Source organism: Ischnura elegans, chromosome 8, assembly GCF_921293095.1.
Source record: "Ischnura elegans chromosome 8, ioIscEleg1.1, whole genome shotgun sequence".
NCBI classification, from domain to species: Eukaryota; Metazoa; Arthropoda; class Insecta; order Odonata; family Coenagrionidae; genus Ischnura; species Ischnura elegans.
This window is the reverse complement of record NC_060253.1, coordinates 21,133,849-21,205,937: the sequence shown is the minus strand read 5'-3', so window position 1 is coordinate 21,205,937 and position 72,089 is coordinate 21,133,849. Positions and strand designations below refer to the sequence as shown.

The window sequence follows — 72,089 nt, the reverse complement described above, 5'->3', positions numbered from 1 at the left end:
GCAAGCGTAGTCTTCCCCGCGTTTGAGGAGACACTGCTTAAATACCTACACGCCATTATGATGATAAAAAATTTCTCTCATGCTTATGACACCTGCAATTAAAATTAATTATTAACTTGCTGCCGTATGATCAAAATGAAGACTACAAAATATACTACCGTGACGGAGCCCCGAACTCTGGCCCCCTAGATGAGAGTCGACGACGCTAATCACTACACGAACTGACCCGACTGTAGGGTACAGCGCTATTTTGAAATTACATAATGCTTGTTAAAAATTCCGCGTTTAAATTAATTAATTACATCCAAACTAAGGCTCATACAATGAAACCACTGCCACTACCTATTTGGAATGGCGAACTATATGTTACACATAGTTCGCCATTCCGATTGCCATAAAAAAATACGGCATTGAAAAAGGCGGAGCAAGGTACGTAGTCTACCCTTGCTAGTGGAAATCCTTTATCGGAAGGGAAATAAAAACTTTAATCTTTTTTAGCATTGTGATTTATTTTTTCCGACTATGATTTAGTTAAAGCGTAACATTTTCAAGGTCCTATCTACATTCCCGAAACGAGCGGAGAACTGCGTCAAACCAGCCTTATTGATGACTGTTAATCATAATTATAATTTCGACCGGTTTCAATACATTTTTTTGTACAATCTTATAAAATGAAGTTAATTTAAAATTTATTGCAACCAGCCATTCATCAAAATTAAAGTAGCTGTGAAAAATTGACAGAATCTTTTAACGCTCTTAGTTACGTGGGCCGATACATAGCTTTTTGCCTCTCAGCCAAAAAAGACCACGAGCTGAAATATCAGCCTTGAGGTAATTAATTTTTCATATTAACATTAATGCTGAGACAAAAATCTTGAATAAAAATCAGGATTAACTATGCAATCAAAATTAATATAACAAGGATTAAATAAAAATGCGGCATGCCGATATCCCGAAAAATGACACTACATAAATTTGTTCTCGAAGATGTCTCATTTTATTTAAATAAGTACAATGGAATTTCTTGCCAGTTCCACTCCAATAACAATGCAAAGTGTAAAAGTATTGGAATGAATTTCTTAAAATTAAAAATTTTTGTATAATGTATAATTACTGCTAGATTTAATATGACACCTAAAGTCAGCGCAGGTATGTCAATGCAAAGAAAATATACTTAAAAAAAATAATAAAAAACGGTTTCACTAAAATTGGCGACCGATATAGCTTTAATTTACAGGTTATATCTAAAACTGTTTTTTCCATTGCTAAAAGAATGTTCATCAGACCTCTCTTCGACTCAGGAATGACTGCTATGATATCGGCAAATCGCAGTACACTAATTTGCTCACCATGGATTATCTTACTACAAATAGGATAATTTACTGATACGTTAGAACTCAAAAACCATTAATCCGGAAAGAATTATCTATATTTATCCCGAGTTATTAAAAGTAACCAAGAGTTTTGCATAAATCCAGTAAATTAACAAGAAAAATGTTCCGGCCACGTTAGCAAGGCGCCGCGGGGTGGGTGGGTCCCTTGCTGAATCCTTTAACACCCCGGCCTGCCTTGGGCCTTCCTCGCCGAATCGGAGACCGCGGCTTCCCGATGAATAATTGAAGGCAGCCTTTTCACTTGGCCGGCACCGCCGCCGTGGGTGGGACGCCAACCCAATTTCGTTCTATTCCTGGGATCGCGGTGCAAACTCCGTGCTGTAACCGAAACGAGCTGGCATCCTTAACGAGCGCCGAAATACACTGCGAAACAGAGGGAAACCGATTTTCGCAGGTACTATTCATTTTTAAATAATACACCACCCATTTACTAATTTCTGAACAGGAACTGTCAGTATGAGTGAAATCATAACATATTCCTGCGTCGGCTGAAAGTTTAGTCAAATCGTTTTTGATGTTAAAATAAAATATTTTTCCTTTGCAGTGGCCAGTGGCGTAGCGAGGGGGGGTTTTGTTCTTTGGGGTTCGGACCCCTCCGAAATATAAAAACACCATTAATTTGCTCCGTAAAAGAAAAAATATAGAAAAATCATGAACTTCCAACATATTTATTTGGAAAAGAAATATTCATTTCGTAACCACTAGAAATCACAACTTTGACATTCATATCCCCCACCATAGAACATCTTACTTCAATAAATCATTCATGGTTACAGCGGCTAGAATATGGAACTCACTGCCGATAGAAATAAAAAATTTGCCATCAATACATGCATTTAAGAATAAATTATATAAGTTGTTTAATGATAGTTCATGGCAATTCCCAGTGTAACTAGCCATGTTGACGTGATTGAGTACTGATGTGATGAGGGGAGAATACATTCTGTATTCATGATATAATTTTCTATTGGCCGTACGTTTTTCTGTTACACCTGAATATTTTTCTTTGAATAAAAAGTGATACTGTTTCAAATGTATTTAACATGTCTGAAAATGTTGTGTGGCTAAATACCCGGGTATCCGCATTCGGGATGCAGTTGTATGAATATATTTTTAAAGGTTTATCTTTTGTTTTTGTTTTTAGTTTTTTCTGTCTACTTTTCGCATTTACAGAATCTTGCTGTAGTGCTTTTTTCTTTGAACCTTTGTCAAATGATTTTACTGAATTGTTGTGCACTTGTAAATTATCTCATGGACCAAATGGCCCACGATAATAAATGAATTGAATTGAATATTTCTCTGAAAAATGAGGTTTTTTAGATTATGAAACGTATAAAAATTATTTTAAAATTCTCTTTTCTAAGTTTCCTCTTTCATTATAAATTCCCCCTCTACTTTTGGACTCCTCGAAACAAAATTTCTAACTAACCCGCTGGCAGTTCAATACCTACGCAGAATTTACGTTCGATATCAAATGTAGCTACAGACACACATGATAAGAAATTAGAATTATTAGATAATCATTCGAATTACAATCAGCCGAGTGAAATTTGATGCACAATATTTAATTTTTTAAATTATTGTCACACCACCAAAAATAGCGCTATTAGGTCTTTACATCGGGGTTTTCATATCATGTATCGATAAAACATTCACGGGCATCCGTGTCTCGGAAAGGGTTAACCTATTCTAGCGGAACTCGAACCCGTAACCATCGGTTTGGCCTACGAGGACTTTTCCGTCGCCACCGAGGCCGGCAAAAAAAATTACACTGATTGAACATTCTTTGCATCATTTTAGCATATCTTTGAGCTAAAATTGCGTCCTGTTAACCTGTTAAAACATTGCAGAAAACTCAAAGGAATTAAGAAAGGGGTATGTTTCCAATTGCTACAATTATAATACGCTACTCTACAACATCCTTTGTTAAACGAAAAAATATACAAATAAATATAATGCGGCTGTTCAGAATGTAAACATCATGATGGTAATCGTTTATGGTAACGTTTTTATTTCATGTATCGGTATTGCTAATGTAGAAGAGTTACACATCATTAAGAAAATTAATCGATTGGTTCATCGTTTTGAACTTGAAACTAAGATTGAAAGAAAAGAAACACGTACACTTCAAAAATAATTTAAGCATAGCAGAACAGATGGTGGGAAATTTTCAAACAAATGAGTCTTGATATTTCAACGATCGGAATTAAATTTTTTTACCAAACAAGAGAGTGCAAATCGTCATGAGAATAAAAAAAAAGATCACCCTATCTTTCAGAAACATACTCAACAGTAAAACCGTAAATGCAATAGGCGTTTACTTCCCATTTTCCCTTGATATTGCAATTCTTTAACAACCCCACTGTCTACTCTCATTTTTTCAACTTCTCCACTTTATGAGCAAAGATGCATGGATTTATGATCTGAAAAATTCATCCAGTACGGCTTTTTAGGTAATAATTTCGATTATTTCATTATATGGAAGGCCTGACCGATAAAATCGCTTTTTTATAACACAGCATTAATTGAACGCGATCTGGTGGTGACAATTCGGTAGCTTCCCTTGTTAGTTTGGTACATCTAACAGATGATGAAATCTCGGCCTACAGAGCGTAGTATCTGTACAGTGAAATGAAATCCCGCTCCAAAGTCAACAGAGGGTAAGTGTTGAGCCTGTTCCGACTTTGAGGGAGAGAGAGGCAGTGGTAATTCGACGGATGTTAATATGAACGGGCAGTTGGGTCCACCCTGGTGGCAACGACTGTCCATTATCGTCCGCTCACAGACGCCTAGCGCCCGGACCTCGGCCACGCCTCGCCGGCGGCGCCGCAAAGGCAACGATGTGCCCGCGGCGAGCACATCTCACGGTCGGTTGGAGACGGAGTAAGGCAAGGGAGCGAACAGGGGCCAACTTCTGCCCTCGCTGTACGAAACAATCATGTTACTTTGAGCTGCCACGTCCCTTTGACTGTCAACTGGGATGGCGCCATGAATTCCAAGGGATTAAACTTGGTGCTAAAGTGTTTGCGGAAAAAGGGAAAATCGTACCCCATTCAACTGCAAATACAAGACAAATGGAGTGAGTAATTCACAAAGGTATAAGTAGAGATCGTAATGAGTAGAATTAATGCAGAGAATTAGATACAATCTAGTCGACTTGTGAGAAAAATCTATCTTGTATCGTGTTTAAATAGTTACACGAAAAATTCTACGTTGGGAAACAGCAAGTACAATTAAAATGAAGAGATGATTGATTCACATGGATGGTATTATAAGATTATTGAACCGGATACTGAAACATTCTCAATGTTAAATGGATCAAACAATCACCGTTTAGTGCAAAAACTCCACAGAGAAAAAATCTTTGGCCTTTACCAGGATTAAAACCCGGATCCCCCGTTTTCCGGTCGAGTGCTTCAGCCAGTTAAGCGACCGAAGCATCATTCTCCCCTGTGGAAATTTGAGGACTACACTGGAAAAGATGGTGCGGGTGACTCCGTAAAGATATCACTGCGGCTAGTCCCGGTACCTATTCCTAAATTACCATTTAATTTATAGTCAATATTATCATTCCACGACCATACAATAGAGGATGCACAGTAAAAATGTGGACCAGTACAATAGTGGATGAATAGTTCGCTGTTGGCCTGAATTTAGGAAGCTTGGATCTTTATCTGACTCAAGCCAAACTGATGCATCAATCAGAGGAATTCCAAATGATTACAATTTATGCATAATTAAAGTTACATTTCATTAATATTTCATCTATTCACTGTAATTATTTTCTCTAATTTTAGCTACGCGCTCTCTGATCTAGTTGCCATCAAGCCTACCAGTAAAAACGTTCATTCAATAAATAAGTAACTCGTATCGCCTTTCAACCTTGGGCACAGGTATGCTTTTTACGGCCTTTTCACCATCTTAGATCCGGTATTAAACGTCTAGCAACACACTGGGTCACATCCCCGGTTTCATTCGGCCGTTTGCAGAGTCGCAATCTCCGAGGCCTTCGAAATGAATGGAGACCACTCGCGCGGTGATTACACGTGGACTTGAGGGAGTTCTCATTTCTCGAGTCAGGTCCCGTGCTTGACATCGCCTCGTTCCTCACACAGCAGTCTTCCGCGCCTCTCCATCTCTCCAGGGGGGGGGCTGCGAGACGTTCACGCCCCTCGAGAGACGCTCGAGTCGTCAAAGACGCAATCCCACCGGCATCGTGACGAGCTGCATTCAAACGAACCCAACCCTCTCCCGCGGCACAAATCACCCCCTCATGATGACACAAAATGCCCTCTAGACCTTAAGGCTAGATACTTAAGCGACGGTTTGATTCCCTAAAACCAGAGATGGCAAGGGAAACTAAACCAAAGTCAAAACGAGTAAAATTCCAATAGTTTCGTTCCCGGGAGCGAAATGTAGAAACGGTACGAAATGGATTTAAACACGCTAAAAGCAGGGTCGAAACGAAATCGGAGTAAAAACTACTTGGAGTCGAAACTAAACTAAAACTTTGGGACGAAACGCAGATAATGTTCCAGTTTGCTACTCTTCATTTTGGTATTTTATAAATAAACACACTTGGGAAGTAGTGAGTAGAGCTGAGGGCTGGATTTGGGAATATGAATTGAGCTAACCATCAAGTTTCAAGACCCATAGCTCTTAAATTACACCACAGTATGACTCTGTTAATAATCAAATAATGGTTGCCAAATAATTCAATGATATGCAGTCACCTTAGAGGAAATAAGTTCCTGGAGAGGCTGAATCTCTCTTTAAAAAACCCTTGAATGCTTGTCTGGTAGTTATTTCCAAATATTCATATTGCAGATGAAAGGAAACATCGCAAAAAATGAAAATTCCATGCATAATTTACGATTTCTCTCAAAAATTTCCAAAATAAAAGTCATCAAGTACTAATTATTGACACGAGAGTGCTCTAAATACAGTATCTGATTTTGGAGATGGTCATGGACAACAAAGATGGGAATTTAGCCTAGTAGGAACAATTCAAGGAACTTATTTTTTTAATGAAATCCATTGCTATAACTTCCTGTTTTATCTGACGAATATCTGAAAGGAAATGGCATTTTAAAAAGTTTTAAGAAATTTGGTACACCACTCACAGTTTATACATTTTTGGTATTTATATTTCTTTGTGAAATTGTGTCATTCGCAAAAATTTACATCCATTAGGAGTGCAATGCACTATTGGTAAAAGCATTAATCTAAATTAAGCCCATGACGTCAGTGCATATTCCTTCTATCCCCAAGGAAGTACTCATGTTTAAAGTGTAGGTAAACCTTTGGCTGTCATCCGAATGTCTCCATTTTTAAGAAATAACGCACACTTATACCTACATTACGAGCAGGAAACCGGCAGATACCTAGCTAGAGAAAATATTTTTTTGGTATCAATGGACTTTGATACTTTTTTAAGGTGGAGGAAAAACATTCATGTACATTACGCCGAGTAATAAGAAAATAACAAATTGTATAGTGTACTCGTTCACCTCATGTTTAAAGTGCAGAAGAATTAATATTATAGAAATTCTTTTTGGAAAATTTTCTTCGTTTCCCAAACATTTCCAGTAATCCGGCGTTTTTGATCATCCGACCTCATCAGTGCTGTACAAATATTATATTACCGAAATAACACTGTAATTTGCTGTGTTTATTACCAAAGTTGTTGTTACCCTAATTCAAGTTTTTTATAAAATGCTAGAAAGTAAGACGTAAATATTTATATAGTTATAAATAATAGGCTATCATAATCACTGGTAAATATTCCTACGATTTGTTCGACGCATCTCCCCTCTCAATTCTCCTCTCAGCTAATCTTTTCACACCTGTGTATTTCTTCTCTTTCACAGTCATTCTTTACTTGTCCCATATATTTTGTTCGAGGGCTTACTTTTCCATTCTTGCCATCTAATTATCCCTCGGGATTTGACTTCATCATGCCATTATTTCTCAAGATATGACCTATCTATCGTTAACATACAATCGTGTTTGACCAATGTGGGCCTCGGTGGCGGCGGGGTAAATCCCTCGCCTGCCAAACAGGAGGTCGCGGGTTCGAGTCCAAACTGGGTAAGTTACCCCTATCCAGGGCATTGTTGCTTATATACGTTAAAATGCTAATGTTACTAATCCCGATGTAAAAGGCCGTATAGAGATGTTGCGGAAATAAATAAAATAAATGTACTCTTCTCTAGTAGTCCACAACCGGAGAAGGTAATAGATTATATGATCTCGAACAGTGACGTAGCCAGGATGTTGAAATGGGGAATTTACCGAAGATTTCGGGGCCCTTCTAGGGTGTATGGAAAACACCCCAGGGCAGAGGGGTTTCTGTTACCTCTTTTAACGGCTCAAGACGTAAATATTTATATAGTTATAAATAATAGGCTATCATAATCACTGGTAAATAATCCTACTGTTTGTTCGACGCATCTCCCCTCTCAATTCTCCTCTCAGCTAATCATTTCACACCTGCGTATTTCTTCTCTTTCACAGTCATTCTTTACTTGTTATACTCAAGTTGTATCTCGCGAAACCCCCCTGTGGATATGCCACTGATCTCGAATATAATGTCTATTGCATCTCCATTTATACCTTACTAGCTGACCCGGCGAACTTCGTACCGCCTAACAATCAATGAACTTACAGTTTACTTACACCATTTATAAATCAAAAGCGGCTGTATCGTTTTTAATAATGTTTAATTTATTATAATAAAATAAGGATACAAATTCAATAAAACTACGTAAATGAGTACCAAAATTGCTTGTCAGAAAGACATTTTCTTTATTGAATCTACGTAGGGTGAATCGGAGCACGTTTACGCGGATTTTTTTCAACAAATTTTCTTACGTTTTAGCTTAAGAAATTTTGGGTATTGTGGTTTAATAAAGCAGTTCATGAAATAAAAATTATATGCATTCAGTTGTTGGCTATTTGCGTTATTAGCTGTAAAAAAATGTTTTTAGGTCCAAGTCTGTTGCATACACTTGGCCCATTCAGGGGGCAGGTTGACACGACCCCAGCCCGACGCTTGACTGATGCTCAAAATCGTGCAAGAAAAGCCCCTATGAAGCAGCATTCACATTAAATGACTTAAGGCGCGCCAGTTTTAGTATCTCTGTTTGGAAAAAATGCACTGCGTAAACGTACTGCATGCGTAAACGCACCACGGTGAGCCCTACACATTCGGGTTTAATGTCTTGCGTCAGGCACCTTCTGAGAAACAACAGTTTTTGTTTCGTTATCAGGCGCAAGATGAAGCGGATGAAGCTAAATAAATATAGCGAAGCAAAGCAGTGACGCAGCGAGGGGAGGTTTTGGGGGATAAACCCCCCCCCCAAGAGCTTAGAGAATTTTTTTATGAAAGATTTTGTTATTAATATTTGGGGGACGGATGACTAACAAACAAAACATATTTAACTATTCACACAGCCACAAAACCCACTATTTTGAACCATTTATCTTAAAAAATGTCTGGGGGAAGTGCCCCCACACTTCCCGCTTACCTTAGCGAGTTTTCTATACCCTATAGACCCGTGGTATTAGCTGCGCCCAAAACCCCCTATCCTAGCTACGCACTTGAAGCGAAGGAAGAAATACAGAGGATGGTTTATCGACTCGTGAACATAGCACGCTAAATTGACCATGAGAAAATCATGGGTTTTCATTGGCACATGAGCACAAACAACACAAAAACTGAAAGAATGACCATGCGATTTTTTAATCATTATCACGAATGCAACACGAATTGTAAATTGAATACGTTTAAGCTCAAAAGGGCATATGAGTTGAGATCATGGAATCTACGGAATGAGGACTTCCTAACCGTTGAATTTTCCTTTGAGTAAAGTTGCGTGAATCACATTCACCACCAATTTTTTTAATGATCAAACACGTTCCGTTGGATAGTTATGGTTGGTTTAGGCTTCGAAAGATCATGAGCACAGAAACAACATTTTTCTGTAAATCGTGCCTTGGTAAGCCAGGTACGTCCAAGGACTTAAAATATTCAGATAGATAGTTGGTGATTTCGTCTTCGTTTGTTACACATTTAAAAGATTCGAATCCATGCAGTACGAACTATTTGAATTTACCTCGTTTTAGTCATCCACATCTTCGTTCTTGCTCGCTAAATCAACCATCTTTGATTCTTTTGGTGATCAATCATATTCTGGAACTCTTTGTTGATGAGCTCACTGAAACTAATTTGCAATCATTCCAAGGAAATGAGTTAAAACTACTCGATTCCTCGACAGGAACACGGAAATTACCGTTTGTCAACAATTGCTTGGAGATTTGTTTACAAACACGCTAGTGAAGTGTCAACTCGAGCTGGGCCACGGCTGGGCTTACAATCAGCTCGAATTAAATTTTTAAAATGTAATTTCAATTTAATTAATATTTTGAATATATTTAGTAATTAAAATGTTATATTGTTACTAAATTCAGTTATTAAAGTGGTAAAAACAAAACAAATTATTTAATTTGTAGTTTTGACCGACTTATCATTTGTTGTGTTACTATAACTCCTAAAAGCATGTCCATAGGAAAGAGATGAGTTTTTTTTTTGTGAAATTATCCTTTTTGTTAATGGCCTATATGTTAACCCCGCCTGAGACGAATCCAAAGAACCAAATCTCATTGAAATCGGTGCAGCCGTTCTCGAGTTATAAGTGTTCTAACTAACACGATTTTCGACTTTCTTTTATATATATATATAGATTTCTTCGAGAAAATAACATAACTCTGCCTTCAGCGCGCGAGTAGCGGTTTTTGAAGAACCCTCATAAAGGTGCATAAAAAAGGTTTTGGTGGCCGACTGAAAAATCCTATATTGGTATATGTATTCTTGGTTTCTGGCAAGCCATCAGAGGGAAAAAGCTTAGCGAGGACTCTACTTCCTCCATAGACGCCCTCTTCTACCTAAAGCCATATGAAACACATCTCATCGAATGCCACATTCCACACACTACGCGTCACCTGGCAGTAGTGATGGCATAGACGACTCTTTTGGTGAGCTGCCTCACAGCACACTTCGGAGAGCCGCTCGCACAGTACGACCCAGCAAAGCATTCCTGGGTTGTGGATGTGGAAGAAGAGAAGGGAATGGAATGAAGGGAGGGGAAGGTGGTGAGGGAAGGATTTTTAAGGGAAAATTTAAAATGTATAATTTCCCAAATGACTATTAGAAATATTTACTTCAAATTAATCGCATATTGCATGAACACAATGCTTTACAGTAATATAGCTCAACATTTCTGCCGATACGTTATATCTTTCATGGAAGATGGACGATATATTTCGTCTCCAGTGCTTACAAATGACGACAAATAAAAAAATATACTGCATCAAAATAATCTCTCCAAAACTGCAAGATCATGTTATCAATTCATGATGATTTTCGCCGATAAATTTCAGTTTTTTGTGCCAGATCGAACTTTCATTTTTGGCTCGTAATATTTTCATAAATTTGCCGATGACGAAAACTTTCACGTGGGCATCTTATACCCTTCACTACCCACGATGCATGGAAAATACAGGAAAGAGAATTACGGCAACGGTCATGTGAGATTCTTTAGATAAATGCCCAGAGAATGAAACAAGAGAATCTTCCAAGGGACGTAAAAAGGTGAGCAGTGATCAACCCGCGAAAAGTGCCACGTGTTCCCTTTGACCCGCCAAACGTGCGATGAGTCTCACCAGTGGCTGACCAGAGGATATCGGAATGGGGGGGGGGGGAGAATAACCTTCTGGGCTTTCCGGGGTGTATGGAAAACATCCCGGGGCAAATGGGGGTCCTGCCCTGGAAAATTTAGGGATTTATGACGTTGAAAACGTGATTTTAACCCTTTGAGTGCCAACGGATTTTCTAGGTACTACGCCAAAAGTGCCGAGGCATTTTTGCTGATTTTACAGTAGGTTAGGGAGAAAAATTATGTCACAAGAACAAGTAAAGGTATACGTTCAAAAACTTAAGGAAGTATTTATTATTTGTGGTTTAAAATTTTTATTATATTATTTGGAGAATTTTTGGTAATAAGAGTTAATTTTTATAATTTGAAGGAAATAGTTAGTGTTAAAATAAAATGAATATTGACAATTGTGTGATTAGTTAATTATCAGCATCTAAGAGTGGCATTGCATGAGGAGCGAGATAGCACTCCTGGCATTTAAAGTGTTAAGGACTCAAAAACATTAATTTTGTACGAATATTTATTAAAAGTTATTTATTAAGGCCATCCTACTTTTTTTTTGGCGCCTCTTTTAAAGGCTTAAGTAGGTTGTAACCCGGGAATCCCATCCGTGGCTCACACGCTCAGTGTATGCGGATGGAGTCGTGTGTGCATGGGGTACGACTCCCGCCTCTCACAACTCCATCACGCACAGTGTGCGCGGAGGGAGTCGGAGAGAGTCGCGTGCGGAGGGAGTCGCGACTCACCAAATAAGACTCTTTTGCCTCATATTAGCTCAATCTGCGGAGTCGCACATTTGATCTACCTCACTTGCACAGTGCCCATCATTGCTTGGCAGCCACAATGCATTACCTCTAAGGTCTGCACCTCAATCTCTTTATACGAGCAAGGATCTCCTCTGGCAACCCTGGCACTGTGGCTGACACCTCCAGCCTGGTACCTCAAGGACTGTGGAACGGAATCTAGCCTCACTTCTCAGTTAAGAAAGCACTTTCCACACTCCGCGAGCTGCCTAGGTCAACCTTGACGTATCTCCGCTTATTCATGGAGAATTGAGGATGAGGTAGGGAGGCTATTACTTAGATCTCTTAATTACCGAGTCTCTGCAGATGTTTCCAGGTGCCATATTTCATTTCAAGTACCACGGTGACGTTAAGCTCTCAGCAAAATCCGCGCTGCATTTCAACAAGAAAATATACACTTTATTTAAAGCAAAAAAATTATAAAATAATATATTGCTTCACACATGCTCATGGCCTCGAATTTAAAAGTTTATTTTCTTTCATAAGTGAAAAAAATATCTTCTAATATGAAAAATACAAACAAAAACGGTATAACAACAGCATCCACATCTCATCTAGCATAACCAAGTAGTATTTAACCCACTTCCACCCAGAAAACTTTCTGAGTGGGATTGTGAAGATATAAAGGTATGTTGATCCTATAGTCGTCCTTAGTAATCAGGTTAAATGTATTGGTGATACATCAACTTGTTCCTCCAGTATTGCACGGAGCCATTTAGTTACACTGAGTGGTAACGAGGTCAAAATTTAATATTATCCAATATCAATGAGTGAAATAGATAATGTATTAGAAATAATAAAAAGAGTACAAAATATTCTTTTATCGCCGTATCGCCATCTTTCATCAGAGTATAAATATTTATAAACATATGGGATAGAGGGCGAGTATGAACTCAATTTTTCTCGAAATTCATTGTTGACATCACTATGTTAGTAGTTAAAGCAAAAATGCATATAAATTAAATCAGATATTTATAATTCCACATCCCATTCTCAAGGAGTGAAGTGTATAGAGATTCGAAAGAAATTATGAAGAAAATAACACGAATAATATTCTAGTATGATGCTAATAAGAGGGAAAAAAACATATTGGTTCGTTAGCAAATTAAAAAAAACATACTCATAAAGAAGGAAACGTAGGAAATGAATGCTGCGCTGATATCATCATCCTCTACATTTCACTCCAAGAGAATCGTGCGCGACGCGGGAGCGTTTGGTAATGGTCTTGATGCCTCGAGCGATGAAAAGACCTTTTATGGCGGGGTTAAGCACGGCAGAGCAGCCGACCGAAAGGACGTTTGCCCGCCAAAGTGGGCTTATTAGAGTGAAACGATGACGTTGCACCGCGCCCCCCCTTCAGCAGCCGTCCCTCGGACACACTCTTCACAGAGGGCGGTCGCGGCGTTAAAATAGCGATTTTCATGAAAACGTGCAGAGCGGAATACGAATCAATGTTTAATGGAATGACATCATAATACTACATGCTGCACGATTCAGTATGCTGGGCGCTTACGTAATATTTAAATTCCCGTTGAGATTCGAGACGAGTGAACAGCGACGTATGTTAATAAAATTGTTAGTTATGTAACTTACGCGCTAGGGATCAACGGTTGATTATTTCCTAGCTTCATAGTTATAATTTTCAGCCTTGAATAAAGGAATAAATTAATCGAAATGTCAGTTTGAGAATCAGAAATATGCATATTAGTAGACCAACGCTCAAGAATGTCACTTACAAATTATTCTTTGGGGTCATGGTTTGCGAAGTAATTTGAAGAAGTTTTTTTGCGAAGTAAGAATTGAACATAAAGATAATTTTCAATACATCGCATCATCAATATTGACTGTACATATGTTTACCATACATAGATAAATAAACCTTCCACTTTTCAACGGCTGCCTTGCATACCTGTATGAGAACATGGACTATTCATGTCTAACGATACAAAAATACTGTTTTTATTTTATTAACATGCAAGCCAGGAGCCAGATTGAATTATTTACATTCCATTCAAAATTATACATATGTTGAAATTTATTTCCGTAGTAAAGTAATATTTGATACTAATGTTATCCATTTCAGAACGTTTCCGCTCAAAACTGTAGTATTTAAAGTTAAATTAACGTATAAACAGAATATAGGTGCCAAAAAATTTAAGTGTCAGGAAGTACAATAAATTATTAATTGATTTTTATCTGATAATAGAACAAATATTTCAAATCATGTAACATAGAGAGCAAGTATGAACTCAAGATTTCTCAAAATTCATTATTTCGATCTCTATTTTAGTACCTAAAGTAAAAAAATATTGAAAAGTAAATTAAAGATTAACCTTTTGAAAAAACTTAAAAAAGGGTACCATTCCTACTATCCTATTTCTAGCACAGAAACAAATTTGTAAATTATTAGTACTTACTAATTCTAGCATGTGTTCAAAGTAGATTTTTTTACTACTAAAATTTGCTTTTTGAGTGTTTTTCGTATTAATAATAGAAATGACTTGTATAAACGGTTTTTTTTAGAGAACCATCGTTTTTTCGGTTAATCCATCTTTAGGTTTAGATTCGAAATTCGATTTTTGTTGAAAATTCAAACTTTCATTTCGATTAGCAATCAATTGCTCGAAAAACTTATTTTCACCGATATAAGTTCATCACTAGGGTTGTGGTACTGACGTATATATCACTGCTCAACACAGCCGATTTAAATTGAAAAAAATGAATAAAAACACCTTTTCTTATATAAAATTAATACAAAACTATTTTGAACACTTTTTTTATAAAAAAACTTTTCCTTATAAAAAATGAATAATAAAGTTTTTAAAATACAGATCGCAAAGTTACAATTTCCGCGTTAAGGTAGGTTATGTATGCACTATAATAAAGTATGCAAATTATCAACGAGATAATGAGCCGAGCAATGCTTTTATTTTCACTCCAAAGCGCTGAATGGCTTGGTCTGCACATGAATTCCTACTCATAGCCGTTGATGAAGTAACGTTACACGAAAATTTTGATGAGCTTTCGTGTCACTCAAAAAAATCTCTTCAAAAAATGGGTCATCGTTTCATGCATAACTCAACAACCCTGATTCTCCACTCGTAGTCAGTGAAGCATCGCCCACGCCTGGATAGACTACCTCGTTGAACCAAACGCCAAAGGATTTTACACAGCAAGAGAATATCCGATGCCATCGGAAATCAGTGGCAGTGCAATAGTTCTTTCCTCTCCACGCAGGGAAATCATGTACTATTTGCACCAGAGGAGGAAAAATATTCGAAAAATGGAGTTCTACATTCCACTTGCCATAGGAAACGGTTATTGGTCCGTTGATGCTTTGTGGGGAATATGAGATTGAAATACGCGTCACTGAGTCGAGTTCTCGATGCAGAGCCCATAAAGCAGGTGTTGCTAAAAATCGCTGCTCACGCAGACTTTATTGTGCTGTGGAAACAATAGATGGACGAGTTACAATGGATCTACAATCCTTCTGTGATGCGAAAAAGTACGTACTTCACGTTAGCAAGATTACATCATACGTCCACGGGTTGGAATATAACTTATAAATTGATTACTCAATGAAAATATTACTTTCATAATTGGAGATCATACATTTTTTCTTACATCTCGAAATCCATTAATCAGTTGGAATAAAAATTATAATAGCAAAAAAAATGTTTATATACAGTGAAAAATAGGGTCATATATAACTGGCGAGGAGGATACCCACCATCAAAACCTCGATAATATTTTTAAACAAATATTTTTCTAATCCACTGGCATCCTGATTAATAAAATATAAAATACATTAATTGTATTTATCTTAGACAACGGTGAAAGTCACATTCGTTTGGATTTATCAACTACAGCATACTGAAAATTACCAAAAACCTTTCTTTTAAATAACTGCATTAACCTTATTGTCAAATTAGCTGAACTTAATAATAGAGAAATAATGTTTAGAGGGGCAACTTGACGAATGATATCACCATGACTATTTTTCAGAAGATTATTTAGCCTAACATTCCACATTTTCTTCTATCCACCCATGATACAATGAGAAAATGGATTGAATAATATTAGGAGCAATGCATGGAAAGGATAAAACTCAGAACCTCACTCGAATGCTTTATTGCTGCTTCTATACGATCGGCAAAAAACGTGATGTTCTATTATTTACACGTCAAATGGTACACCCAGAAAGAAAATGTACATACATGCATCACAATCGTCGAATAAAGTATTCCTTAATCTCCAAGGCTAGTATTACGGGCTGTATGCTGGAGTTGAATGTTAATGGGATAGATCATATTGATTCACATGAGATATTTTTGAATCACTGTCTCAAAAAAGGTTGAAATTACCGCAGAATAACTAACACAATGTTGTCGTTCTGTCATTGGTGGCATTAAAAATCAATACTATTTTGCTAAAAGAACAATTTTTATTTGGTTGCTACTTATGTGAAATGTATATTTGCGCAAATATTGATGCAATTGTCGATCGATCTTATCCTAAATGCCGTTATAGTTTGGTGCACCTAGAGAGTATTCCAATCTGGTTTCCTCTGACAGTTTTTCTCCTTAGACTTTTACTAAGTCATTATGATATTAGGTACTTAATTATTTACAACTTCCCCGGAAACAGTCGATTACGGGGGTTCCAACTCAAACAATGCTGATCACCTGTTTATGGACCATCTACCCAGGCAGGACTCGAACCGGTGACTTTCTGTTTGGCAGAGGAGGACTTAACCCAACCGCCACCTAGGCCACTATTTATACCTCGTTTCGCGATCCAAATAACAACTGGCCTCTCCTGCGAACGCTTCGTGATCCTCCCATGTTTTTCGGAAGACACAGAATTAGTCAAATTATAGTTTCTATTCAAAAAACATTCGGTACTCGTAGAAATAAGGAAAAGAGTTCATTAGAACTGAAATTAAGAGCATGGTTCTCTACGGAAAAGAGTCATGGGCAATGGTAACCACGGAGAAACTAAGGGTGGACGCCTTCGAAATGTGATGCTACAGAATAGTAATGAGGATCGGATGTATCGACCGAATAAGTGATGAGAATGCCCTAAGAGGAGTTGGAGGGGAGAGAAGCGTCGTGAAAACCTTAGTAAAAAACCTTATAGGCTATATATTTAGTCATATTGGTCTGGTGTAGACAATCGTTGATTGACATGTAGATGGCCAGAACGAAAAAGAAAGACATAAATAACAAGTAAAGAAGAATGTGAAAGAGAAGAAATACTTCTGTGTGAAAAGATTAGCTGATGAGAGAATGAAGTGGGGAGCTGCGTCAAACCAATCTCAGCATTTTGAACAGTGGTGATGATGAATTAAAAAAACAATTTGTGCATTGCGGGTGACTCCCGTAAAGATATCGCCGTGGTAAGTTCCGGTATTCTTAAATTAGTCAAGAGCGACCGCCTCTACGAGGTCAAAGCTCGGGCTTTGATCTCCAGCTGTGCGTACGATTTGGACTGCTAGTCGCATAATATGCTCAGCAGTCCATACCACCTTGTGCGGTATAACCCACAAGTTTCCACAGGCGAGAATGACGCCTCGGTAGTCTAACTGGTTCAGGCACTCGAGGGATCCGGGTTCGAATCCTGGTCAAGGTGAATTATTTTTTCTCTGTGGAATTTTCGCTTAAAGAAATACACCTTAAAAGACTACCCGTTTAGTCAAAGGGTTGAAAATTGTCGTTGAAGTTACATGGCATGAAACAAATCTATTCATTACAGGTGAACACTGACGAAAAAAATGGCGTTCTGGTTGTGGTGGGTGCAGAAATTGTTGGTTAAGAGAAGAGGGTAAGAGAAAAAGAAACGCGCATGTATATATACTCCTCATTTTTCCTCTTTACATTTCCCTTCTTATTATCTTCCCCCCTTCCACCGTGCATATGGGACAAGTGGTTCCCCCTTCCCCAACCCACCCCCTCCCCTATTCTCAACTCCATTCCACTTCCCCTCCCGAGAGCTCGTCTGCCACTTACTGTCCCCACTCACTCTCTGACGTCAATCTCTTCCCAGGAGTAAAATAATGTCGTCTCCGTCCTCCCTCTTTTTTCATATTTTTATCCACGTTGTCGGTACATTATTTTCACCGTAAGGGCATAGTTAGAGGAGCAGTAACGCTGTTGCAGAAGAGAGAGGTATTCTGTCAGAGTCAGCATGCAAGGATGTGCTCATAATCCTGCAGAGCATTAGCCGCAGAAATTTATGAACATTGTAGCAGGCCGAAGGATTGTAATTTGTAAAGTAAGTCTGTAAAATAATTCTGTGAAATAAGTCTGCTGTATGCTTACTGCTATAAAAATCTGCACCATGTATATCACTGTAATATTTCATTCTTGTTTTTATAAATATTTGCGCGGTATTCGGTTACCCCCACATAGGTTTCGATCTTAGGGGCAACATAGAGCTTCCCTATTTATGTGTTGTTCTAGTAACTGTACATGTTTGGGATCATTAAAATTATTATTAAATTTATTGCTATTATTATTATTCTGCTACGCATCTCTGGTGAATGTGCTTGCTTATGGCATTTACCTGTGCACCTACTACTGCATTAAAATTATTTCTACCAAACAAATTACATTGAATTAGTTGCTGCTCTCTACCAAACAAAACGTATACTTGCTCAAAAATTGATGGAGTAGCATCTTTATCCTAAAATTATCATATCGCATACAAGCAAAATAAAAAAAACATCTAGTATGATATTTTTGGCACGATGTGGTGCATGTTATTAACATTAGTTAATTGAAATGTTTTAATATTCCCAATGAATTTATTTTACCACGATGCGTTTCGTTGTAACATAGGCAGTGGAGGACGTTCACGTCAAATCAGTGGACTCAATAAAAAACAAAGGAAAGCCGCACGATTCGTCAAAAGCTTTTACAAACGTACAGAAAGCGTTACACATATGTTAAACGAATTAGACTGGGAGTCGTAAGAGACTCGGAGGCTGCGCGCGAGGCTTAAATTTATTGAGCAAGTAGAAATATATATCTTTGGGAGCGAAACGTAGAACTTTTTTACTAGAACCCCACTATATTTCTAAGTCCGACAGAAACGATACATTTAGAGAGATATTTTGCGGCACGGATAGGCAGGGGAGTTCGTTTTTCCCAATAAGGGTCTAAAATAAATAAATTAACCCTAAAGAGGTTATTTCATTAGAGAATTTCCTTTTATTTGAAACTATACGGCTGGTGTCCTAAAGCCTCAGCCACACGCTTATTGAGGCAGCTTGCGGGGTAGTAGGTAGATGCAGATGAATATAATTATAGTTTTAAGAAATTCTATTACGCTACTGCGTGTTTCTTTATAAAGGCTATTCAGTGTTACTTAAATTTTACTTAAATTGAATAAACTAGAGATAAAAACTCTAAAATAGTGTCTATTGGTTTACAATAGCTTAAAATGTCGTACTTTACTTAGAGCTGTTATTAAATAAGAAAATCCAAAATATTGGCAAATCAAAAATCTCATTAGCAAAGAAGACGGTTTTATCTATCGGGGACATAAAAAAAATCGCCAGCCTTCCAATTTTTTCTTTGTTTTCAAAACTGATACGCGATTTTTTTGATTGACGATTGAAAAAATATGTCATCAATTGATCTGATTAGGAATAAGAGCAATTACACCGAGCTAATTTGTTGCTATATTTTATTCTCGTAGCCGAGGATCACTGGGCGAAATAAGGATAGGATGAATTAAGTGAAAGGACGCGATCTTGGAAGGCAAAGTAAGGGAAGCGTTCTCAGTCCTTCCTCAGGTTTCATAGCAGTAACAAAGGAAGGGAGAGAATAAGTAGAAGGATATTGAGAGAGGGAACACGACTCAGAAGACATCGGTGGAGGGTTAAGGAGAGCAGAGGATAAGGAGAGGTTCATCTCACGCCATCTCCGGAGAAAATAAAAGATAAAAGAGTGTGAGAGAGGAAGAGATAATTCAGGTCAGTGGAACACACCTGGAGGAGATGTTTCCGTCAACGGTATCTAGACGTCAAGTGAATCACAGCGCTTGCTTCCTCCAACTTGCTGGCACTTCTCATTCTCCGAGGACCAGGTTGTGTGCTTTGAAAGGTTTTAAGTGGCAATCATAAAACGGGAAGAACTCAAGATAATTGCACAAGACACTCTGACATTCCCCATTGCAGAAGAAATATGTTACCACGAAGTGACTACGTGTAATAGACGAAATTTTCTACACGCGCGTTACATCAACTTTAAACGAGAGTATTTTATGAAGAAAAATCAATGAAAAAATATCTAAGACAATGGCCTAAGAATGTAGAATAAACCCAAAAAAATGAACTGAGTATTGTGATTGATTTGAATGCGGGAGTTCTGCATAGAATATCATTATATCCTTTATTTTTTGATCAATATAGAGATCTGCATAGAGTTTGATAGTGTCATTTATTTTTTTTCGGGAAACAACGTCATAGTCCCAGCAATGATTTAAATCATTTGGAAATTTAAAGCTACAACCGATCGTAAGCGCTGGTTCGTTGCGACTGAATGGGATGGGTAGCTCCAAAGGGTTTTACACATTTGAGACAATGCTTCATTTTCCTCATAATTATATTATATTCATTATAATTATAATAATGTATTAATACTCACGAAAAAATACAGAATATAATCCGTGTGAAAAGATTATTCACGCTAAACCTATGAATATGATTTGTATAAAAAAAGCAGCCACATTAGGTATAAGCAAAAAACAATACGTAATATAATCGTAAAAGTGAATAAAAATCCCATCCCAAAGGCTAGTGATTGCAATTCATGTATTTTGAATGTAAAAGCAGTCATGTAAAGGTACCAGAAGTATGCAAAGTTCATTTCCTCTGCAATTTAATGAATGCATCAGCAATTTTTTGTGGAAATCTTCTCGTATTCTCAATAACTCAATGGAAACTTACCAATGTTGACCCAATCACCTGATGTGAACAAAAGGCACTCCATTTTTCTATTAGGAGTCACTCCTGTACTTCATCCCACTTTATACAACCGGCATCTAAGATCATCTCAGATTGGCTGACTTTTTAAACCCAAACGATCTAACTCAATGGTAATACTCTATAACTACTATGCTTTCGGCAAAATATCTCAGGCATTTTACTTTTTCTGCAGGAACTTCAAACAGTGTGTGGTTATGAGGCTCCGTTTTGCTATCTAATACAAGCAAGTAGCCTATGAGACCCTTGCAGTTTCCTGCCAAATTCGAGTAAAATCAGAGTTTCTATAGCTGCGTTTAAAAGCCGCTCTTCTTTTCTTTGATATTCATATATTTCGCGGATTAAAGCAATCTGCACTGAGTCCCATTTATGATCACACCTATAATAATCAATTGTTTACAACAGAGGCAGAACATTACATTGCGGAATGAAGGTAAATCCAAATAAAATGTAATAAAGAGATATAAATCCTTATCAATTTTATGCATCTGGAATGCATCACATTTCTTGCTCCTTCTACCCTTATGCCTTTACGTTTTTTCCAAGTCCTAAGACCCGTGCTTTGGTCTTTGATATGTTTTAAGTGGCAATGGTAAAACGGGGTATGCACAAAATAATGGCACAAGATACACTTAAGTTCCCCATTGCATAAAAATTGTCAGTACGCAGTAGTTGCTTTAACTGGACGAAATATTCTACATGTGCGCCAAGGGTATTTTAACCCATAGCATCAAATGAATACGAAAATATTAAAATAGCAAAAAATTACGAAAATTATAATACGTTCGCTTTAAGTGGACTTTAATCAATTTTATGGTACGGAGAGGTAATAATGCGTACAATAAAATGAAATATACCCTTTACCCTATATTACATTAATTTCACAACTGAACTTCAAATAGATTCAAGATATTATGGCTAAAAATTAAATTTGGAAGCGAACCATGTGGTTTAAACAAAAAAAAGATCAATTTGTGTGAATGGCAGCACATAGGTGAGGCCTCTATGTTGAGTATTTTATTTGTTCAGTTGAGAGAAATGAGTATGCACTAACGAGCACTAAATATATGGCATAGTGGTAAATACATACGTAAGGCGTATCGCGTGAAAATTCATATACTTACACATAACCTAACCGCATGTTGAACAGTCACCGAATGCTATTTGGTTGTTTGAATGGGAGTCAAAATGACTGGTTCTTACCTGAAAAGAGAGAAAAAAATTAAAAATGTATAGCAATCCGTAAATACTACAAACTAGCAGTGAAATTCATCACGCATGAAAAAAGTATAACTCAACGAGTTTACCATGATACATTTCAGGCAAATAATGCATTTAATTTTACACAAGCATTGGATTATATAGTATCTACTTATTGTTAGTTCTCTTAACTATTGGAAACTTTGGAGGATGAAATAAAGTTAAGTTATGTTAATTTTTGGCAAATTTACCAATCTTATCAGAGTACTCGCGCTGTTTCCTAAAGGCTTTAAGGCTAATTTTGATTAAAACGAGAAAAATCTGCCAAGAAAATAGTTTTCACGACCAGATATCTGTTGCTGCATAAACGGAAATAAATTTCGGCTTACTGAATTACGAATTCAAGACACGCTTCTCTCGGTCTTCCAAAGACTTATTTCTTAGGTTTCACATTTCCTGTCAAGCAATAATGGAATATCAGTCGTTATCTTAAGTTTAGAATATTTAAAAATTTAAGCTAATAAAAGCGTTACAGCTAAATAAACGATCTACGGCCGTTTCTACGATATTATGATATACTCACAAACCAGGGTGTGTGATTGAGACCATAGCAGAATTTGTTTCCTTTGGCAAATCTGCTAGGTTAGAGGGTGAGTCGCGCTATTATTTGTTTTTATTGTGTTTCAGTTTAAAATGTTGTGAATCACCCTCTGTCACCTTTCTAACTTCTCAAACACCGCCCTTTTTTGCCCAGCAAAGAGTACGGAATAAGTGTGACGTATAATATCTCCAAAATGTGTTAGGTTCTTGTATTTGTACTAGCATTTGTTAAGTGATTAGAAATGGAGTAAGTAACTCTTTACATCTGGTATATTACCAAGTGCACGATGAAATATCTCCAAAATATGCGGGCTAAAAAGTTTCGCCCAGAAAGTAATGCTTATTAGATTGGAGGTTGATGCGGTGGAAATAGGTGACAAGGATTGCAATTTTTTGTGGTACACCTATCATCCACTCATTATCTCATATATGTCACTCTTTAGTTTTCCGATGTTTTTCTGAACACTTAGGATATATAACTGCGTAATTTCTTAACTAAGAGGGTGCATGTATGTATATAACGTATTGTACCAGGAGTTCGAAGTACTAGGTTCTTGAAATAAAGATTTTTCTGTTATATATAAATTTTCTGTCTACTTAATTTCGTATTGGAGGGACATTTCTCTTGTTAAATACTTGAGAAGTTCACATTGGCTTCCCATCCGCGCTTCACGTGCGCGTTGAATATCCCTCCTGGAGAGCTGTTGCAAAGGATTATCGAACACGCGACGAATCACGCCCTTTGCCGAGAAGTGCCATATCAGTCGATGGCGCACTTGCAGTCTTTCAAGAGTCAACGACACGGAGAGTAGAAAACAGCTGAGGTCAGACATGCACATCCATCGCACGAGGGGGGTAAACGAATTGATTTCATGCTTAAACTCTCCAAGCTTGTCGAGCCACGTCTATTCCCTACATTTACACGCCCGTTGAGGGAACAAAGATGCCGATTGTAGATGTAGTCTCCACAGGGTCAAGTAAGAGTAGACAAGGAATGCTGTGGTAACCAGAAACCAGATCCATGTTTAACGTTTCTTGACGAAAATAATTAATACAAAATATTTTGACTCCATTCTTTAATTTGCATAGTACGTAATTTAATAATAATAAAATAATAGAAATGAATTTAATTATTGTTCTAGGAGTCCGAACTTCTTCAAAATGTAATTTCATTTCAAAAGGTGTGCGTTGATAATATACTTAAGGGTTACAAAGTAATGATTCAAAATTATGAAAAATGAACTGAATTCCTTCTTCCACGAGAAACATTAAATGAACAAAAAAGTCACAATAAACAAATAAATGAATAAATTCTTTCAGTAACAATTAACTAGGTCAGAATTTTGGTAAAGTAAATTTTTAATGTGTAACAGTAATTTTTAGATGAGAAAATAAATACTAACATGAAAAATAAATGCTATCGTAGTCATAGAACACCGTTCCAATTTTAGTTTCCGTTTTATCAGGTCAATATATATTATTCCTTTTATCAAAGAGAAAAGAATATGATTGCATCTAGAACTATCTAAGGCAATCGCAAACAGTGTGATGAGGTCAGACATGTACTGCACATCCATCGCAAGAGGGGGTAAACGAACTGATTTCATGCTTAAAATCTCCAAGCTTGTCGAGCCGTGTCTATTCCTTACATTCACACACCCGTAGAGGGAACAGAGAATCCGATTGTAGATGCAGTCTCTGTAGGGTCACGGAAGTGCATAACAAGGAGCTCTGATTACAAGAAACAAACACTCAAAGGCTGAAATTATACTAAGTTAAATTGTTGACTATATTTAACGTATATCGATACTAACTGATTTCATAAAATACATCTCACTTCCATTTCCATTGTGCATAATTTATGGCTGAGAAAGCCACACACGAAAATCAATGCTGTCATGGTCACGAAAGACCGTTTTACTATTGTTTACTCTTGTATCTTCAGGTAATCATTCCTTTTATCACAGAGAAAAGGATACAGTTGACGTTAGAACTATCGGATGAAACCGCATTGGGGAAAAAATTCTGATGATGTCACAAGTTATTTTATTATAAAAAATTGCAATTTAAGCATAAAAAGGTTGAAATATAAAATCTGAGGAGACTTTTGATAAAATAACATCTTTTGTAAATATATATATTTCAAGAAATGATTTGCCCAAAATAAACAGCCACGTAGGAATGGTAAGAATGAGCAAGCCATGGTGCATATAAGCAAGGCAATTAGGAGAGCGAAGAATAAGAGGGTAAATTATTACCTTCACTGTATTATATTTGATTTGAAAAATATAGATAGGCATAATGTAACGCATGGAAAAAAGCCACTTCGACGCTGGTGGAATACATCATTAAAAAAGTAATTTCTTATCAATCTTTCCTCATTATTATCATATTCTCACTATCATTATTCCTCATTATCATCTTTCTTCATTAGATTCAGCAAGGCTTTTTAAAGCTCGAATTTTTCCGGGTTCTATGCAAAATCAATCAGCAAATTTTCGACTTCATTTTGAAACTTTTTTCTCTCATTTTGAACAGCAGGCGTATCGCACCAAAATTGAGGTCATAGCAGATGTTAAGCTGAAATACATCGTCGCAAATTAAAAAAAAGACAGAGAGAATCCCAATTCTTTCATTGGAAATAAACCGTGTTTCGTACGTCTACACGCCATAGTACCTACTGAAAAAAACCGACCTCAGAGGATCTTGTTGTTCTCACATCATGTACTATTTACTCTAAAACATCATTCCATCAACTAACAATATGACTATCGTTATAAGACATAGTGTGTGCTACTTTTCTGTGCCTTGAATAGACAATAGGACCGATGTAAGCTAAACTAACGCGATATGAGCTTTTTCATGATTGAATATGAGAAAGATTAATGTTCAAATCGTCTTGGGAATTGAAATGAAACACCTCTATCTGCGTGCCACCTACCTTTGCCTTTTAGAGACGTTTTGCATCAAATGACGCCCTGAGACCTGCATGTATGCTTTTCATTTAACCCGAATACTCAGCACTCCCCTTTGTACTCGAATTTTACCTAAATACTTTGTTCTACATTCATTCACACTTCCTGATATCATACAAGACGCTGAGAATGATAAAAATGCAACGCATGGAAATATTTCCAAATATATAAATTTGAATTTCCGCAGTTAGATGTATCTTCCCTGTGGCAGATGAGTCCAAAATAGCATGAGTTCCAGCGGTAAAAAGAATTCTCAAAGTATGCTAGTGTAGCACTATAAAGCTGTTGTAAAACTGATATTTCAAATAAAGGATGTCACAAGTCTTCCCTTTCCATTGTAGATAATTACATCCTTGAACCAATTTCACTTGAAAGCCAAGGTTTTCAAAGAAAAGTATTCATCCTCAAAAATTCCTCTGAGGTCTATATTCTATCTCATTTCTGACATACACTGTATCAGGCATTATTCCATTATATATGAATATCTTCACCGGTACCTGGTGAATACTGAATGCTGCACACAAGAAGCGTGAGTAATAATAATAAAATCAAGAGAAACAGGAAACCAGCTATGCCAAATGTAAATTACATTAGAATTATAAGTTTAAAAAATGTTGCTCCAAATTAGGCAAAAAATAAAAACAGGAGTAAACTCTGACAAATTGAGAAAATTAGAAGTGAACATTTTCAGGAATTTTTAATGCATCACGTAAAGCTTTTATTACACCTACGGTTGCGTCATTATAATTTCATTGCAAAAACGACAGAGGCTCATGTTATGTTTTTATTTTAACGAGGTAAAAGAATTAATGATAGCGAAATTTAAGGGCAATCATACACTAGGAATATTAAATGACCTCAGTATGGTGTCCCACGGTAAAGTTAACATATGTTCAATAAGAGTGCAAAGTGGGAAATAATTTTTACTAAATGTGAACAAAGTGGGAAATATTACTTGGGAAACGAAGAAAAATATTCATTAGCAAAGTCAATCACTGAATAAAATAATAATCTCTGAGCTTTTCCGAAGATTGATTTTTAGCCAAGATGAAAGAGAGATTGGGATCAAACGGAAGGTCATGAATGATTCGACGCTGGTTGATGGGGAATTGAAATAAAAATGAACTGAGGAAGGATAAAGGAAGGACTGGGGGAGAGATGGAATGATGCATTGCGACGCTTGGTACGAGATGAAGCTGTCGGTAAACGATTATTGAAGAGGGGATGAATCTCGTGAGACGCGAGATTAAAACGGCGGGAAATCACGAGATCCGCGAGAAGGTTAACTGGTGTTATACGGAGAGGAACGGGGTATGAATCCAGCCTAGTAATCGGAAAGAGGTAATAGGTAAGATAGAGAGAGAGAGAGAGGGAAGACAGAAAGGCAATCTCGGATTTTAATTGCAGTATTTCGCCAGCATCTCTCGGAATCAGCGAAAATTATTTACTGGAATCTTTTCAAATCACTAGTGGAAGCCAAAGCGATCGAGAATAGGGTCCATCACTTAAATTCGCAATCAAAAATCATTAAAATGGATTTGATGAGTTGATGTAAAGTAAAGATATCTTACGTTTATACAGTAATCTTCTCTCCTTAGTTCTTCCATCGAAAGTTTGAAAAAAGGGGAACGCGAAAGTTTCCACCCACTTTTCATGAGTCGATGACGTCATTACAGTTTTGGCTCAATTATTAGACCAGAGGTCTCCAACCTTTTCAATGATAGGGCCACACTATATATTTTTCACATTTATGTGGGACGAAGGAATAAAAAAAGGCCAGTGCTAGTAACTTATTATAGGTCAACAATAGAAAAATTAAAAATATTTTGTTGAAAATAGTCAGAGTAAACTAAATATATTCCTGCATTTAGTTTTATGCAACCAAATTAGCCTGACGAATGATACTGTTTTTTTTTTACTTCAAAATTTCATTAAAAGTAGGTTCCAGTGGATGACCTAATTGTAAGAACTTATTTCAAATAATTATCAGGCAAATTTGCTCGATAGTTGGATTTAACATACGTCATTTTGGAAAATGTTTGTTCGCACAAATGTAAGGGATTTTTTGGGCCGGATGAGATACTGTGTCGGGGCGGATGTGACCCACAGGCCATAGTTAGGAGACCCCTGTATTAGACCAACGAGAATTATTCACTGAGGGAAGGAATCTCTAGTAAGGGTGGAAACTGCGGCGAGACACACGAGGCCCATGCTCAAAACCAAGGTATAGCGGGGAAGCGGTGAGCCTTTCAGTGTGAGATCCTTACGTCATCAACTTATCAGTTCCCATCCCAACGAGCTCGCTCGCCCGGTGTTAATCATTGCTCTCTCTTGAGACCCAACGAATCACGCGAGAGCGAGGAGCAGCAGATAAGGGGAGATCCTCTCGATATGAGTTCATGACGTCATCAACTCATATAAGAAAGGGCTTAGGCCGCAAATATTTCTTCGAAAATAGCTATAGAAGTAGGCGACGGATTCATAAAAAAAGCATGAAAGACACGAGTTTCTTTTTTTTTCAAATGAATCCCTGCATGAGCATATCCTTTTTGTGCGAAAGGAAAATTTTCCTGGGCTATTTTGGAAATGCTTCAAGTTTCAGGCAGCGGAAAATACTCACGAAAAAGAGTGCTGTTTTATAATCAGAATTCTTATATCTACACATGCGCCATCTGCACACTGGCAGAGTAAAGAAAAATTCATTTCATCCACAACAGCGTTGTCACGTTACGTTTAAAGCACACGTTTTGTGTGACATTAATCCCTTGACCCATTTTTGAAGCGTTTTCATTATAGCCCTTCCACGAGCACTTGATGGGAGCAAAACACTTCACACACGTATGTTTGCCCGCAATCATTCTCAATTATTTAGTTGATGCGTTGCAAGTCAATACCACCCCACAAACAATGTAATCCCTACACTACTCCACGAGCACGCCTCTTTTTATTCATCTTATTCACGGGTGTGAAAGCCACAATTCCAACGGGCTCTGAAAGGAGGAGTTGAGTTCGTTCTCGCAATATTATATGAAATACCAGATGTGTTGAAAAAGCATTCGTTTTACCTACTACACTGACTACAGCCATTTGATCAAAATAAATCTTCTTTAGTAGTTATCCACATGCTTCGTACAGACCCACGATATTTAATCAAAGAATCAAAGAAATGCACTCTTAGTTTATTAATATTATATAATTACTTAATTTGTTTTGATATAGACTCATGGTGTCATGTGTTGACCTTTAAATCACTCTGATACTCATTGCGACGAAATATTTTACAGTATTAATCATGTACAATAAATGACCAGTCTTCAGAAATTATCAACATTACAACTCATAGGAAATTAAAGTGTTGCACTTACACACTACTTAAACTTGAAATCTAAAGATGTAACTAGATATGTTATGACACCAAAGTCGAGTTATCTTCTCCCTTGTGTAAAGCTACTTGTCTTGACTTAATAATCCACTCAACCATCAACGTATTGCAGTAAGTACTAAAGACACAGCCATAGAATTTTCAGGATTTAATCCTTGAGTCATGTATGAGCGCTTTAAAAAAGAAGTGTTGCGAAAAAAGTATTCTTTGAGTTACTTTCACCCCACTGATGTTGAATTTTTGTTTAATAAAGAAAGGCGCTGCATTATTAACAGACATTTTTTACTTTGAAATTTTAAACGCCTTCCGTTTTAAATATTAGATGGTCATTAATATCATTATGAGGAAAAAGGGAAGTTTTCATCAATTCTTTTATCCAACTTTTCTACTCTTTGTTTTATTTTTTATTATTAATTTTTTGTTAAATTTTCCAATTATTTTTCCATTAGCATTTTAAAAATTTATCGCAACAACCGGGCGTAACAATGCATTAAAAACATTTGAAAAGTGAAACTGTTTTTTCGTATCCCCACTATAAAGAGTAAACTACTATTTTGGTGATATTAAAGCCATATTTTAATATTCTGTACAAAAAAAATAAATACACCAAGGGATGTTCACCATGAAAAAATATTTGACTTAGCCGGGTTCGAATACTGGCCAAGTTCAATGTTTTTTCATGGCGAACTTCATCCTTTGGTGTATTTAACTTAGCACCAGTGCGCGTGACTGCGTACAAAGTCATTTGTTCCGGCAGTGCTTTGGTATTCTCTACTCATCGAAATTCCATTGGTCTTTTGCTAGTCAGCGTTGAGGGAGAGTGAGGCGGACTCCAAATTAGCGATTAAAAATCAACAGAACACAACATTTAATCATTCAAATTCCCTGCCTCGTTGAGTGATTTCCTTCTCAGGTGAGGGGGGCAAGCGTTGAAGGCCAGTATATCCTCGTGAAAGGCCTCAAGGGATTGTTGTGGCATGGGGCTTGATAAATGCTGCGAGGATTACAGGGGACTCTTTACCCTTAAGGGTGTGGAAGGAGGTGATTGGGGGATCGGGCAGATTTTCCCGGGAGGCTACTCCCTGTAGCGGAGATGGGGGAAGGAACCCCATTGTGCGTGCATGCCACGAGATAATGTCCAAACCCTTTCTGGCGGCTTGCTAAGATTGATCATCTGGGGGCACCAAATTCCTCAAACCAACACCGCCCGCTCGTATCCCTGGCAGACAAATGGGTGTGGCCTCATCGCTAAACCCTCGAGGTTTCCTGCGAAACCTCCTCCACATATTCCCTCACCAATGACCATGTATCGGTGGGTTTTAACTCGCCACGTTCTAATGATGGGATTTTCAATGCTACCAAGGCTGTGTTTCCCCACACTGAGTAAAATATTCTTTGATTGAGAGGAAAATATCGTGAAGAGAATCTTAAACATTTTAAGCACAACACTTCATGGGGTTCCGAAGTAGAATTCGTGCTAGAATTTTTGAATTTCCATCTTTGAAGTATTGTTAAATGTTAGCAAGTATCTACTCTATGGGCCTGAAACATTTAAACATGAGTGGTTAAGTTTTATAACATGCAGTAAGTCACAAAAGAAGACAAAAGCACCTCGATCAAGGGAGAGTATGTATGTTCTAACTTCTACGCCTTATACTGAATATTTCCCGATCGCATTTTCCCTAGCGTAATACAAAGTTACGAATTACGATAACTACAAAGCTATCTTGGGGAATACACATTTGAAATATTTTTCCCAGAGCCCTGGAGAAGCTAGGATTCGTTCAGCGTGTTGTGGTCAGTTTTTCGGAAGAAAAATTGAAAGATACGTGCTACTTTCACTCTTTCGGTCGTAACTAGAATACTCAGGGAGTACATCGAATCCATCTCAAAAACATTAAATCCATGAACTAAATAAAATATAAAAAAAGCTGCGGGATTTGTCAAAAACTGTTACGAGCGATCACAAGGGACTGAACACCTCCAACAAGAATTACTCTGGGAGTCGCAAGAAACTCGGAGGCTACATGCTAGGCGTACTATTGTTGAGTTATCAACAGCTGATATCTTTCAGAGAGATGCGGAGGACATGTTGGAACCTCACTATATTTTATCGCCAGACAGAAACGATATAATAACCCTTTCCAGACTGTGCGGGGTAACTCAATTACCCCAAATTATGTTAATGATGTATAATTATTTTATTTTGTCCCTTTGATATTTTTTGTATTTTAGCTCAGCCTCTTTGTTGCTATGTAGGTGACGAATAATTTTTTTTTACGTTTAAATTTGTTTTTGAAAACTTCATTTTTCATTGGTGGGGTAACTGATTCACCCCGCAAAGCTGTGGACGGGAAGAAAAAAATACTTGTTTTTTTTAAAGCAGTGCAGGGATTAAAGTTGAATGCAATAAATTTCACTTCAATAACGCCAACATTCTATATGATGGCACCTTTTGTACGTGTTTTTTCATGGCTTGCTAGTCAATGTACAGTTGTAATAGCGAAATATGAAAGATTCCTGCCATTTCGCACAAAATCAATGTAAAAACATAAATGTAGCCTAAAATTTACTTATAAATTATACAAAAACAAGACATTATATAATTAAAAAAGAGCCATGGTATTATATCACAAGAAAGAAATACAACATATAACTTATGAATTATAAATGGGTTACCTGAGATACCCCACACAGAAGTTCGCGTAAGTTTTATAGGCACAGTCACGGAAGGGTTTAGAGAGATTATACCGACCGCATATGTATAGGAGTAATTTTGTCTGCCGAAGAATCAGGGACTCTAATAAGTGATAGTGGAACTATATGCGTTCATCTCCTCTTTTTTATTTTTCTATCCTGCTTTTGTTGGCGTCTGGGGCCCTAACATTGGGGCCACAATCCTAATGAGGCAGATTATGGGGATGTAAGTAGGTAATAATAATGATAATAATAAAATATAACAATAATAAAAGTAAATATAATAATAATAATTTCGTCTTTATTATTCAAGCGACATTGTCCTCTCTTACAATTAACTTGATTGACTATCACAAACATCCATGCCCTGGATGGTGGTCAAGCCACCCTGGCGGGATGCGAACCCGCAACCTCTAGGTTAGCAGTCGGGGATTTTATCCCGGCGCCACCGAGGCCGGCAAAAATTTCATCCCTGGTGGGATTCGAACCCACGACTTTTGGATTAGAAGTCCAACGCGCTATCCACTGCGCCACAGGGACTGATACGTGGTAATGGCTGAAAATAGCAATAGTATTTTTCCACACTTTTTTCGCTCTATATACATTATTTTCGCAAAAATACTACTGTGGTTTCAATTATCACTATCCATGGACTTCCTCAAAGTCAACTCGTCAACAATCAATTTGTATGTAGGTAGATGTATTTTTCCCTTTCTGGACGGCAATTGAGAAAGAGTTCGTCTTACAATCGGAAGTGGAGTTATTGATCCTCAAAACGTAGTTGCGATAAAAAGAAAGGATAGAAATTTTATCGGTGTTTTAACAAATGATCACTATTGATGATTTCAGGGTATTTTGAGCACATTCTTGTTAATTCTTGAGTCGAACATTAAAAATTTTACTTGCGTAATCTCTTTCTAGGAATTATGAAATGGTGCTGAACAGGACAATACTGCGTGAGATACTAAATGTAATCTCTTAAAGAACCTCTCGACCTGCCTCGATATAAATTTGAAACAAATATGATTTTCACAAATACTTGCGATTGCTAAAAATGGGGCACCATAACGGATACTAAAGAGGAGAAGAGCATGTTATAATAGTACACTAATATAAGAAGGAAATAATAGAAACAAGTACAATTATTATATGGTATTTCAGTACAACAAGTAATATTGAAACAGGCAGTTAATAGGTGCAAAATTAATTGCAAAATTAATTGTAAAATTACATTAAATTTATTGCCATAGAACATTTAAAAATATATCAGCCGTTCTGCATAAAAATAACGTGTTACACTTAAAAAAACACTGGTATTCGATGAACAATGAAAAGCAATTTTTAATCGGAGAGCAGAGGAACCCACCATCATCTCCATCTTACTATTGGCTTTCATAGTAAATGTGGCGATATATTCATTTATCATAATTTACAAAAAAATAAAAATGCAAAGGTCTTATAACTTTCGTCGTAAGCATGCAATCATTATCCTCCCGCCAGAATATTTCCGGAAAAATGATGAAATCTTAAAAATTAAATGAAAATAATAAAAAAAGGGATTTAATAAGGAACTAATATCCTCAATCGAACTCATAAAATAGGAAGAGCCAATCTTGAACACCCCAAATTCAATTACGAAGGAAAGAAAATTGGATGGCGACGAGCTCAAAAGTCAGAAGTATCAACTCCCTTTAAAATGGAAAGAAAGAAGGCACTTAAATGGAACGAAAGATATTTGCAGTAAGCTCATTTTCCGAAAAAATTGGACGTCATTAAGGAAATAGAAAAGATGTGGCAAAATGTGATCAGTTTTTCCTTTCCCTCGTTTGGGAAACCACCATACTTCTCATTGTCATGCGGGAAAAGGGTAAATATAAATGGAATAATGCAGATTCAGATGGATAATAAAAATATTCCGATTTGGAGAAGGCAAACACGAATTGAAATAGAAATTTTCATTTATTCATAGCATCGCAGTCCTATCCCAGCCTGGGTAATGTTTACGCCGTGCTCAAAATTGCTCTACAAAATTGAAGTTATTCTCAAAACTCCAACTGTCCAACAGATATTTAGTTCCACAGTAATTTTCCCATTTCTTATGGTGCAGCCTTAGCTGGACCACCGCCGGCTTAGATCACTTGGCCTCAGTTTGAATCCCGAGGGAGAATTCAGTGGTCGCCGCCAAACATAAATCCTGGATATTTGACGTTGCTTAGAGATAGAAAATAACCCCCGAGAGCTGAATGTGTGTCAATAACTTCATAACATAATGTGTGATCTGGCACGAAGTGAGCACGATATCATTTTCATAAAATATACATATCTTTTCTATCATATTTCCTACGTTCTTAATTCCTGGGAAAATTCAAAATGTAAAACGTTCATTATTCATTTTTTTAGAATATCCTAAAGGGTAAAGAGGTAGCCTAGTGTTCTACATTTACATTTACATACTACCCTGCAAGCCACCTAAAAGGCGTGTGGCAGGGGTTATTAGGACACCAGCCGTTTACGCATAAAAAGGATAAGTGAAATTACCATTAGTATTTATTAAAGTGCTTTAGGGTCGGGGAGAAAACGAATAGGGTAGTTTCCTTCATCAAAGAAAACGAAAGGTATTGATTGCGATTCCTTACCCACCATTAGTGTATTCCTAATATACAAATTATTTCGTTTTAGAAATACCGGTTTAGACGAATGGCAATGGTCCATTTTTATCCTCATTTGAAAACGGCCAGATTGGCGCCCACGCGATGCCACTCCACGTGACGTCACTGGGACCTAGTTTCTATACGAGTAGATAGGAGTTATACATCGTCTGAGATTACCAATGCATGCATGAGGCGCAGAGCTCAGGGTAACATGTCTTAATAATCACTTATTAAAACTGGCTAAGGTGGGAAAGTTTTCTTCGTCTGATAAGGTATTAATAATCCTTATTTAAGCCAAGTTACCAGCTAGCAGGGTACTCAGGTACCCGCTAGCAGCCTGCGTCGTATCAGCGCTCAAGCCTCCCTCAAGGTCACCTCACAGGGTGGCAGCGGGAACGAGAAATACGTCACATGGAGAGATTTCCCGGCATTCATTCCTACCCGTCGCGTTTTCGCGCGCTTGAAAATTTTCACTTTTCATTTAATCGCGAAAAATAGATATCGTCATTTAAAAATCTAAATGCGTGAAATACGTACTCCAGGAATAATAATCTTTCGATTTAGGCAATAAAAAAATAATAGGAAACCACCCTATTCCCATACCTATCCGTTCGGCTAAATATCGCTCTTACTTTATCGCTTCTGTCGGACCTGGGAATATAGTTGGGCTCTAATATTACGTTCTACGTGTCACTCTTAATGATATCTATTCTCATTTGTTCGAGCAATCTAAGCCCAGCGCGCAGCCTACGGCTCCCAGCCTAATTCGCTTAACATCTGGGCAACTTGGCTGTACGCCCGTAGCAGTTTTTGACGAACCGCACAGCCATTTTTTCGCATGTTCATGGATAAGTGATAAGTGGTTCACGGTGTTAACAGCGCTTGGCTGCCAAACGAGAGATTCCGGGTATATATCCTAGGACCTTCCTTCCTATTCAGTTCCTATCTTTCATAGCCTCCGGACTTTCCCAAACAAAATTCTAAGAAAGCGAGGTGGACCAGCGTAAGGCACCGGCACCCTACCCTGACTGTGTGAAATTCACCCCCAATGGCTTAGTTCGGAGCAAGTTCTACTGCCACCTGTCCATTAAGGTGCGTTTACACTATGTAATATGTTTATATAACATGTTACATAGTGTAAACGCACCTTTATATAAATGTTGCAGAAGGTTTTGTCAAACCACCACAGAGCTCATCTAAGTAAAACATATCTACTTAAAATCACAGATTTTCATGGGTCACTGATCTCAATAAGTAGTTTTTCCTACAAGAGAGAGACTAATAACTTGAAAATAAGCACATACAGATATTATATTACTATGTACCCCAATATTTTGATATTTAGCATAGTGTAAACGCACCTTTATATAACATTTTACATGTAACAAGTTACTTGTAATATTTGTTTTATATAACATTTTTTTACAACAAGAGTCCAGCGGAGCCAAAAATGCACAAATAACATGTTACAGGTTCAGTTGCAGCCCACCCATAAACTGGCTATCTCCATCATGCGACTCACCTATTTTCTGTAACAAGTTACACATTTTCCCAATTCGTGCCGGAAACCAAAAACTTGTTACACAACACGAAATTTGGTTTTGTTACACAATGTTACATGTAAATTTTACACGGATTTGTAATTTTTCGTAAAACATATTATATGTAACTTGTTTATGTAACATGTTACATAGTGTAAACGCACCTTTAGGGGAGCGCGATAGCATAGTAATGCTAGCGGGTAGGGAACTTAGCTGATGACCGGAGGGTCCCAGGCTCTAATCTAGGCTAAGTATGAAATAGAATGGCCTAATATGGGTTTAGCTTTACACTCACCATTTCAAACCAAACTTCGAGTTCAACCACGTGAGTGAAAAACACTCCAAACAACGGCTTTTCACGAATTAAACTAGACTCGGCCCCCTCTTTACACTTATAATAAAAAGTGGTGCCGGCTAAATGTATTAACTCCGTTATTTTTCGTTTTTAAATTCCTTGAAAAAAAAACAACTATCAATTCAAGTCTCCTTTCATGCATTAGTTTCCGTTATTCTCGAATCAAACAATGCAACATTCTTTCATATTTCACTCCGTTATCTCACACTCAGAAACGCCTCGATTCAAAATTTATTTATAGGCACGTGCCTGCTGTTCGGCCAACGGTAACCTCTGTTCAACCTTCAGTTGACCTCAGACAAAAGGCTTGCTCTCTGTAATTATCCAAGAAACCACGTCCACAGTGGATGTAATTAAAAATCTGGGGTGGACTGGAGACCACAGAAAGGGGAAAGTCGTCCAGAGACAACGGCTCTCGCCTACCATTGGACACTTGGGTGAGCAAGTCCAGACATTTCGACATTTTCCACACATTTTGAAACACTTACAATGGGCTAACTTTGTATCCTCATGGAAGCTTGCCATCTATTACTCGATTTTTTTGTTTCAAGTTAATTTTACTTGCACGTATATGTTATTCACAACATTAAACAAAAATTGTTGTCAGACTGTGCATTTTTTTCATTGATATATACTCGGTAAAGTTATTGATTTTTCTGAGAAACGAAGAGTTAAAGCTTCTATTTAACCCTTTCAAACCCATAGCTGTTTGTGGGAGTATTCAAATGTCAAGATTTTTCATTTTGAAAACTTGAAAATTTTACACTCAATGATAATTATCCTGACAGCTAAATATTTCGTTATTAAAATTTACACTACAAAGTAATATTTAGTTTTGATATCTCCTAAATAGATCTGAAAGTTTAAACACTTTTGATGTTGCTTAGAAGCAACAGTGGGTTATAAAGGGTTAAATGTTGGCTCGGAAATGTGAGGGTAGAATTCACCTCTGGCCAAGATTCTATTTATAGACCACCTCGGATTTCAATGATTTTTCGTTTGTGATGCTAGGAAGTTTTAACAAGAATTTGAATGCGGTTCTGTGAGTTCAACATCGAAGCAGGGGCGGTCTGGCAAGGTCGGCCTGTCGGCATTCGCCGAGGGCCCCAAGCTTAGGGGGGGGGGGGGGGTTTGCACCACGCCCGCGTTTATCATGAGGCGTGAATGAAAAGTGTAATAACAAGACCCAAGAGTATTTGAACCAAACTTTTTTTACCGTTATAAAACTCTGCGTTTTCATTGGTTGATTTATTTACGACATACTCTGTGCAATAAGAGTATATACAAAAATAAAATAAAGTGTCAGCAGACAAAAAAGAACTTGATACCTTTTTGAAAGGGTTATTTGAGAAGGCTATTTCAGAGGTTATTTTTAGATTTAAGGGCGGTTTCAAGGAAAAAAATCATTAAATAATAGATAATGGAACCATAAAGCATTGTTAAATTTTGTAAGCTATGAAATTCACACTTTTCATTATATATATTTTGTTAAGAAATTGCTATTATTTATTAAGTTTTATCGCCCTTTTAAGTACCCTACTAGAGTCAAAATCTATTTCCGGGCATGTTATTTTGTAAAGTTTCCCCAGAGGATGACCTCCGAATCCCCCTAGGGGGGCCCCATCATGGGCCCCAGCCGAGGGCCCCTAATCACTCCAGTCCGCCCCTGCATCGAAGCGCTTCATAAACACGGTTACCACGCACACCAATGACTTCAATACACGCGTGAGAATTTTACGCATTCATAGCACGGTTGGTGTCGTTCACTTGCCCGTGTTGCATTTAATTTGGGATTCGGGACTCACCCGGGACTCGAACTCGGGAATGTTCAATCGGTAGCTCAGTAGCTAAGCACTCTACCCACTAGAATTCCAGAGAAGGGGAAAATAATAACCCCACAAAATGATTTGATCCGTGTCACGAGGCAGTTTCCGATGGTAGGAGAAGATTCTGGTCTACTTCTACGAGAGGTTTTAAGGTAATTGCACCCCGAGGCGCAAGAACTCATTATCGAAATTGAATCTCCGATCCCGAAGGCAGTGTATTAAGTTAGGAAATTATTACCGAAAAAAAGAAGAAACGACGGCTGATAATGGAGGGAACTGACGAACATTCGATGGAAGCCAAATTTTGATGCCAAACGGCGAAGGCAGCTTTTTCGATGTATTATTCTCGGAAGGATAGTCCAGCACAAAATTAGAATTAAAATGTAAATTCTGAGAATCCATTAAAATTTTGCATTTTCTGAAACCGTACCTCGGGTTTCCTCACGCGGACCTAATGCTCCAGAAAAAAAGAAATATGATTGTTACAAAGTCATTTTTACCTCAATCCCTGGCCAAAACTTAATGTATGATACTTGCAAAGCCAACATAGGAACCGTTAACAAGATAGAATCAATATTGAATGATACCCACCTTCAGAATATGTGCATTTTTATCAATTTTTTTAAAAGAGGTGCTACTGATATTTTTTGTAACCTTATATGAAATTACCCAGTACGTTAATTTTGCTATGGATTAGTTGAGAAGTGTACCCATTAGACTTTGTGTTTTGAATGACAAGAAAATCATTCAACCATCATCATGAATTGAATTAACAATCAATTAGGATAGAAAAAACAATACATCATAAAAGTTAATCAATCATCATGCAATTGTTGTCTCCAAGGAAAATAAATAACTTCCGCAAGGACGTAAATTTCTTACAAATAAATCTTTCCGTTTTCTCAGTAAATATTACAATCAACAGAATAATAAAATCCCAACAGGAGTATAAATATTCAGTTTGATATACATTCACATTTACAGCGAAAAGATTTAGATTCCAAGGAATTATGCTTAGCTTATGAGAACTTACATTTTTAAGGTAAAAAATTGGAAATAAAGGCAATATGCGTAAAAGGAAAACTATAAATTTAAAAGTAATGCGTCGAGTAAAAGTTTAAGACGTTAGGTATACTATTTATAACTTAAAATAGCCAAATTCGTCATGATAGTGCCTCACATTTTCCATTTACAAATTCTATTTCATACTATTCGATGATTACGCCACGCGGAATGTAGTGCTTCATACTCTATGTACAAAAAATTATCAGTGATAAGTACAAAAATAGATCATGGTGACGACTGCCAATACAAAAAAGCCATATTCGTACGGCGACAAAACTTATGTTCTAGTACCGGTGATTCATTACCAAAGCAACAAGTTTACGACCAAAATATTGGAATTATAACATCATAATGGTGAGTTAAAACATATTATCTGCACTCTTAAAAATCAAGGGGCAAACAAATGAATCACCTATGCCATAGATTGGTGCAAGCTAAGCATTTACAAAAATCCTGAAAGGACAAAAAAATCCAAAATGATGTCATTAGTGATTTTCCTGTTTCTTTTTCCATTTTCAATGTATCAATCATATCAAGCTCCATCATACGGGTGAGAATTACGTGATCCATGTGCAAAAGTTTGGTATTATCTACGAATGTACAGGAATTAACCATATTCAATATCTTATCAGATCTCGAAATAATTGAGTTTGACGATCGACATTTTTTTTATTTTTGTGAAATAATTAAAATGAAGTATAAAAAACATGCTCACATGCTTTTAAGTGTTAAGAATCTCCTTTTTACGTCCGCAGTATAAAATCTTCAATTATGCAACACTGTCCCGTCATACCACACGCACCAGATTCCAATTTCGCATCTAATGAAAGAGAAATTAACTTCAGTCGTTTCCGAGGGAAACTTTTGTCTCTCAAGCTATGAGAGGAGCTCAGACCTCGTACATTATCACGTCGCTTCATTTTCAGTTTCATTTTAGCTGACGACACATTGGTTAATGCGTCTTTCTCCGGCTATCCGAGAGATTACATCGCCAACTAAAAAAGCTTGGCTTTGCATCTAAGGTCGCGTTACGTATATACCGTTTTAATGACTCCCATATAACTTACACGTGGGAATAACCCGGTGTGGAGCATTTCAAATTACTTTTTTTTTTAATTCAACGCCATTTCTATGCGTATACCACCCCATTGATGAAATTTCCGGAGAAGTTAACAGGAAGCAGATTCATGAACGCAGAAATTCACCAACCCTCTTTCTTCAATTATAAATTAGATAACACAATATGAAGAAATTAGCTCATTTCCACAGGGTGAGCTATCTCTTTTTGAGAACTTGAACTTAAATATCTAATAATAGGAAGACGAAGGAAATAAATCTAAAGAAAATGGTTTCCATGCTAAATGAAAGATCATCTTACACATGTATCCCCAATTCAGTCACTATAATTATATAATTTCCAGAGTATACAAAGAATTATAAATGTTACGGCAGGTTAACGCAAATCATCTTACGTATCGACCCAGTCTCCTGACCCTGCTCCATGATAAGTCATGCGTGAATCCAATCGTATTTTAATACTCCAATTTTTTAAAGTACGCCTTTCTCTTGTTAAAACCTGTTGTATTCACGGCTAATTGCCCTGTTTCTTCACGGCATCCTTGGTTGTATTAGTTTCTACATCGATATATCCTTCAACATTTTCAAGTTTTATATTACCCAAAGTTACCCGCAAATGTACTTGAATCGACTTTTGAAGGGAGCTGCTACTGATATTAATTGACATCATAGCATAACGGCATATTATCTGCACTCTCAAAAATCAACGGGCAAAAAAAAGTACATCGGCATGTTAGTGCCTTCGTTTTGGTCTAATACGTATAACGTGTATTTATTATTCAACACTGGAGAATCTTACAGTCTAGTGGGTGGAGCATTTGAGGGGTCCTGGGTTCGAATCCTGATTGAAGCCTTTAGGCATATCCAAACTGATCCACGAAGTTAAACGCGGGCCAGGGAAAGGAGTAGGCCGCCCAATCCTGAATCTATAGATTTTAGACTCTCGTGGCTACGTCTAGGGGATATTCTATCCTCACCTAGGTAAACCAACTTTTAGGGGAGCGTTAAGTGCTGAACTGCTTGTCGAGAAGTTTCTGGTTCGATTCTCAAGAGAAGCCTCCTAAAACTCTTAAATAATTATCCTATCTGAGCAAGTTGGCCCAGTTAAAAGAACTGCTATCTCCAAACTCTCAATTCGTGATAGTAAACGTCTGTGGCTTGATCAGGGGTGACGTTTACCCTCACATTTCCAAAACAACCTTCACTTGAATTAGAAAACGTAGGTAAGGATCCTTATATAGGATATAAAAAGTAATTAATTGCAATTTATTATGTTAATTACTTACTTAAAAAATAATTGAAATGCATTATAGTTGCAAGAAAATATTGAGAGGACGTGTGATTCTGAATTCCTAGGCTTAATGCATGAGAAAAACTGTGGAGCAACTTTCATTTTTATGAACTGTACTCCCTAACCCGAAAACGTGATATAAAATGACTGTGTCTTACTACGGGGCAAACTTTACCCTCGCACGTGCAAAACAACCTTCGGATTTTAAATTGACACAGGAACTGTGTTTCTAGCCTGAAAGCGTGATAGCAAACGACCGTGGCTCACTCTGCGGCGACCCTTACCCTCATCTATCAGAAAATCCATCGGTTTAAAACACTGAGCGAATGATTTGGAAGTAAATTAGAGGGTAGAAGGATAAGGAATGAAATAAGAGATACGCTCTCGGAATTGGACGACTGCGTGCTCGTATAAAACAAACAGAACAGAGCCTCTTTTCCTCTCAACGCTCAGCCCTTTTATATCCGCTTCCAGTTTCCACACTCTGCCTTCGCCATCGCACCATTCATTCGCAGTAGGATGGGAGAAGGAATAACACGAGGGCCTCTCGCGATAGAAAGAGAGGAAGAGAGAGAAGTGCCGGCCCTGGAGCTGCAATGCGGCATTCGTGCAGCCGCGCGGGAGAGAGAGAACATATAGTGCCAGGGGCGGCGAACGCCATCAAAGTAAAGTAAATGCCTCGGCGGCGGCGTCCGCGAAAATTTTAATGCTCGTTCCCACCCACCAGAGGGTGTTATTAGCGGTTCTCTCGCCACACTTCTCCGACCACCTCTTCTTGCATCCCCTTCCCCAACCCCCGATGACGTCATAACTTAACATGTAAAGTACCCAGTAGAATTCCTAAAAGGCACTGCATGAAAAATTTCAACGGAAATCCAACCGAGAGTCTCAGAATATAAGCGTTAGATGTTTTTAGAAGCGTTTTTCGAGTTATGACTTTTTATAAACTAACATGTGGATACAAGAAATGGAGTTGTGGAAGTGTGATGAAGACGATCTTGCAGCGGCAAAAATATGACGTAAAGAAAGTCGGATGACTAAGGGGAAGAATGGAGCTCACTGAGGGAAAGAAAACAGCAAGAGTACAAACTAATGTATGCATCAATTATGTCACATCTTAAAATTTACGTGCCCAGTAGAATTTATACAAATTATCGCATCAAAAGATTTTTAAATGGAAAACTGAACCGCGGGTCTATATTTTTAGAATCTAAGAGTAAAGACGTTAGCCTTTTTGAGTAGTAACTTTTTATAAACTTACACATAGATACGAAAGTTGGACGTTTATGGAGTGTGGCAAAACATATAATACACCTGCAGAAATATGTCGTATATAAAATATTGATTTACACACATTTATTGCTATGCTTCAATTATTTTTCTCGTCTTTTGTATAGGTTTGATTTCGACAACCAGGATACAAGTCCAAGTGGAAATATATACATTGGAAAATAAATATTTGGACGTGTATCCGATTGTCGATACCCAACGTACACACACAATAGACGAGAAAAATTATTTATAGCAATAAATGCGTGATCGAAACTTTCTTTACGTCATATTTCTGAAGGTGCATTGCTAATTGTAGAACATAGGAAAAGAACAGAAAGCATAACCATGAACCTTCTTTCTAACACTACTGGCAATTGGTAGCGAGAGCCAAAATGTAAAGGTGGAGATGTCTGCGAAAATTTTAATGTCGTTCACGTTTGCTGTAGAATTTAAACAAATAACAGCATAATATAAAATGTAGCCGGAATTTAAACGGAAAACTGGACCGCGGGTCTCAGAATCAAAGCGTGAATGTGTTAAAATAATAGCCAAGTTTTTTCAAGTAGTAACTTTTTCTAAACTACCATATAGAAACTGGGAGTTGAGGAGAAGTAATACACACAATCTTGCAGCTGTTGAAATATGAAGCAAAGAAAGTTGGAAGAGAACTATAAAGTATATTTCTATATGTAAGTTGCGCAATTATAGCAGAGTAAAGATTATCATAATCACCTCTTAAAAATCTAATATATTGTTCAGGAGCCCTCATCTTACTAACTTCATCACACATATATCTGAATAAAAGTAACAGAAGCAGGCGTTATATAGTGGAATGACATTCTAAGTTTTAAAAATAACACAAAGATGGTAATATTCCACAGGTTTGTTTTCCGTACAACGCGTTTCGACCGTTAGGTCATTATCAAGTACAATAATGGCAAGTACAATAATATGAAGTACATGGCTGTACTTGATAATGACCCAACAGTCGAAACGCGTCGTACGGAAAATAAACCTGTGAAATATTGCCATCTTTGTGTTATTTTTAAAACACACATATCGTTTTAAATTATTCTTCTCAACAAATGTATGGTTTTGATTTCGACAAGATGAATACCCATACAAATGGAAAGATATAGAGCTTAAGAAATCTGAACGGTAGAAATAATATCACATGATTGGAAGATGTATTGACAGGCATACATTAGGAAAGGTATACAAAGGAACAGATAGCATAAACATGAGCCTTCTTTCTGAATATACTGGTGATTGGTGGTGAGAGCCGAAATGTAAAGGTTGAGGGGAAAATTTAAATGTCCGCTCCCACCCAACAGAGGGTGTTGTTAGTGGTTCCCTCGCCATACATTTCCAACCTCCTCCAACACCCCTCTCCTCACTCACCCAACAACCCCCAATTACGTCACAACTTAGTTTACATACCCAGTAGAATTTCAACAAATGACTGCATGATATAAAATGTAGCCGGAGTGTAATGAAGATGTTAAAATACTAGCTAGGTTTTCAAGTTGTAACTGTTTATAACCATGAGCCTTCTTTCAAAAACTACTGGTGACTGGTGGTGAGAGCCGAAATAAAAAGGTCCGCGAAAAATTTAATCCATTTCCGCCGAGAAAATTTTTTGTTTGCGATTTTGAATATATTTTATTATTTTAATCCTATGGCAACCTTAAGAACGCCTATAAATTATTTTGGTGATATACCTTACAGTTTTTGTTCGTTCCCACCCACCAGTGGGTGTCATTAGCGGTTCACTCGCAACTCATTCCCAAACACGCCCACTTCTTTACTTGCTTCCCCCCCAATTACGTCAGGGCTTAACATTTACGTACTTAGTAGAATTCTTAAAAATTACTGCATGAAAAAATGGAAACCAATAACTTAACCGCGCGTATCAGAGTCGAGGCGAGAATGTGTGAGTAGATAGTAGTGAGTAGAACCCTTTTATAAACTAACACACAAATACGAAAAATGGACGTTGAGGAAGTGTGATACACACAATCTTGCGACTGCAGAATTATTACGTATTGAAAATTGGAAGATGGAGGGGAGGATTCAAGTTTAAAAAGAGAAAAAAAACAGCAAGAGCACAAACTTATACATGTACATAAGGAAGGCATATAATATTTTTCTATATTTAGGTCGTATAATTACAGCAGAGAAAGGAGTATTATGATCACTCTAATTACGAAAACATCCAAAATGTTGCGAGTAAAATCTTCTCGGGATTCCCACCGGGTTAATTTATCCATAACAGCCAACGTTTCAAGCTTCAACCCGGCATCGAACATCGAGCCCCAAGTTGGAGCTTGAAATGTTGGCCGTTATGGAAAAATAAACCGGGTGGGAATCCCGAGAAGAGTTTACCCACATTATTCGCCGGGAAATCATCAAATCGTATTTCATCCAAAATATTAGTGAGGAATCTTTCTCTGTGTACCTTGACCACACATTTTATTGTTTTCTAAATTTTATTTCTCATCTATCTATAAGTTGGAAAGCCAAAATTAGGATGCACATCCAAATGGAAAAATAAAGAGCAGAAAAAATCAGAAGAGTAGAAACAATTTCATATCCTTGAAATATGTATTGAAAGGAATGCAGTGTATGAATATAAGATAGAGAATAGACATGAGCCTTCAATATAAAAATATTAGTGATTGGGAGGTGAGAGATAAAATGCAACGGCGCGTGGTCCGCGAATATTTTAATACCTGTTTCCATCCACCAGAGGGTGCTACTAGTGGTTTTCTCTACACATCCCCGAACACCTCCATTCTCTCCAATAGGGTAGTTTCCTTCATCAAAGAAAACGATAGGCATTGATTGCGATTCGTTACCCACCATTAGTGTATTCATAATACACAAATTATTTGGTTTTTGAAATACCGGTTTAGACGAATGGCAAGGGTCAAATTTTATCCTCATTTGAAAAAGGCCAGATTGGCGCCCATGCGATTCCACTCCGCGTGACGTCACAGGGACCTAGTTTCTACACGAGAGGATAGGAGTTATACATCGTCTGAGGTTACCAATGCATGCATGAGGCACAGAGCTCAGGGAAACATGTCTTAATAATCACCTATTAAAACTGGCTAAGGTCGGAAAGTTTTCTTCGTTTGATAAGGTATAAATAAACCTTTTTTAAGCCACGCGCTACCATTCAGCGAGGTACTCAGCTATCCACTAGCATCCTGCGTCCTATCAGCGCTCAGAGTCTCGATCAAGGTCACTTCACAAGGAGAGAGGGGGAACCAGAAATGCGTCGCACGGACTTTCCTACTTACGCGTCGCGTTTTTGCGCGCTTGAAATTTTTCACTTTTCATTTAATCGCGAAAAATAGATTTTATCAAAATAGATCATTTAAAAATCTAAAAGCGCGAAATACGTACTCCAGGAGTAATAATCTTTCGATTTAGGCAATAAAAAAATAATAGGAAACCACCCTATTACGATACGTCTCAACAATACATTCAACTACAGCAGAAATCGTACGAATTGCTGCATGGAACAAAAGAAATTTTACGCGGAGGATTGAACGGTAGGTTTTAGAATTTAAAAGTGGAGTTGTTTTTTACATTACTAATAGCATTTTTCAAGTTGTACTTATACCTAATATATCATATGGATTCATAAAAGGATGTTAAGGTGTACATTAAAAATATTAAATTGCAAAAATATGATTTTATAGGAAGTTGGGAATAGGAAGAGAGTGGTAAAGTTGGCACGATAATAAAAAAGCAAGACCGACGTAAATAAAAATGTAATTTATGGTGAATAGAACAAATCATAGCAATTGAAAAAAGAAAAACTGCATAGAAGATGCGTTGAAAGGACTGAAGTCAACAAAAATAACAGATAGTGCGACAGTGAGCCTTATTTGCGATTGCAAATATTTTATTACAATATATTCTATGCAGAATACGAATTGCTGCATGGACCAAGAAAAATTCATGGGATGAATTGAACAATGGGTTCAGGGATATGAGAGAATTACCGTGCCTCTCAGATTTTCATGTTAAAATTGTACGATGAAACTTTTCACAGAGAAATTGCACTCTCTCCTAGTTCGTACGGCTACCTACAAGGACCATTACCCGTAAAAAGGAAGGGTAGTAATTATTTTGAATGTTTATATATAAAGCGCTACACTCCAGATCATACTCTTCAGCCTTTTCTTTCAACTCTTGCCTGTCTCGGCGGCGCCGGTGTAAGGTCCCCGACTGTTATCCAATAGGTCGAGGGTTCGAATCCCGCCAGCGGGTATTAACCATCATCCAATGTATGGATTTATTTGATTTTAAAACCAATAAATTGTATGAAAGGATTACCCAGTCCTACATTCGCTCTCAATAAAGACTACACTATTATAATTATTATTACATAACGATCATCTTATCAGCTCCTTCCGATCAATGAACGCCTCCTTTGCTAACGTAAACTATTCTCTTTCTGACGTTCCTTATACTACGTCTATTTTCCCCTGACGCGCCGCTCAAATGGTTCTCGGCCCCACCTGCTCAAGTTACCACCTACTTTGATCTTTAGCCTAACATTCCTTGCTCGCAATGCTTTGCAAAACCGCATTGCGAAATTTCATCGTTGAAGCCACGAAAATTATCCACAACTTTTTACTTACACTCTAGAATAGCGATTCCCTCAGCAGTTCTTCCGTATACAGGAATGCATTTCTCATTCCTGATCCCTTTACTCCTGCGTACTTCCTGATCCCTTTACTCCTCCCCACAAGACGCTGCTCAAATACTTAAGCTGCTATACCAGCTCAAGGTTTTGACTACGACCTACTCATATCTTGAGGAGCTCATTAACTGCTTGCGATTATAGAAAATTCACATAACCATATTTCCAAATATTATTAAATTATTCCAACGGTTAAGGTAGGTTAACATAGAGAATTTTGCAGATCACCCCGGCTTGTCTCCCTGCCAAACTTGGACTTTTCTTTTCAATTCTCTCTAGGGCCTACCCTCTTACATCTGTCTTGGTATCTTATTGTCTACCTCCAGCTTCCTGCTAACTTAACGTTCTTCCTTCACCATGCCAAATAGTTCGAAAGGTAAGAGATAGATAAATGGTAGTAAACTTTATATTTTCACGAAACAAATACTGCTTGAATGAACGCGGAAAATCTAACCAAATATTTATTCCCTGAAAACATGAAATTTACATATTAATATTGATGATCGCTGCACCAAACGAGCCTCTTAAAAGTCAGAAATGGCTCCCCGAAATCAAAATCATGAGAAATGGATTCCGCATGCATAAAATTTCGAGGCTCTGACACTACAACCCCTAAAACGTGGAGAGTAAACAAAAAAAACAAGTCTCTTTTTAAGTATCGGATGGTGAGGAGAAGGGGATGTTATTCCTTGGGAGGACAAAGACCGCCATTGATCGGTTGCGATGGCAACGGAGCTACACCCCTACCAACGACTCCCCCTCAACCCTTTTGTGCACAAGAGCGGAAACACTTGGACTGTGGCCAAGAGGGCCTGAGGACCCGATAGGGCAACGATGCGACTCACTTGCTCTCTTAATGCTCACGCTCCCACTCCAAGCGATTCATGCAAAACACACTCGCCGAAAGTGAGAGTAGGAAAAAAAACATATACCTAACAGAAGTGTGCGAGGGGCATATGGGCTTGTGTACCCATCCTTTAGAGAGCTTTCCACCGTCTCAAGTCCTTGAGCCGCATAATTTATGATTAGAGATACGTGAAAATCGCACTTTCAATAACAGTTTATCGCATTTTGTAGCGTCTATTTTTTTATTTTCATAATGAGGTAGATGACGATAAAATGTAGTGAAACACAGTTACATGTCAAAATACAGAATATTTTAAATAATCATGCTGTAGAACAATGATAAATAAAGGAATAAGACATACAGTGGCGGAGGTGTAGCTTGCCAGCGCCCTCTTGTAGTTCGCGGCCACGTAAAGTCCCAGCCAACTAGCAGCTGGCTAGTCGCTCACATGCTTTAAGCGGTGAGTGTCGGCGGAGCATTTAAACTGCGCTCGTCACAAAATGTACGAATTTTTCCGTAGAAAAGGCAAATTTGCGTAAAAATATCATAAAAGTCCAGTCATCGCAGCTATGTCGCATGTATTTGCGCACATCACATCTATATCGCATTTATTGCTTTTACGATTTTCACACATCTCTATTTATGATCAAATAGCACTTTGGGGGCCGAAAACACACTCTGCCACTGAATAAAAAGGAATCATAGCATAGATTTTGTTTGCATGTTAACATATAAACAACAAATGGCAATTTCCACACTTAAACTCTGATACCGACCACATTTCGATACATGTCATTTCAAAGTAAGACATTTTCAAGCATTGGCGTAACTATGGGGGTAGGGGGAAGAGAAATGAGGGGATAGATCACCCCCAAAGCCTCAGAAAATATTATAGTATTCAAATATGTTCCCTGCTGTGATGATTTCTCGCTAAATTACGAGCGAAATCCAAATTTTAAGTGCCAAAATGATTTAAAATGCATTTTCAGGCGAGTCATTTTCCAAAAATTTTCCCGCTGCATGGGGGGGGGGGGGTGTCACCCCTCCCCCAAACCCCTTCTTCCCCCCAAAGCATATACCTAGCTACGCCACTCTTTTCAAGGGCATAGATATAGAGTCATCAATCCGGGACCCACCGGCTAATTTCTGGCGGCCCCTAGAGGCTAAAGAAAATATTGATATTATATCCACACACTCGTCAAAAATAAAAAAAATGTGAAAAATCGCATATTGACTGAAACTTTTAACCAATAAAGATTATTTCACTTTAATATTATGCTTTTGATGTGTTATTGACGTGGTGGTAAAGTGACGAGGAGCATTTTGGCCCTCCGAATGATGTGAAATCGATTTTTGGCTCTTGCACTGAAAAAGGTTGAAGACCCCTGACATGGAGTGTCGAAACCAAATAATTTTAAAATAATAAGCCTAAACATGGTTGGAAGTGGAGCTATATATTAGAGTTGGATTATTAACATTTGTTCTTTATTTCTTTTCGGCGCTCAATGTCCTTGAAAATACCGACCTTGGAAATTACATGGTGTCGAAACTATGGCAGCGGAGCTATGTATTGAAGTGGGTAAATTACCATTTCTTGCTTATATTCTATATTAGAAATCGCTTTAAATGATATAATCACGTTCAGCTTGGTACAATGTCATAGATCATGCTATATAAAAACTTTTGGGCTATGTCGCTGTGTCAATTTTTGGGTGGCGCCAACGTTTCCTGACGAATGCTGGCCAGTATCCCCAAAGTTTCTCGGCCAGTATCGGCAAGGAAACTTTGGGGCCACCCAAAAATTGACGCGGGGGCATAACCCAAAAGTTTTTATTTAACATGACGAGTACTCGAAAAATTTTTAACGCAGGATGTCATAGATGTCGTTATTAGGATTGATGACTTACTTCCCAGCAGATATGTTAAACTTATTAAAACTTTCTCGCTCTTAGCTCATGGAAAAATCGTTCTATTTGGCGATATCTATAGGACAGGTAAATAGAAAAACAAAGGATACAGAAATTTTGCCAGATCTGTTTGAGTTTCAGCGGCGAGAGAAATAGGATGGACGAAAAGGGATGTCTTTCCATTTATCCAACTGATAATGGATTGCAAAAATCTTGGAAAATTATAGTATACAACAATATTCAAGCCCAAATGGCTACTTCGTAATATCACGAACAGCGTGTAGCACGCGATCAATGGGAAATAGATGGGGTTTATGAAATTTAATTCCAAATATGCAATAAAGTTTGTACCGGTGAAGCAAGAATCACCATAAAAATCAGGTTCAAAATGGATTGTATCTAGTCATAAAAATGAAGAGGCTCGTAACTTTCCGGTTTTTGATCCATCGCGTCGCCTGCATCTCGGTGTATTAGCGGCGAAAATTCGATACCGACACCTAACCTATTAGCAGATAAGTTGATGAGGTCACGAGCTCACGTCGTGCAGGTCACCTCTTCTCAGCTGCTCCTTGGCCATCATTCTCGCGTGGTTTACACTCATTTGAGCGATTTATTCCGAGGAGAGTTAGTTTTTCCTTGAACGAGTAAATACACTCTGAACATGACGTCACTAACTCATGAAGAATTGGCGGGAAATTTCGCGTTTCTTATTTTAAACTAAAGAGAAAATATGGGGGCGTAAGGTATTTTTTCTTCGTAACAATATAGATCCCTTATATCAATCGTTTGACTTAAATGAACTCCGATTTTGGGTCTACATAAACGACTCCAATACTGTAGACACTCAAATTCTTTCCCAAAATTTGAGCATCTAAAGTAATACTTAAGCTTTTATCCCCATGATACAAGCGGAATGGCCGATAAAGCTGCACAATTGGAAAGCTCTGGTATTTGCTGAAACAACGACAAATTATGAGGTGAGAAATTCGTCGAACTTTTACGGGTTTTGACGACTACAAGTCATTGTCTCAAGCACGGTATCTGACATAGCTTCCGGTAATTGCTTCGAGTCTACGCATTTTCCACGACTGTTTACTCGTTCTCTCGCAAGAGCTGCTCGACGCGTAAAAAAAAGGAGCCGCCTCAAACACAATCTACTTTATGTCCGGAGGCCTCCGGTGCTCATCAGTTTGGGCTTAAAGGGGATGTTCCCAAGCGGCTATCCACCCCCGCGCTTCCCAGCGACGGCTGATGGAGGAGGCACTATTTAAGGAGGTCCCTTCGCGACTGAAGAGCTCAGTAAAATTTTTATTCACGCCAATTGAATTCATTATTTGTTGCTTAGTAATAAAATATGTCCAACGGAAGCATATAATTTTCAGATGCATTATTAGGAAATGCATTAATAAAATTAAAAAGAAGAACATTGTGCTTTCACATTAATATTTATTCACACATTTTAACGACCATGGTTTCCACGTTGGACGTCATCATCGTCGTCAACATCATCGTCTAGTTCTTCTTCTTAATTTTAATAATGAATCGCTTTCACATAGGTACGCCTCAAACAATTTTATCAAGGAAATGCATTGTAAAGCTTCAGTAGCGAAACGATACCTCCACTGCAAAAATGCTCAACAACCACCCAACGGATCAAATCAGTTCATTTAGTAGCCCGACTTAACGAATCTGCTCAGTTGGCAGTGTAAACACTCACTTCCGAAGCTTGGAGGATTGGATGTGAGCGCTTATGCTGCGGCTGCTGCCAGCTGAGCGGATTCGGATTGTTGGGCTACTAGATGAGCGGATTTGATTCGGTGGGCGATTGTTGAGCGTTTGTGCAGTGGAGGTATCGAATTCGCAGCGACATGTATAGGAAAACTGCGTGGTTTGACTAAAATTAGAGAATTAATGAACAGGTAAGTAATTCAAGAAAGAGACCGGGTTAAGCCTTCTGGAATTCCATAGGTAGAGGCGCTGAAACGTTCGAGAACCATAAAAAAAGTTTACTAGCATGGAATAGGTAGAAGCGAAAGACGATGGTGAGTTGGTGCTTTACGGTGATACTTTGTGGAAATCGCTGAACATTTTGAATGAATAACTTGAATTTATTTTCCCACAGAATTTTTTATTAAAACACGATCATGGTTTAGACGCTTAACGCCATCTTCTGGGGAGGCATGTGTCGGTGCACCATCATAAATTCTAGTGGGGTGATAATTGAAAGCTCAGTTGTTTTTATAAAAAAACATCTGTGTAAGAAAAGATTACGTTATTCATTCAAAATGTTACGAAAATGTTTCGTTTCGACCCGGAGAGAAACGAAAATACGAGGCCTGGATTTAGTTTCGTTCCCGCACGAAATTAAAATCGCCAAGGAGTTAAGTTTCGACCTGGGACGAAACTATATTCCCGTGAACGAAACTAAATTAATCTAAACTCCGCTGCTCATAGTTAAATTGGCAGTAAAAATGTGAGTGCCTCATGCATCTGATGGCGGTAGACCGAACATCCACTTAATTCTACCATACTTAGTTCTCGGTGTGTGGGTCGAAACTAAACTGTTTGAAGGTGAATACGTGGTCCATTCAGTTCGAAAAATTATTTGCGTTTCGTTTCGTCCCGGAGGTTTAGTTAAGGTTCGACCCGAAGTAGTTTCGACTCCGATTTCGTTTCAACCCTTAGTTCAGCTCCCCGGGTTGAAATCCATTTCGTTTTGTTTCTATATTTCACTACCGGGAACGTAACTATTGAAATTTTACTGGTTTTGAATTTCGTTTCGTTTCACTTACCATCCCTACCCAGGATTTCAATGCTAGTAGTAAAAGTAGTAATGCATTAGTCCAGGCAGGGGTATTTTATAAAGCATTACTGATATCAAAAGAGCGGACCGAGAGTAAATTATCAAAGCACGCTTGTAAATCACGGGAGAGGCCACTGAGTGCATCAGCGCGTTCCCCGCCGGCTCGTTCCCCGTCCAACCGCCGCTGATTCCCTTCCCTCGCCCACATGTTTGCCGTACGATTCGGATGCGGTCCGCTGGCCGATGCAATTAACGCGGTCGCACCGCGCCGGCGACCTCATCTAGCTAGCGGCCGCGGTTCTCCAATAGGAGAACGCAAATTCCACCGTGCGCACCCAATACACTGCCTTCCGCCTATTCCTCCGACGACTCTCACGCTTAGAAGGACCGGATCGTATGGCTTCGTATTTCTTTTATTTGTGCTAAAATTCAGTGATAACTTCATTAACCTTCCGATGGTCGGGTGGCATCTACGAGTGCCAGAAGCCAGGCAATTTTATTTTCATTGCTCGCATCGTATTTTCATTGTTATGAATCTCATATTCCTTGTATCACATAACTTTATGATTCTGAAATAGTCACCAATATGATTATATATTTTGTAACATTTGTGGAATAAATTTTGATATTTTGTTGCTTTTGGAGTCTGGTAGTTACCACGCGACAACTTGAGTTACCATGCGTTACATGCTAAGAGCTTTGTGATATTCATCGAAAAGTTTGTAAGTATGTTTATAATTAATTTAAAACTTACAACTATTTAAATCATTAAATTTTTGATATGCGTCGTATTGATACTAATTTTTTTATTGTAAACAATTTAACACCTGAGTAAAGCAGAAGTTATTATAAAGCAGAACTTATTATTACAAAACTATCATTGCGATGAATTTACTATGGTTCTCACATTATTTGAGTGAACTTTGGCGTATAATACACCGTTTTTCCCCCTGATACATACGTTTATGGTGCCTTATTAGGTTGATGTAGATGCATTACATTAACCTTAAACATACACATGAAAATTTTGTGGTTGCATTGAATGATAACTTTCAAATATGATAGAAGATATTTTGGTTCAAGTTCAACTGAACGCGCTATCAATATAAAAGTCTCCATAATCAATCATTCCCCCTGAAGTCAAAATTATTAGTTAGGTTATTAGCAAAATCCGTACTGTGAAATTGTGAAAAATATGTTTGCAGTTACTGTCCAAATGAAACATGTTGATGTAATTTCGATGAAAGAAAAACAGTAAGAAACGGTAGTCACTTTGTGCTAGATCTGGACTGTAATGATGATTGAATGACTCAAATATGATTGAATTTTTCCCCATCAAATCATGCAATGAGATTTAGAGTTCGCTTGGTAACATGGGGACGAGCATTTTTGCGCAGCAAAGGGACCCCTTTACTCAAAATTTCTCGTCTTTAGCTTTGAATTTCCCGGCGCAATTCGTTTAAGGTCTTATAATATCACTCATCATTTATTGTGTCACCACGAGGCAAAAAATCAGCATGCAAAACCTCTTCCTGTCCCAAACACGGGTCCACAACAGTTTTGCAGTTGCTGTCAACCTATTATTCTAAGTCCGTGATGTCTACTCAGGTGGCAATACTCTATAACGACGGTATGTCTAAGCTTGTTGTTCGATATAATAAGTGTCTCAATGTTAAAGGAAATTATGTGAAAAATTAGTTTAAAGTGTGGGCTTTTATTAAAAAATAAAAATGCTACATAACTTTTACTGTTTTTTTTATATCTGAAAACGGTAATTGCTTAAAAAACGCGCATTCTGTTAGCATTATGCCAAAAGTTATTTTGTAGTCTTGGAGTATAGGTCAGGGAAATGAAATGAAAATCTTTGCCGTCGTTTCGATATTATATTTTATCTTCATCAGGGCTATGAATATATATTATGTCAATCGGGATGCTGTACAGAGGAGAGGTTATGTAATGGTGTGAAAGAGAAAAAGTTGAAGAAGTGGAGTGAACTGGAGATAAATTATATTCCAAAAGAAGCACCTATTGCTCATGCAGAAAAGAATAGAAATAAACATGCATAGCATGTTCGTCAATTTCTCGGCATAAGGTTCATGTTGTCAACTTAGAATAAAATTTATTTCGAGCAGTTTTGATAAAAGATATAACTTGATAAAATAAACCTTAAACATGCACTTATACTAGCTTAGTGCCGTAATGCCGTTATACCATTGTAATTTTATGTTTGTTTTGTTATACGTTCTAAGGATAGTGATGATATTAAAATGCCATGATAGCATTTGAATGCGGCATACAATAAAATCTATCATATACATTACGAGTATCATCCAAAACATGTTTATAGGAGTAAAACTCCTGCAGTATCTGTCCGTAACAGGCTCCAACAGGAGGGCTAAAGATGGGAATTCCAGCGGGCACACTACGTTTAGATACCTAATGCCTTTTACCATTCCCCAAACGGATATCACGCTTCATAGCACTGCGTAATTTGATCGTTTGCATACCAATTCTTGAGCATAGCACACTTAAATGGAAGAAAATTCTAGCTGGATCGTAAACAGCAGCACAAATATTCCGAATTTAAAATTCTTAATGACCATCCCAAGTGAAACCAGCCACATCTGGTATTTGCTACGATGCATTATCATTCGGACAACAATAAAAGGGATGCTTGATGTAGAAGTCCCACATTATGTGATAAAAGAAACACATTTTGCTCTTGGGGAAATGAAGAGATCAGGAATAAAAACGTTTAGCTTGATCGGTTCTTTTTGAAGCAATAATAAAATGACTGGAAGAAAGTAGAATATATTTGATGCAATGGAAGCAGGTTTGATTAAAATTGTAATAATAAGAAAAAATAAACTTAAGCAAAACACTCCTTTTTCATCAATATCATTATACCCTATGTTTGATTCGTTTTAAGTTTTTAAGGAGAATGGTTTATTGGCACCTCACAAGGTGGAGCATGACATGATATATTGTCATCTCATAAGATCGCAGGATACCATTCATGGCTAAATAAAAGTGCAATATTTAATAATTATAGCAAGTAAAAAAATCTAGTCAAAATCGTTCATCCGCTAGCGTTGAAACAAAAATGTTTGGAGCGGATATTCTAGTGTACACAATCAATGTATTACCTTCTCTTATTTTTTCGACGACTCATACGCCAAGCGTGAATTTTTAGTTCACATACCATTGATTCTGGTAAGCGACCTTTTACTGCTTGTATAGGAAAATTGAAGCAGCATTACATACTGCCGGGAAAATATTTTTAATCCCACAATTTTGAATGCATCCTCAACGGTCTCATCAATGTGAGCTAAAATCGTCCCAGAAGAATAAATAAAGACTTTACATCAAATTAGCGAAATAAACCTTGTCCAAACTCTCCTGCGAACACAAAATCAACATTAATTATGTTATTATCGTTAACATTTTAAGTTGAAATGGCTAAAATACTGACATGGAATGGTGAAAATTCTGAGACAGCGCTAGCATGTGGAACACGTACTTTATCCAAATCATGTCACTTGTGTAATTACATCAAGGTCTATTCATATGATGGTGGTACTCAACAGGAAGGCTGGAAGGTGGAAACTACGGCTTTTACACTCAATATACTTCCTTCCACCAACTAATACCAATATCGCTACGTAAGTTGATTGTTCAATCCGACGTTCGCATATATATGCCTCAGTAAATCGCCCTGCACGTGGTTGGAAATTGGGGCTAAATCGAATAAAATCTCATAAATATTTTGAATCCGAATATTCCGAATTACACTCACCAAGTGGCTTCTCAATCCAGACACAAGTCATTCAGCCGAGAGTCAAAATCGTGACACTGACTGTGGAAATATATTGAGTTGCTTCTGATTGAATTGTTGGAATGAGTAAAATTTATCCCTCCACAAGGAGGTAATGAAGACCATAGCTCCAATATAAATTAATTTATAAGAATGTAGGCGGAGTTAACTAGAAATAACAAAATTGATCAATAGCCATTTCAATTGGCCAAGGAAAAACGGTTCGCGAAACATTAAAATATATATCTTTTAATTTACTCATATGAAACATAGAATAAGTCAAATGAATCTAACACATTTCACGTCATTAAATAACAATTTTTTCTAATGTATTAAATCATTCTCGTACAAAAGGACAAAATATGATGCAAAATATCAATATTCTCAATTATTATCGTGTCCAAATAATTATATTGCTTTTCTGGAGAAAACTGATTAGTTGGCTATAAAATTTACATAACTCCGAACTCAATGGTAACAAAAGCAATTTATAATACTCGGAGAATCATGAGTAACATATTTCGCATGCACATTCACATCGTAAAACTTTTAATATATTTAATATTTCTGAAATAACTACTAAAATTAAATCCCTCAGAGTAGATTAAATAATATGAGGCCAAATGCATACAAATAGTCAGTTTGATATTTAAATGGATAACAGTCGCCAAATGTTGATAATTCATCAAAAGAATCCCAACGCCCGGAATATTGAAGAGATAAATGTGCAGTAAGTTTAGCATGCTTGAGTAATCTGTGACCGAAAGCGCTCAGGGTTTTCTTGAATGAAGTCAAAAGTAGATTTAAGAAGTAAAATACGAGGAAGGTACAAACGTTGTATTGTCAATCGACACCGCATTTCTGCGATCCAAAGTACTTAGGTGGCTGGTAAGCATAATGAAATTTGATGCCTTGAATTCCAAAAGAGGGGAAGACCGTTCAAAACAGATTTAAAACAAACCAATTTCCTTTCTAATCTGCAAACCCACTTGACTCATTGGCTAAAGTTTCCGCAATAAATGATACGTTACACTATACAACACCAACCATAGAAAAAAATTGATGCACCAGCTGAAGTAGTCACTAATATATGCATAAATGCTGACCATTCCGAATTCTTGCCAAGTTGGCCATCGCCGTTTTGGAAATAAGGCTTTCATTTCTTGTGTACAACTATCCCATGCATTTTTTATAATATTAAAAAACAAAATATTTACCGGTATATCGTTCGAATCGGGAAGGTCTCCTCATCTTCGTTGTTATTGTTGCTGTCATTGTGGTTGGCGTTGTTGTTGCCCAGGTTACACAGCACGATCTGCGACATTGTGGCATCCGAGTCTATCCAACAATAAATTTTCGAAACCAGGATGCTCTTCCTTGCACACGAATCCTCAAGAAAGGATTTTGGTCATTCCTCTCGAACCGGTAACAATGGTGGTATCGGAGGACAAAAGGCTATAAAGTGACCAAAACCGTTGAGCTATTCTCCTTTCAACTTTTTTTTCACACCCTTCAATTTATTCTGGCCCTCTTCCACCGAACACTTTTACACTTCACTGGATACTCCTGAGGCCAGTTGAAAGAGGAGCAGAATTTCAGAAAGGAGACGAAGATCAATCGAAATTCCTTGTGGCACGTCCACACTTCCAAAGAAATCCAATTAAAGCAAAGAAGATCAAAGATGTTAATGCCCTGTTTTATTCTCCCTCCTTTTTTGGACCCCAGCGCGTAAGAATGTGAAAAGTTGCCTCTGTTTCTTTAATGTTATTCCTTGCCCTCTCTTCTTTCCACTTCTTCTTTCTTCGTCTCTCTACGATGGAAAAACTCCACTCGTTATTTATGCCCTCTTTCACTGATGCGAAGAACTCGTCGAGAAAGTGACTGAATACACTTTTAGTCAAAGTTTACAAGGGCACTTCTTTCTACTCTCTTCTTTCCACTCAACACTGCCTCGATCTATCTTCCGGAACGAGAATAACGAACTAGGAAGGAAAAATCGGCCTTCTTTTGGAAAATTGGTATTCTATACTTTATGCTCGAAATGGAATTTTAGATAGCAATCCTACTCGTACATATTCAGCTGAAAAAGAAGTGGAAACTTGAAGTACTTTTGAAAGAAAGACTTCAATGGAGGGTATGCAGAAGACACAGCCAATGTTTCAATCACTTCCAATACCAAATACTGACAGACCTCTTCAGCAAAGCAATGAGTGCCCACAAGAGCTAATACGAAGAAGAGCAAAAAGGAAAGGCTAAGTGCAATGACTTGGTAGCTTTAGAGCAACATTCTTCTCTCGTGCATACGGTCTGGAGTCGCTAAGAAGTTTCGTAGATTAACAGCTTAGGGTATGGACTTGGAAGTGAAGGAAAAGGTTGGAAGGAGAAAGTTCTCACACGCTCCAATCAGGATAACTGCTATTTAGATCCAAATAAAGCTATATATCTTCTAAACTCCTCAACACAGAGCCTAAACCAAGTCCATGAAGAGAGGCGAAATCCTTGTTGGCATCACTTGGCTCTGTTCAGAATGAGATGTACCCTGGTCGCGGTTGGCTGGCGGCCTGGCGAACAACATACGCTGACACAGTAGCACGGGCGCTTGGGCCTTAACTGGGTGGTTTCGGGAGCGAGCTGATATCGCCAATGCCGCGTGCGACTGTAGCTGCGGGTACCGCGTAACACGTGTGTTTGCCTGTGGACGAATGTGTCTTTGTAGGGAGGGGAGAGTGCGACAGACGGAGGGGAAGGAGGAGAGCGAACAGAGGGAGGGGAATCAGGTCGTCCGAACAACCAACTGCAACACTTGTCTACCACCTCAAGTAATCTCAAAGAGAGTGACTGAAACGTCACTAACCTCAGATCCACTTGACAACCGACTGAAGCACTTGCATAAACTCCAAGTGCATTACTCAAAGAGAGTACGATACGTTGCTAATCACAGCGGAATGGAAGTTGAATGGCTTGGAGAATAGAATAGCCAGACCAGAAGAAGAGTAGCTGACTTCAAGAGGTCTCAATGTTCAGAGAATCAAAAAGAAAGATGAATGTGTATGGTAGTTAAATATACCTGAACTGGACTTTCCAATAGTGACGGTGACTCAATAGTAATTCCAGAAGGTAGATTTTCAGTGACTCAGGGTGACCGTAATGATTAGCAAAAAACTACTAGTGATGAGACTGCAGAAAATATTTTAGTGCCGAGAATAAAATAGAAATGGACGGTAGTTAGTTATGTGCTTACTTACAATCAATAATAAGTTGATTTAAAGACTTGAAACGAAGTATTGCATTTTTTTAGCGATTAAAATATCATTTGGATAGATATATAAGGAGGTTATCGACCTAGTTTCAAGGTAGCCATGAAAGTGACAGCATGGAACAGACGCTGAACTTCCTAAATAGCGATTATTTCTCTCTTTTGAGAAAACTCCACTGTTTCCACTAGATGCTGGGTACACGTCGGAGGAAACACACGTAAATATTCACTTTTCCTTTTTCATGAAAAAAGTATCCCAGAGTAGAGATTGGAGAAGGAAAGAATGCCTAACCCGCTTACAAATCCTCGCCTGCCACCTTATTGCCTCCAACTTTCACACTTGCCACCCCGGGCACAAAGGCGAAAATTTCAATTTTCCGAAGGAAGGTTCCACTCGACCCTGATTTCCTTGCCGAGAAAGTTCAATCTTCTTCCCATGATGGATTCCAAGTGCCCGGAGGATACAGAAAAAAATCTTATTTGTCAACTCTCGTCTTGAATATTTGCTTCCACTTCAAATCATCCGTACCCTCCACCGAACAACTATCACGACGACGAAAAAACTCTTCTCTTTTATGTTAAGGAAAAGAGGGAAAGCTTCTCCGTGTAAGGAAGTCGGTGTGGGCGAAGAAAATCGAAAAATTCTTCTTTCTTCTCGGATGAATCCAAGGATCGGTGCGCACAGAAGAAAATAAATGTTTTATATGTTCCAGTCGGTTTAAAACTGCTTCATGGGGTGAAGAAGAATCCGAAAAATTTCTTCGAAACACGGAAATTCATTCTTCCCATCCGATAAACACTTTTCTAACCTCTTGGAAAATCACAGAGAGACACGAAGACACGAGTGTAGGTCTGGTCCGACTTGGAAAGCGTTGCTAAAGCCCTTCGTCAATCAACCGTCAGTTCTCGAGAGGGCTTAACGGAGTGGGTGGGTGGTTACGCTGGGGAGAAAGTGGAAGCGTGGAGTGGGGGTGGAAACACCAGGGTGTATATGTGTGTGTTTGCGGGAAAAATCGAAGGGTAGTTTGATCCAGATTTGAATCGGTCACGACCGGAGGGGGTGGGTTAGTAGGGGTTGACTCGTGCGGTGACCGAGGGTGGAACACAGAGTGGGGGAGGGGAAAGGCGGACATTCAGGGGGATGGTTTTGTTGCGGGTGACTGAGGAAGGCGGCAAAGTGGCTCAACAAGGCAAAAGGCGCACTTGACTGTGGTGGTAGAAGTAGCAAGGGGGAAGGACGAGGAATTTCCTTCTCCGTTGGCGGCTCAAGAGAGCGCCGCCGGCCGCGAGTCGTCGGCCAGTAGGCGGTGAGTTGCGGTGGACAGACCGCAGTGGCTCGGTAACGTGTAAACAGATAAACGTCGACGGTACGTTTTGCCACCCATGCTCGTTCTTCCCTTATCCATTATCCTCTCAACTGTTTTGTTCGTATAACTTCCGTTGAACCAATCGTGAAACTCTGGAAATTTAACTCCGGAACTCTATTCATCCATGCCCCTATCAAAATATTCTCCTCGGCAAGATTAATTGGTGAATATTACAATCAATCCCTTAATAACCAGGAACTAATATCCTACGGAATCCAGCAGGTCAATGGCATGAAAAATACTTGAGACGGAGCAGCTTGTAGTGACCACTTGTTTCTTTTTACATGCCTCAAATCAGCCTTCCAAATTATACGAGTTCTTTTCCTTTAGTTACATCAGAACAATTTTCTTTACGCCACTAAATCTTCAAGAAATGTCGAACCATTCACCGTTATATTCCTCAAACTTTCCTAGGCACGTGCTTGAAACACAGCCCCAAATTCTGAAACCGGTCGCCGATACAATCGGTCACGCAGAGCCCCAGCAACGTCGATACAACGTCCTACTGACGTTCCAGTGACCTCCAGGAAACTTCGAGGGGGTATTCCTCGGGTTTTGTTGCTCTTATCTCCTGGCCGCTCTTCCCCGGATAAAACACACACGGCGTCAAGAACTGCGACGACGGTTCGGAGATTTTTCGTGGCCGGTATCGGCGCCTGCACTCGCCGGCGCCTCCTCGCCGCTCGCACAACTCTCGACACTGTGGTCCCTCCGTGACCGGCCCGGCGTCTGGCGTGCCTCCTGCCGCCTTCCCCTCGGCTCGGTCGTCGTCACGCGGTCGGCGCACGGCGGCACGACCGATGCGGGATCGATTTAAACTCCCCTCCCAGCGAACGCCCCCCCGAAAACAGCGGAGTAGGAGGAGGAAGAGGCCGGTCTCACTGCCAATGAGGAGCAGCGAGTAGTTTTGTGAGAGTTTTCGGCCGGCTGTGTTTGTGTGTGTTGGGAAAGGATTCGGGAAGAGCAAAGGGATTAGGTTAAACCGAGCGACCTGAATCACAGTCGGCACCAACCTTCGATTCTGCCAGAGCGATGACAAGAAAAGAGCCAAGCGGGATAAAGTCTCGCGACACGACAACTTAACTCGACGTGACTTAAGAAGCTTGGAACCATAGAAAGAACACAGACTTCTAGAAGACAATGCAAAGCAGCGAAATTTGACTTGGTGTAGCCATTAGTAGAGTAGAGTTAAAACTTACCTCTGTCCAACGGTAAGAAACAATGCTTTATTTGTACTCCTATATCAATCAGCAGTCCCTCCTAATGTCGTTAACTTGGAGTTTAGAAGATCCTCTACTAAGTCACAGTTCACATTTCATTTGAGTTAGTGTAACCATTGATATATTAGAGTTAAGCTTTATTATAATTATATCCTATGGCAAGCAACAAAGCTTTATTTGTGCTCCTATTTCGATCAGCGGTCCCTCGAAATGGAATTACCTTGGAGAAGATCGTCCTCTACGTCAAAGTTAACATTTGATTTGTCATTTGCTGAGCAAAGTTTAACATCATCCCGATATTAGCCAATTTATTGGAACAAAACGATATCAAATGAGTCCTATAAATGATGAGTTAACTTCTAAAATTGATAGTTATAACAATTGATGCGTCGTCTGATTTTCGATGAGTAGAATACATCGCTGATTGATTAAAGTTGTTGTAAGCTACGTTACACCAAGTGAAGTTGCAGAGGAGGAGACTCAAGTCTCTCCTAATACCCATTGACGGTGAGGATGGAGAACTCTCTCTCGAGCAAGGACTATTCAGCGTTGAACCGGCACACGAAGAAAAACTTGGGTGATTTATATGCCACCTTCTGTGTGCCTCCACAATCGACAACTTCGCTCCACTGAAACTCTCAGCACTTTCAACTGTTTTTTAACGCACACGAATGAGAAAAAGATTACAAACTTACACCACAAGCTGTTAGACTCATTCTTTCTCCGTCTATTCGTACATGCGTAAGGAATCCTGTAATAGGAGGTAGATTATCCGTTCCATTTGTCAATCCGGTAAATGCTGATTTGCGTTTCCACTGGAGTAGAAGTGAGGATGTTGAGTATTATCAGCCGAATTAAAACTAATTAAAACACTACAACTGCATGGACCAACTTCAAAGAGATCTACAATTTGCCATTTTTCTTGGACAAAGACGCTGAGAAGATATTTTGTATCTGAATTTTATTAACCGGCCTAATCAACGTAGAGGGAGTCGATGCATGCTCCTAAAATGGTGTCCACCTTGAATATGAACAAAATAAAACGCTCACTGCAATAATAACTCTGCAAACAATTTTTTTAAATTAATAGAGCTTTTTAATTGTGTTTAGATGATCATTTTTTGCAATAAAAATGGGATTTTTTACACTGGCGAAATTCGCCGGGTTGCACTGTACGAATATAATCACAAATGATAAATTGCTGGAGTCTTAGCCACTCATAATCAATAGAATTTTAAACATACGTGAATAAAAATACTACAATGCAGCAATCCTCAAATCAAGTGAAGAACGAAAACACTTCGCAATGCAACTGATTCGAGAGTTTTGACACCTTGCTGAAAGGTGAGGAGGGTCAAAGGACTGAAGGGTAGATTTTGCGCCGACGCTCTATGTAAGGCTTCCTATCAACCTCACTGTGTATATATGACCCCTTCTGCTTTGCGATGTTATCCAAACGGGAAACCCTCGTGTTTTCACTTTGAAAGGAATTGAGACCTCACCATGACAGGAGCTTTCTCGGACGGATTTTTGGATTTTCTAGAGAACGGAGCTGACTTAGGCAAGGTAAATTTAGACAGAATGTGCTTAAAAATGGAAACAATGCGATACAAAACGAAGACAGAATTTCACCGCGAAGGAAGGATAGGATTGCGTTAGTTGATCAAGTAGATAAACAGACTTAGAAAGGATCCCACTTAAAATGGTGGCATTCCAAACTAAGAGGATGCTCCTTGAGTCTATCGGTAGTTTTTGTTGTAATTAGTCACTTCCTTCATGTTAAATTGATGTTATTTTGCAAAAGGTTTTCCTCTTTCTATTTGCCACCTGCAATTTAGATATGTGAGTCAAAATTTAGCAGAAATCAAAGAGTTTTCTGCGATAAACTTTGATTAATTTTCCAATATTTACAGCTGTTGGTGTGTCCTTTCAACGTATTTCTGTTTTTCAACCTAAACGACGACCTTTTATGTTTCATCTCATCATCTCTATCAAAGCTGCGATGTGCGAGATGAAAATCCACAGTACTGGGTTTATACAGTCGTTTCTGATTCAGATTTCAATTTTAACAACTATCGGAATTTTCACCAACATATTTAGCTTCTTGACAAAAAAAGGCTCGCTAGCATTGATCTTTATCTCCTCACACTGTCTATTTTCACAGCTACAAATTGCGTGAGCATGAGCTAATTTTCGACGAAAATCACAACTATTGGCGCAGAATTGCGTCGCCACGAATCACGTTGTCACCACGAAATCTGATGGCTTCTTCATTTAGGAAATGGACAAAACCTAAACGTTTCATCACAAGAAAATATGGTGAAAGCATGTTTGGCGGTGGAGGCATTGCATTCTCACACTGCATTTAGAAAAAGAAATATATACGGAAGGTATCATATGATGGGTTCAGTCACAGTTGCAAGGACGAATCCCGGAGGGAAATCAATCGTGGTTCGTATCTTCCGAAATGCTTTTTCCAGGCGAACGATAGGGTGGGGGATGGAGGGCAGCTGTTCACTGCTAAGCCGAAGGGGGTGGCGGTGGGGAGGTTGCACAGTCCAACGCCCGGAACATGTGGTTTTCGGGGAGGGGCTCTCGCCGAGATGCGAACTGGGGAAGTAGGGGGATGGAATTGACCTGGAGTTCACCACGCAATAACACACACCCTCATAACAACAACATAGAACACAGTTCACTTCGTTGACACTGTAGTATTGAGGATAGGTACAGCGGTACGCGATGTAAGCAAAACAGGTGATAGTGACACGATCGGGTCATCCAAAGGAGTTAAGAGATTCACAACCCACGATGATAGGGATTTAGATCAATCTCGTAGAATTTTAGCCTCGATAAACCAAAATCCAACCTCAACAATCCCTTTCTGTTCACACGATATCAGCAAAAACAGCTAAGACGAAACACTCAGTCGAATTGTAGGTGAGATGAAGTTATTTTCCTTTTCTATAATTTGTTGACATAATCCTCTTCATATTAGTTCACTGTCCAGTCTTCACTGCCTTATAGACAGATATAGGAATGTTGGATTTCACTGATTCAAAGAGTAAATATTTATCACAGTCTCGTTATTTGGTAGTTAACTGCTTATAATTCAGCAATTCAACAAAAGAACTTAATGTTTCACTTGGCTAACATGACAACGATACTGACAGTTCTTCTTAATCTCTGATAGCATCCGCCCCACGTTCCCTGTCGGTAACTTCACTCTCAATCAAATCAGGGGAAATGGAGGAAAACTTGGTGATCTGCTCCAATCCGATAGCCGCTACAACCAAATCAGATTCCTCCAATACGCTAATACTGTGAGAATTGCGATTCAAAAATTAATTTAAGTTATGAGAGGAAGAAGAGGTATATAATATCGGTGTAGGAGTTTTATGATGAGAAATTGAATCTCTGAATGGGAAAGTTTCCTTAGATTTGTCTGAAGGACATACATAACCGGTACACTACTATGTCATTTGAATGAAAAAGGTAGTATGCTAAAGAAAACGCGGACAAATTGGGTAAATGAAAAAAGAAATATAGAAGTGAAAAAGGGGCAAGCTGATTTTAGTCTAAAAGAATGACTTTGATGGCCTCAAAAGAGATGCATTGTACCAAAAAAGGTCACCTTGAAGAAAAAAGGGAGAAGAAGCAAGTATATATAAAAGCTTGAAGAGGGAAAAGTTGTAAAAAACTCAGCTTGGATTAATGAAGAGAAAATAAATTGGAAATGAGTTGAGTTGGAAAGAACGAATGGAGAGCAAGGTATAAGGAATAAAATTAGGGGGAAACAACCACGCCGGGAGACGAACAGGTGGTACGATGAATGTTTGGGGACTCAAGATGGGAGATAATCAAAGCAGTCTCAAGCAAGAGGGAATGGTAAATGAGGCTCACAAGATTGGAAAAAACAAATAAGGGAAGATTATTGCAACGCAAAAGGTAATCCTGTCCCAATATTTTCCCCCTTATTTATCCGAAATCTTCCTCTCCTTCCTCTCAATCAGGTGACTCGCGTGAAACCTAGGGGGTCCACGCGAAAAAGGGGGTGCGAAAAAATTCTGGGGGGGTTTGAGGGGACGCAAGGCACAGCTGCCCAGGAGAAAATCGCCTCAACACGGACGCACACACGATTCCACTTGCGCCTCCCGCTATTCAACTCTTCCCCGGCTACTAGCTACACTACCGCCGCCAAGCGGTCCCTCCCGCGAACTAAACGCCCTTCCACGGCGCCCTCGCTCGAGACATGAACCTTCCCCTCCCCTCATTCCCCCCCCTCAACTCCCACTACTTCCCCTCCTCCGAAAAACACTCCCTCTCCTAGCCAAAGGTCCAAACTTACACCCTCCCACCCATTTTACCCACCCGGCGCACCTTTAGCCACCCCCTGCCGGCATCCGGATTTCTGTCCTGGGGGGGGGGGTGGTGTGGTCCTGTGATACTCACTAACCCATTTATGCCAAACGGGTCGTATTCGACCCATTTCAGTAAAAAATTCCCTGGCGATGAAAGACTTATACAAATAGATCTACTTGAATCGGGATATTTAATCACAGAAGTAAGGACTATTTATTAGAACACTAGCCGGCCACCCGGCGTTGCTCGGGAAGAAATACACCCAGAGAAGGGGAAACTTAAAACATGGAAATAATGGTCATATTGACCGTTCAATGGGGAAATGAGAACGAATGAGAAAGAATGTAAGAAGACATATGCGGATCTAGGGAGGGGGTGGGGGCACGTGCCCGCCCCGACCAGACCGTTGAAAAATACGCGAGATTTTTAATAAGGTACCATTATCATTACGTTCGTTTTGTATTATGAGGTATCCTTATGCCCCCCCCAGGACAAAATCTTGGATTCGGCCTTTCTTGCGCCCCCCCAGAAAGAAATCCTGGATCCGCCCCTGTAAGAAGAAACACGATTGATCGGAATGCACGGATAAAATGAGAAAGGATATTCGTGGGCCATTTACCTGTCAACGGTGAAGTTGCGAGAAAAGGCAGTATCGGAACTGGAAGTCACCAAATCGGCCTTCACCTCTCATACAGCGCACATAATGATATACAAACATGGCAAAGAGAATGGGGATGTTATCGAGAAGTGGGAGTGCAATAATAGCGAGGGGAATGGTTGCTAGATAGCGCTGAGGGCACTTGCAGGGTTCGGTAAGAGAAAACGATGAAAGGGACGCGTCCGACGCATCCAAAAGGACCACTAAGGGGCTTGAAAGCATGCGATGCACCTATGCACTAAATTTGGTCGCAATCCATTTACCCATATGGAAATGCATAGCGGACACACAAACAGACATCTTCTTCTTTATATGTAGATAGAAGAATATTGTAGATCAAAACTAGAAGCTTGGTGGAAAAGCTCCATGTTGGCAATGATAATACTTCGTGATTTCCACAATTTATTCGAAAAGTTGCGACAACAGTTGTTGTTTATGTATTTGATAATGAATTGATAGCCGAAACCGGTCGGAATATTTTAAATACATTGTGGAAATCACGAAGAGTTATCATCGCTAATACTATAACATAAATTTGGAATTCGTCGAGAATGGAAGCATTCGAAATGTGGTCCTGCCGAGGAAGGATGAAGACAGAATGCATCGAGCGAGTAAGTAATGAGGAAGAGCTAAGAAGAGTGGGAGGAAAGAAAAGTATTCTAAAACCCTTAAGGAGAAGACGGGACAATATTGCTGGCTGCGTTATGAGGCATGGTGACCTAGTGAAAAACAATCGCAGAAGGGCACGTGGAAGGAAAGAAGGACAAAGGACGGCGCCGAATGAGTTACATAGGACAGGTTATAAAAGATCTAAAAGAGAAGAAATACGTAGCTATGAAAAGGCTAGCGGATAGGAGAGAGGAATGGAGAACTGCGTCAAACAAATCTTAGGATTGCAGACTTATGATGACTATTTTGAATATTGCAGAGAGTGGTAATTGGAAGTAGCGAATTCTTTCCTTTAAAATCATGAATTTGTGCATTGGTTACTTTCTTTTATTTCTGGGTCTTTCCATGAGTCAGTTTTAAGAACAGTCTCCCCAATCCCAATGAATCCCAATTCCAGAAAAGCAGCACGGTAGTTTATGCATGAACTAACACTTTCCCGGCAAACGGAATAAATAAACTTTTCTTGGGTTTTCGCTTGGGTGAGGAAATCTAAGGCCGCGCGAGACCGCTTCCAAGGACAAGCGATTTTGTCTTTCGAGCGGTGTGTCACGAGGTATATCGGGAGGCTTCTCCGTGATAGGTGCGTTAAAGGCTCGTTTCATGTGACATCCTCATGTATTCCTAAAATTTGTATGGGTAGTCCTGCAGTTACAAATATAGATGGTGACATTCTCCCAAGTCTTGTGGCACTTGATTAATGGGATGGGCACTGAATTCGTGATTACTTACCGTACAAATCAGCCACCACTTACATGCTGACGACCTATCGTCACCATCACCACTAATGTCGCTTAACAGTGTAAAAATGTTACTACTAACCAAATGACATTTATACTTGATGCCACACAGTAAGAGACTACTAGCTCAGGGGCGGATCCAGGATTTCTTTCTGGGGGGGGGGGGGCACAAGCAAGGCCATATCCAGGATTGTGTTGTGGGGGGGGGGGGCACAAGGATACCTCGTAATACAATACGAACGCAATGATAATGGAACCGCATTAAAAATCTTGCAGATCTTTAAGGACCTGGGGGGGCCCGTGCGCCCGTCCCTCCCCCTAGATCTGCCAAGGACTGGCTCGTGGTCGAGTCTATGGGAAAGCTGCGTGCGTAAACCTCTTTACTATGCGATACTTCCTCTACCTCCACCTCAATCTCCATCTCTACCTATATCTCCACCTCTAAATCTACCTTCTCACTATGCGAGTACCCTAGCGCCGGCGTTTCGGGGTTTCTCTCTTCAAATATTCTCAAGGCTATTGATTAAATATTTGAAGTGACCGTTGAAGCTCAGCATCAGAATGGTCGAATTGGTCGAGTCGAGTATTAATCATAGACATGGAGGTTTTAACGGAAAGGGAAAACAATTCACGAATAAAAAAGTGAAAGTAATACAGAAATCGAACGAGAAGGATCAATGAAGATAGAAGAAGAAAGGAGGAGGCAAACTATACCTAACTAGTCGACTCAAATAACACCAAAGACATTTCCGACTTGTGAATAAAACCTTTTGGGGTATGTCACTGCGTCAATTCTTGGGTGGCCCCAACGTTTCCCGACCGATGCTGGTCACTTTTTCACGGGAATCCCTTGAAAAAGCGACTAGCATCGGTCGGGAAACGTTGGGGCTACCCAAGAATTGACGCGGCGACATAGCCCAAAAGTTTTTATTCATAATGACGAGCACCCGCGGAAGTTTTAACGAAGAATTTCCGACTTGGTCATCCGGAAAAATCAACTATAGTCTAGCATACCCTGAGTGAAAACCATAAAATAAGGTGGGATGGAACCACATTTTAATGGCGATCAAACCAATTTTGGGATCGTTTAACTAAAGAAGCCATAGAGATAAAACTGGAAAATAAAAATGTCAACAGATATACCGGATATTAGATCAGCAGCTCTTGGAATCGCACTCTGAGTAGAATTATGATTCCCAGAGCTAAGTCTACGCAGGTCCACGGTACTCCGCCACAACAATCGGGACTCGACCAGTTCCGCCCCTCCTGATCTACATCTACATCTACATAATACCCCGCAAGCCGCCTAAAAGGCGTGTGGCAGGGGGTGTTAGGACACCAGCCGTTTACAGCTATTAAAAAAAAAAGAAGAAGTGCTCTAACGAGGTTGGGACAAGCGTTTATTAAAGTCCTTTATTGTTCGGGGGAAAAACGAATTCTTATATCTATCCGTTCGGCTAAAAATCTCTCTTAATTTATCGCTTCTGTCGGACCTGGAAATATAGTGTGGCTCTAAGGTTATGTTCTCTGTGTCGCTCTTAAATATATCCATTCTCAATTGCTCAAGCAATCTAAGCCTAGCGCGCAGCCTCCGAGTCTCCAACGGCTCCCAGCCTAATTCGCTTAACATCTGGGTAACACTGTCTGTACGCCCGTAGCGGTTTTTGACGAAACGCGCAGCCTTCCTTTGTATCTTATTCAGCTCGCGGATTAAGTCTTTCTGCACTGGATCCCATACACTCGCTGCATATTCAAGGTGCGGTCGGACGAGAGCGAAATAGCACCTTTCTTTTACTTTCTCATCCGAAAATCTTCCCACAATACGCTTGACGAATCCTAATTTCTTCAGGGCTATGCCGCAAATATTCTTTATATGAGTTCCCCACGTGAGGTTCGAGGTTATCGTAACTCCCAGGTACTTCACTTCGTCTGTTGCCTTTATGTTAATGCCATCCACTGCATAAACATTGTTAGTGTTGGACGAATTCCGCAAAAAATGTACCGCCATGCATTTGCTCAGATTAAGTTCGAGTCCCCACTCTTGACTCCACAATTGAACGTTGTTTAAGTCCGATGATAGATTTCCATAGTCAGAGTGATCACTAATTTCGCGGTAGATGACAGCGTCGTCAGCAAATAAACGTATTTTGCTTCTAATGCGGGAGCAGAGATCGTTAATGTATATAATGAACAACAGGGGGCCGATTACGCTTCCTTGTGGAACACCTGATGTAACTTTTACAACATCAGAGCTAATTCCGTCAAGAACTACTTTTTGTTTACGATCTCTGAGGAAGTCGCGTATCCAGTTTACAACTGTTTCGTTTAGCTGATGCTGAGCTTCAACCGTCACTTCAAATATTTATTCATTAGCCTTGACAATGTTTGACTAGATGAATCCGAAACGATGGCGCTCTTAGATTTTCTCACCCGCGCGGAAACCCGAGAAGAGTTTATTTAATCACTACAGTAATTATTTGTCTATTGATGTAGGAGGTTGTTTTCGGGAATTGATGCGTAGGTAACATTTTCTTACTCAACGTTTAACTCCTCCTACCGGGAGAGTTTTCGTGAGAAAAAAACTCTCCCAGCTGGAGGAGTGAAACGTTGAGTAAGAAAATGTTAACTACGCAGCAATTCCCGAAAACAACCACCACCATTGATGAAAGAAGCTGTGGAAATCTTCATACGAAAATATTTGTCTATTGCTTGGACTGGAGAGTTCTGCTAATTTTTTTAATGAGACTATTACTAATATGCCTGATCTCTGGAGGCCGTAGAGCTCTTGGTACGGAAAAAGTCGGAGAGACACAGGACAAGCTATAAGGAGTTTAAAAGGGAATATATATGCAGATATGAGAAGGTCAGCAGATAGAATAGCGGAGTGGAGAGTTTAGT

General features: G+C 38.7%; 1 non-coding gene across 1 annotated transcript; it reads right to left on the bottom strand.

Annotated features, from left to right (window-relative positions):
* Positions 1-32,223: 32,223 nt before the first annotated feature.
* Positions 32,224-32,296, bottom strand: Trnar-ucu. The gene has a single exon. It is a non-coding gene; the product is annotated as a tRNA-Arg (tRNA).
* Positions 32,297-72,089: the final 39,793 nt, after the last annotated feature.